Here is a 72,089-nt window from a genome sequence, read left to right as displayed (position 1 = left end):
GTTGGAGCACTGGGCTTTGAAGTGGGTGGTAGGGACCAGGGCCATCTTACCGAATGGGCATGCTGGGCAGTTTCCCGGGGACCCCACCTGCCCAGCCAAGCTTTAGTCCAGATTCCTGTGTGCATCCTGCCTGCCGAACTTAGCAGGTGGCAAGTGCCTGCCGGCCCTGCGCTGCTGTCAGGCCACTTGGGCCATGGAGGGGGAGCCCACAACTGCAGGAATGCCTGTCCACCTCCACGGGAACAGGCACACACAGGACAGTAGAGTCTGACTCGCGTCCGTGTGTGTGTTCACCGACCCAGCCGCCGAACTTGGAAGCTGTCATTAGCCTGGCACTGCTGTACCAATACATATCTGCTTATCGATAATTTGCATTTTTATTCTCGTCGGTGATTGTGTAGGCTGGGCCCCAGTGCACTGCATTGCCCAGGGCCCTTTAATGCTCTTAAGATGGCACTGGCTGGGGCTAGTTCAGTTTCTAAGTGTCTAACATGGAAATTCTTCTTACATTGTAGAAATGTTCTTTTATTTACTCTTGTGTCTCTGGGACAAGAAGTGAGGGGAAATCTCCCCAATGTCTTACCTCTTTTCTTTAGATTATTTTATTAATACTGCTGGTTGCATCAGAGCCACTATATCTCCTTTCTGCAGCTTCCAGATTGGTTACCTGCTCAGCTGAGCCTTGGGGGATGGTAACTAAACCCTGCCAGACTGGAGATCAAGGGTTGGCCTGTAATGTTGCTTTGGGCACCGAATCCTGGGCACTCACCTTGGCATGTGCTGCTTTGTATTGAGTTAACCACAGGATGTTATATGGTCATGGTTAACCACAGGATGTTATATGGCCATGGTCTGCCAGCCAGTTAAATTGCGTACCATTTTTCCAGCGGTCTGGCAAAAGTCTGTTGGATCAGGCACTACTGCACCTATGCAGCTTTACTTTTGGATGCTTTATTGTACATGTTCATGCTGTTTTCTGCTTTAGCATGCAATTCTCATGGTTGGTACAAGCAGATCCCAAAGTACAGCATAGTGATCTTTGCATGCCTGCTTGGGCTCAGCATACTATAGTACCTAGCACAGAAGGCTTCACCCTTCCCTCTCTACAGCTACAGAGGTCATGAGTATCCCACTGGGGCCATATTTTGCACCAATGACAAGGGGTCAGACGCAGTTGGCCTCACTAGTTCAGACTTAGCACCTGACTCCAAGGGGAGGTCCTAGTACCCTTTGTTTAGACAGTTTCCCCCAGTCTGACTCCCTGCCTTCCTCTGGGCACTCTGCTGGCCCAGCAAATGCAAAGCCTCTCTCCTACTTATCTAGAGGGGATTTTTCTGCTACAATGCCTAATTTTATGGGCAAAATTTGTCTTTTTAAAGGTCATAGATAATGGGTCACAAACGAGTCCCTTCATTCTCCCCTACTGAGTCAGTATCTGATTTTGTTGCAGACCCCCTACCTGAAAAGGAAGATTTCCCCTCTCTTAGGAATTAGATCAGGATGAGTTGCCGGAGTCTGCACACTCCAAGATCTCCTGTCTGGAGTCCTTACAGTTGTCCAAAGTCCTTCCTAGTCCACTCGCTCTTAAAGCCTGGCCTATACAGTGACTGGCCTCATCCTTAAAAGCTGTTTACTTCTCTAAAGACTTTTGCTCGGAAATGTTATATTAAGGAGAGCTTCATGCAAAAATGGATTGTCCCTGTGGTGGATACTGCCATTTACCTTTTTTTTAAGATGCCAATGGTCCCTAAGGAGGATAATGACATATTTAAAGACCCAGTGGACGAAAGGTTAGAGCCCCTCTTTAAGGCCCTTTTTCTTTTTGTGGACCTCGCTATGCAACCTGGGGTTGCTTCTATGGCAGTCTGCCGACCCTTGCTGTCTAGACTAGGTGCATGGCCCAAAACCCCAGCTCCATCCTAACAGATCCCTCTGTTCACCACCAACTAAGCTTTTACCTGTGGCTTTATACTGCTGCATTTTACTAGCTCTCGAGGATGAGCCTCCTCGTGTGTGGAGTATCCTTTGACTCAAGTGCTGGATAGCAGAACTCCCATCCATGAAACACCTCAAGTGTCTGCCATTTGATGTACTTATTCGAAGAGGGATGGAAAAGGCATTCTCCCTCAAAGAGATCACTGAGAGTAGGAGAATTCTCTTCCCCAGCCCGCCGCTTAGAAAAAGAAGGCTTGTGCTCTCACTATTAGACCATCTACTTCTGAGGCTAGGAAAAGTTTCTTTTGTCCCTCCAGCTACAGGTCTGAGTCTTGAAAGAACGTTCAAGTCTGGCTCAATGCCCTGTTCTCTTTGATAGGGACACCCACTTGTCAAAGTAGGGAGATGTCTGTGGGCTTTTTTGGCCTTTTGATCGCAGGAAATCTCAGATGTTTTGGTTTAGAGCTACACAAAAGGGGAGTTACCATTTAAGTAAATGTCCATGTAAGTTTTTTAACCTCCCTGGCGGTATGATTATGTCAGGAATTATGTACCAAAAGCGGTACAATTTTTTGATATTTATAATTTATAATATATATAATATATATTTTATAAAATATAAATATATTATAAAATATATTATAAAATATAAATATATTATAAAATATAAAATATATATTAATAATATAATTTATAATTTACAATTTATAATATTTGGTATTTTTCTGACACTAAGGTGATACAGTGTAATCCTCTCAGATTACACAGTATCACCTCCTTTTTATGTGTTTGTGTTTTGTGCAACTTTTGAATTTCCCTCCCAGTTGCTGCTGCAGGGAACGGAACCAGGAAGTCATCAGCGCGACGGACGAGCGGCGGGGATCTCGGCGGCGATCACAGCAATGGGAGATCATCGCTGGATTGCGAGGAGAAGGTAAGGAACCCCGCTACAGGCTCTGCACATCTACCCCGAGCGTGACTCGGGGATACTGATCCTAGCATGAAAAAGTCACGCTCGGGGCTACCGCTAAGGGAGTTAAAGGTAAACCAACAGGCCCAAATCTTGTGGAAAAAAAAATTGCGTGCACTGTCTAAAGATTCTCTTTAAGACATATGGTCTACACATTGGAGCTTTTAGACTGTTTCTAATATACCAAGATTAATGACTTGGTGGCATTTTGTAAAATTATGTAATAGATTATTTATATCGGTCTCATGGTTCATTTGTACAGTGAAACAGAATATACCACAGATTTGTGACACCTTGAATTTGCTGAAGACTGTGTATCCAATAAGAGTAATCTCAGCTTGGAGGATGCAATATTCTCCAGGTCTCGATTATAACTGTGAGATGTATTAAATATTTTTTGAGATGTTTAAGACTTTTGTAGGAGATTGAGGAGCCTTTAGAGGTATTGATAATAGGGTCCTGAGCTATATTAAGGTCTCCCGCTACTATGAATAAACTTGAGGCAAATTCAGATAATTTAGCCAAGGTTTGAGAAATAAAGGAGGTTTTGGTTATAATTATAGCTGTAGATGTTAACCAGAGTACAGGGAGTGTTACGAATGGAGCCTTTTAGGAACAAGTATCTCCCTTGAATATTAGGCATCCATGTCAGCTAGTTGAAATGGAATACTCTTATGGAAACCTATTGCGACCATTTTTGATTTGTTAGTATCAGATCGATCATAATACCAAGTGGGGTATATTGGAGATTGTGAACTAGTATAATTAACAAGCATGAGGTGCATTTCCTGTAGGAAAGCAATGTGACAATGAAGCCATTTTAATTCTTTACGTAGTCAGTGTCTCTTAACTGGGGTGTTCAGGCAATGGACATTACAAGTGGTCAGGTTAACATTTGTCAAAAGATCATTGGAGCTCTTTTCTGTAAAGACTGTTCAAGTCAAGACCAAAGAAACGGGGAGGAAGATCGGGAAAAGAAAAAAGTAGGAAACAGAAATACTGTAAATAAAGTCTATGGTATTTTATACAAAAACAATCTTTCCATACTCACAGAAGAAACACACAATAATATTGCACTATAATATTGTACTTGTATACACCAGGGAAAAATGGGATCAGAGACAGCCATCCAAAAATTGTAGGTAAAAGCCTACCGTCACCAACACTGGTGAACCCAAGAAAGGTAGGGCATGAAGGACTTCTATGCATCCAAAAATGGTAACGGAACATTGGACTATCACAAAAATAAGTCCAAAATTGAAATGATACATAACTTGCGGAATATACGGCTATCCCTAATATCTTAGGAGGAATATAAATAAAGTGTTACTAAACCCAGGCCCCTGCATTCACTATATCTGATCTCCCACAGTATATAGAGCATGGAAATGCAATTATTTTAGTAGATATACACTGCTAAATACCTTTTCTCATCAGCAGTATATAGCAGTCTTGTGACTTCTATCTGTTCCTGGTGAAGCTTGTAGGAGGAGTTTTTATTCTGCACTGAGCTGTCCTATCAGGCTGAAGGCCTTTAGACCCTCTGTCTTGACATGTCTGGACAGTGCTGATTGGCCCTGTGCCGATCACATTCACTCTCCCAAGAAAAAAACCTCTCTAGCATACACACCAAACTGAGCATGTGCAGCCTGACTCCAAAAGTTCTGTCTTATCCAGACATGTTCTGGAGTTAGTGGAAGAAGAGGAAGATCTGTGCATACAAGATCAAGCAGCCTTTTTACACAATGCAGAGGATTAACCCCTTCGACAGTGAGTATAAAAAGCATGCTTTACTACATATACAGACTGATTTTACTGTTGTCTCGGCGGTGCGCGCGTGCCCCGGAGGCTCGCTCCTGCTGTTTTCAGACACAGCGGGAGTCAGGCCAGGGGAGGAGAGGCGGTGACAAAGCGGGCGGATCTCCTCTGTGGCAGGCAAGGGACAGATCACAGGATTCAGCATAGCTGAACCTGTGATCTGTGTCTGTGTCACACAACCCCCTCCCCCCCAAACACGTCAGTAAGCATGAGGCACACATTTAACCCCTTGATCACCCACTGTGTTAACCCCTTCCCTGCCAGTGTCATTATTACATTAACAGTGCATATTTATAGCACTAATTACAGTAGTAATGTCACTGGTCCCCCAAAAATGTCAGTTAGGGGTCCGATCTGTCCACCGCAATGTCGCAGTCCCGCAAAAAAATTGCAGATCGCCGCCATTACTAGTAAAAAAAAAACAATAAAAATGACAAATCTTTCCCGTAGTTACTAAACGTGATAACTTTTGTGCAAACCAATCAAAATACGCTTATTGTGATTTTTTTTTACCAAAAATATGTAGCAGAAAACAAATTGGCCTAAAATGTTAAAACATTTTGATTTGTAAATTTTTTTGGGGTAATGTTATATATCAGAATGTGAAAAATATTGTTTTTTTTTTTTTCAAAATTGTCGCTCTTTTTTTCAAGAATTAAAAATCGTACAGATGATCAAATACCACCAAAAGAAAGCTCTATTTGTGGGGAAAAAAAAGGATATATTAAATTTGGGTACAGTGTCGCACGACCGCGCAATTGTCCCATAAAGTAACGCAGTGCCGAATCGCAAAATATGGCCTGGTCAGGAAGGGGGTAAAATCTTCTGGTCTTAAAGTGGTTAAGAATACGCTCATTGAGAATTTTTTTGTCAAAGACATGTAGCTAAATACATTTTGGCCTAAATATATGACAAAAATTGAATATATTGGATATTTTTTAACTGTCAAAGTAGAAAATGTCAATTTTTTCTGAAAATTTTCACTCTTTTTTTTATTAATATGGCAAAAATTGAAAAGCGTAGAGGTGATCAAATACCACCAAAAGAAAGCTCTGTTTGTGGGAAAAAAAGGACGTAAATTTCGTTTGGGTACAGGGTTGCATGTTCGTGCAATTGTCAGTTAAATTCGCGCAGTGCCAAGTTGAAAAAAGTGGCCTGGACGTTAAGCAGGAAAATCCTCCGGGGCTAAAGTGGTTAAGTAAAAGTGACCCATATATATTGAAAAGCAGCAGAGAAGAAAAAAAAAATATTAAAATTGAACAGTCAACCTTAACCACCTGCCATCTGCGCTACAGCCTATATACGGCTGCAGCGCGGACTTGAATTTTCGGGAGGCCGTCTTTATACGGCCTCCCAGAAGCAGGCTCCCGCGAGCGCGCATCGGGGAAAATCTGTGTCGGCCGTGTCCCTTGGACACAGCCGATCACAGATTGTGGTGAATGGCCAATCACAGCGGCCATTCACCACGTGATCGCACCGTCCAATGAGAGATGATCTCATATGTAAACATATGAGATCATCTCTCATCGCCGGCGCACCTTCCTCACACGGAGCCTGCAGTGTGAGGAAGGAGGGGGAGCCTCACAGCGCCAGGGACACACAGGAATGTAATCAGGGCACCGATCACCAGTGCCCTGATTACTAAAGGTAAATAAAACATACACACACTGCCCACAGTGCCCGCCATCAGTGCCCCCATCAATGCCCACAATCAGTGCCCATAGTGCTGTCAGTCAGTGCCCATCAGTGCCTGCTCATCTAGGCACTGATGAGCACTTAATGGCAGCACTATGGGCACTGAGTGTGGGCACTGATGGTGCTGCCCATCAGTGCTCATCAGTGCCGCCCATCAGTGCTCATCAGTGCCACCCGTCAGTGTCCATCAGTGCCATCCGCCAGTGCCCATCAGTGCCGCCTATCAGTGCCCATCAGTGCCGCCCGTCAGTGCCGCCTCTCAGTGCCCAGCAGTGCCACCTCTCAGTGCCACCTCTCAGTGCCCAGCAGTGCCACCTATCAGTGCTCATCAGTGCCGCCTATCAGTGCCACCTATCAGTGCGGCAATATTAGTACCTCCTCATCAGTGCCCATAAGTGCCACCTCATCAGTGCCCATAAGTGCCACCTCATCAGTGCCCATCAGTGCAGCCTATCAGTGCCGCCTCATCAGTGCACATCAGTGAAGGAGAAAAACTGAATTTTTGTAAAATCTTACCTGTAAAATTCCTTTCTCTGAATCCTCCGACAGTCGCCGCCATCTTCATATTCGTCACAATGGGGTATTAGACTTTGCTCCGTAGGAGCAGCTAGGCAACAGAATATGTTAATATTAAAGCTTTTAACATATCCCACCCCCAGGGGGTGGTCCCCTCAGTCAATGCCCTCCTACTTCCTGTATCCATACCTCAGTTTCAGTGGAATAGCAGTAGAGTATACAACCAAACCCCAAAAGAGGGGCGGGGGCGGCGACTGTCGGAGGACTCAGAGAAAGGAATTTTACAGGTAAGATTTTACAAAAATTCCGTTTTCTCTTACGTCCTCCGACAGTCGCCGCCATCTTCATATTCGTCACAATGGGGACGTCCCAAAGCAGAGCAAACATGAGGGGTGGGAAACGCAGCCGCGCCTAAGGCAACGCAGTCTCCACATCAAAGAAAGGAACCTTACCAAAGGAAGGAAACCAGCTGGGCAACATGAGAAAAAACTTGCTCAACAGGAGCAATAACCCAGGAAAAAACAAATAATCCTAGGGACAAAAACATATCCCAAACAGCCAAGGAGCCCAAAACAAGGGGCTCTAAGGAACCGCCGCACTAAGAACCTTGCGGCCAAAGGAAGCATCTGCCGATGCCTGAACATCCACTCTGTAGAATTTTGTGAAGGTGTGCACGGTCGACCAAGTCCCTGCCTTACACACCTGGGCCACAGAAGCCCCATGACGACAGGCCCAAGACGTACTCAGAGATCTGGTAGAGTGCGCCTTCACAGGCACAGGGGGAACTTTCCCCTTCAAAGCATAGGCCTGTTCAATGGTCTGTCTGATCCATTTGGCGATAGTAGAAGCCGACGCCGCCATGCCCTTCCGAGGACCCTCCGGAAGGACAAACAAGGAATCCGACTTGCGAAAGGATTCAGCCGATTTCAGGTAAACCCTAATCGCCCGAACAACATCCAAGGAGTGCAACTCCACCTCCTTCGGATGTTTAGGCTTCGCGCAGAGCGAAGGCAAGACAATGTCCTCATTGAGGTGAAATTCCGAAAACCCTCTTCGGAAGAAAAGAAGGGTTAGGTCGCAAGACCACCTTGTCCAAGTGAATGATCAGATACGGAGACTTGCAGGACAAAGCTGCCAGCTCCGACACTCTGCGAGCCGAAGTGATCGCCACCAAAAAGGCGACCTTCTTGGACAACATAGACAACGAGATCTTCCTGATCTGTTCAAAAGGAGCATGTTGTAACACGGACAGAACAAGATTCAAGTCCCAAGGGGGCAGAGGTTCCCTCCTAGGAGGGACCAGATGTCGCACCCCTTGAACAAAAGTGCTAACCAAGGAGTTAGATGCCACAGGACGTTGAAAAAGAACGGCCAGCGCAGACACCTGACCCTTGATCGTAGCCAGCGCCAAACGCTGGTCAACACCCGTTTGAAGGAAGGACAACACCCTAGACACCGAATATGTGTGAGGTGAAAAACCCCTGGACTCGCACCAGGCAAAATAGGCCTTCCAAGTACGGTAATAGACCTTCCCCGAGGAAGACTTCCTCGCGTTGATCAAAGTGTGAATGACCTCAGGGGAGAGACCCCTGTTCTTCAGGACCTCGGTTTCAACAGCGAGGCCGTTTAAGCCAGCGACTGTAAAGCAGGATGGAATATCGGCCCTTGAGACAGGAGATCTTCTAGAAGGGGTAGACGCCAGATTCACGAGGTCTGCGTACCAGGACCGGCGAGGCCAGTCCGGTGCCACAAGAATCACCGCGTTTGGTTCCGAGGTCAACCTGCGAAGGAACCTGGACAGCAATTGAATCGGTGGGAACGCATACATCAGTCGGTACTGATGCCACGGAGCTACCAACGCATCTGACGCGTCTGCCCGAGGATCGCGCGTCCTTGCCACGAACCGTTTCACCTTGTTGTTCAGACGAGAAGCGAACAGGTCCACCTCCGGAAGACCCCACTTCGCGCACAACATCTGGAAGACATCCGGGTGGAGGGACCATTCCCCCTGGTCCAGGGTCTGGCGGCTCAGATAATCCGCCTGCCAGTTCTCCACCCCCGGAATGTGAACCGCCGATATTGCCGGGACGTGTGTCTCGGCCCAAGACAGAATTTCGGCCACTTCCCGAGCCGCTCGGGCACTCCTGGTGCCCCCTTGGTGATTGATGTAAGCCACCGCCGTGGCATTGTCCGTCTGCACCCGAACCGGACAGCCCTGCAGCCTGTCCGTCCAACGTCGAAGGCAGAGATTTATCGCTCGCAATTCCAGAATGTTGATCGGAAGGGAGGATTCCTCCTCCGACCAAGTACCCTGGGCGGACAGAACGCCCAGAACACCACCCCAGCCCGACAGGCTGGCATCCGTGGTGATCACCGTCCATGAAAGAGGACGAAAAGACTTGCCCACCGACGGGGACTGGAGCCACCCCAGAAGATCCCTTCTGGTGCGATGACTCAACGAAATCTGGAGATCCAGAGATTGCGGCCGCCCGTCCCAGCTGGACAGGATCTCCGCTTGGAGACCCCGCGTGTGAAACTGGGCGAAAGGAATCGCCTCGAAAACCGAGACCATCAATCCCAGACACCGCATGCACGTCCGGAGGGACGAACACGGAGCATCCCTGAGGGACCTGACTTCTTCCTGAAGAGTCCTGAGTTTGTCGTCCGGAAGGAAGACCTTCGCCTGGACCGAGTCCAGGATCATTCCCAGGTAGGGAAGACGAATCGACGGACACAGCGTCGACTTTGGAAAATTTATCGTCCAACCAAACTCCTGCAGCGTCTGCATTGTGACGGACAGGGCCTCCACCAGACCCTGGCTGGTCGCAGACCGAACCAGAATGTCGTCCAGATACCCCAGGACAGAGATGCCCTGGGCTCTCAACAAAGCCAGAACCGGTGCAAGCACCTTGGTGAAAACCCGTGGAGCCGAAGCGAGACCAAAAGGTAACGCCACGAATTGGTAGTGATCCTCCGCAATGGCGAATCGAAGGTACCTCTGGTGACCCTCGAAAATCGGGATGTGAAGGTACGCATCCTTCAAGTCGATGGAGGCCATGAATTCCCCTGGAACCAGGGCAGCCACCACCGACCGCAGAGATTCCATGCGGAACTTGCGAACCCGCACAAAGCGGTTCAGAGCCTTCAAGTCCAGAATTGGACGTACCTTGCCCTCCTTCCTGGGCACGGTGAACAGATTGGAATAGAACCCCCGAAATCTGTCCCGATGAGGCACCGGAACCACCACTCCCTGAGCCCGCAGGTCCCCCACCGCTAGGGGCAGATCCCGCAAACGCTCCGGAGACAGTTGAAGATTTGAGGGAAAAAATCTGCTCTCCGGCCGAGAGAGAAACTCGATCTTGTAGCCAGACCGAACGATTTCCTGAACCCACCTGTCCCGAACACGGGCCAGCCAGGGTTGAAGAAAACCGAGCAAGCGTCCCCCCCACCCCAGAACTGGGTGAGGGCGCCCCTTCAGGCCGCATTGTTATGGGCAGCGGGTCCGGACTGGCCGGACTTCTGCTTACCTGACCACGGCTTCTTTTGGGAGCCTTGACCCTTAAATGGCTTGCCCTTATAGTGCGACCGAAAGGCACGAAAGGACCCCTGAGAGGGCCGAAAGGAAGCATGCTTCTTACCAGGAGCCGCCTTAGCCTTGTGGGATTGGGGCAAGAGCGTGCTCTTACCACCCGTGATCCCCTTTATCTTTGTATCCAAGGAGTCGCCAAAAAGGCGAGATCCATCATAGGGCAGATTGGCTAAGGTCTTGCACGAAGATTGGTCCACAGACCAACACTTCAACCAAACCAGGCGGCGAGACAATACCGCCACACTGTGTACACGTGCAGCCAACGGTACTATATCCAAGTCCGCATCACACAAATACATGACACCCTGATGGATTTGATCCACCATATCCAATGTCGCCGGTGAGGCAGAATCAGCCACCAGGACGCGTCTAAGCACCTGCGTCCAACTCGCGACAGCCTGGGCTGCCATAAGTGAAGCAAATAGAGCTTTTAGCATAGAACCCGTAATAGAATAAGTATGACGGGCAAGAGACTCCAGCCTCCTGTCCGTGGCATCCCGGAACACCGGGGCATCCTCTGCAGGAATCGCAGTGGACTTATTCTAAACCGCTATCGCGTGATCCACCGGGGGTGGTACACACCAACACTCATCAGTAGCGGGCGTGAAAGGATAACGCAGCTTGAACCTACTTGGCACAGCAAAAGGCTTGCGTAAATTGCGCCATTGTTCCTTAATAGCGCGCTGAAAATCATCAGTGCGGGGAAAGACCTGCGATGTCTTGCGTCTTTTCTGCGTCCCATAAGCTGCCAGGGCAGCAGGAGGACATGGTTCATCCTGTAATCGCAGTGTTTGTTTGATAGAAGCAACCAATTCATCCATGAGTGCAAGCTCTTCAGACGAGCCAGGGGGAGAATTATCAACCCCTTCAACCTCAGCCTCCACCTCGGACCCCACAAGATCCAGGGAGGAATGGGACCCTGATAAGGAGACCCCAGCCATAGCAGCCCCATCACCCTCTGAATCAGAGGAAATTGAAACTCTGGGCCGTTTAGTGGATTGAGCAGCCACAAGCATTTGCACCTGAGCAGCAAGGTTAGCCACAACTGTAGCCAAATCCCCCCCTGGGGGGGAAACAGCAGTCCCCTGGCCTCCCACCAATGTGGTAGGAAATTTGCTTTCCTGAGAATCCATGCCCCAAAGTATGTGGAAGAATAAAGGGTTAACTGCCCCTTTAAAAAGCGCGGCGAGCGCAGCCCACCGCACACACACACCAGCACAAGCCGACCCCCACAGGGAAAAAGTACAACTCAGGCAAGGATACAGGGACAGGGAGGTAAAAACCTGGAGAGACCGCCGCTGCTGCTGCCTCGATCGGTGCGCCCAGGGAAAAGGAAGTGATGTCACGCAGGGCGCTCTATTAAAGCCTATGGAAGGCTACAAGAAAATGGCCGCCTGCAGTGCTACCATGCGGCCGGAGCGAGCGCCGCCAAAATGGCGGCATTTGGCACCGAAACGCCGCTCCTCCACCACAGCGAAACCGCCAAAAACACATGCAGCAAATAAAAATAATGGCGGACCGCCGCAGCGGTCGCCGCAATGTGCATAACACGATACAATCATGCCCCTCAGCACACAGCCTGTCACACAGTGAGACACAGCACATAAAACTGACACAGAACAGTGCAGCATAGCCCCCCTCCTTGCAGCCCACAGAATGCAGCCAGCAGACAGGAAGTCCAACAGTGTGACCAGAGGCAGGGTTACACAGTCCCAGACTGACACCCCCCAAACAGACAGGTCCCCACACAGATACACTTACCTCCTAAATGGCGTGGGGAACCCGCACAGGCGAACAAGCCACTGCACATGTGACAGGGAGAGTCGCATCCAGGACGCAGAAGAACTGGGGTTGAGAAACCGCACAGCGTCCAGTGAGGTAGCCACCTCACCATAGCATCCCTGCACCGAACAGGGATGGGTCGTTCAGAATGCCAGGAGAAGTACCTGACTGAACGCTCGATGGCAGGCTGGGAAGCAAAAGACCCACAACCTGCGACCAGGGGGATCAGCCCGAGACCCAGCCCGCATGATCCTCTTCATCAGAAGACCTAACTAATGCTGACAAAAGTAACAGCTAAGTAAAGAAAGAGAAAAAAACTCAAATAAAATCAAAAAAGAAGAGAAAGGCTGAGACAAAATGCCCCAGCATAGAGACATCCAGCTACTCCTGACAAGCTAGACATTGAAACTGGGGTATGGATACAGGAAGTAGGAGGGTATTGACTGAGGGGACCACCCCCTGGGGGTGGGATATGTTAAAAGCTTTAATATTAACATATTCTGTTGCCTAGCTACTCCTACGGAGCAAAGTCTAATACCCCATTGTGACGAATATGAAGATGGCGGCGACTGTCGGAGGACGTAAGAGAAAATTTATTTTCAAAATTTACTCGCAGAAAATAAGAAAAACTTTTTTTTTTTTCAAAATTTTCTGTCTTTTTTCTTTTTTTTTGTAAAAAATAAAAAACCCAGAGGTGATTACATACCACCAAAAGAAAGCTCTATTTGTGTGAAAAAAATGATAAAAATTTCATATGGGTACAGTGTAGCATGACCGCGCAATTGTCAGTCAAAGTGTGAGAGCGCTGAAAGCTGAAAATTGGTCTGGATGGGAAGGGTGTTTAAGTGCACAGAAGGCAAGTAGTTAAATAACAATACAATATGGTGCCAAGCTGCTTACATTATACAGTGCTAATAATCTGAAAATCGGCCTGGGCAGCAAGGGGGAGAATGTGTCCGATATTGAAGTGGCTAATACACTGTTGCATTTTGCATATCTTTTTCTGCAGTACAAACAGCACCATCATTGCCAATGGTTGTTTGTACCATGAGAAACTCCTTATCACTTGCTATAGCCCTCCCCCATTCCACTGTCAATTAGTATCTGACCCATTATATTCAAATGCTCCCTTCCTCTATCATAGGTGAAATACTCCTTCACTGATGCCAGACACTTCTTGGCTTGTTTGGTAAATGGACCTGTTGGCATTTGTTTGCTCTGTTGCCCACCCCTCAGTTTGATGTCCCATGGTTAAATACCAAGGAGCCTGTGTCCTATACTGTAAAACAAAGTAAATTTACTTACCAGTAAAATCTATTTCTTGGAGTACAGTACATGACACAGGACACCCGTTCTTCATAAATCTCTGTATTGCTTGATACTAAACGTAGGCTGGGAATGGTGATATTCCTACAGCTTTTTTTTTTTTCAGTGGCCAATCACCTAAAGGTAGCTGCATCTAACCTATGGCCAAAGACTAAAAATCCTGTGTCCTGTACTATATTCCAAGAAGAAGATGTTACTGGTAATTTAAAAAATCTTTTTCTTTTTACATAGTTGAATAAATAAAGTGAATCTTCACGCCATTTTTGTACAAACATTCTCAAATCCTAATAAACCTCCCTGCCAAAGAATACATAGTGAAAAATGAACATAGTGAAACAAACAGTTGGACTGGACTTACCAACTAGCATCTACTATTATTCCACAGTACGTCCGGTGTAGGAATGTCTTTACTGTTAGTTAAAGTATATCTAAACTCAAGAACAAAAATGTTATATATTGTAGCTTACAAATCCTTACTAGGGATGAACTCGGTCCGAACTCATTTTGCACAAACACACAGAAAGCTGTCACAGGATTGCATCTCCACCAGCCCATGAGCTACAGATGGGAGATTCCCCGCTCTACAGCTGCAAGTAAGCAGGGATAAGGATGCTAAAGGAATGAATGACCTAATATGGCCACATTAGGACAATGAATTCTATTTAATGTAATCTGTATCTATTTTTAGATTAGATTGTAATTCTGATTAAAAAAATAAATAAAAAAACAATCTATACGTAGTCATTCTGACAAGAGACTTGTCCCTCTTCTGACATAAAGAACTTTCTCCCAGCATGGTCCTGCTGTTATTTCCGTTGTCTATTACGCCCCTGTGCATAGTCCCTAAATAAGGTGTTTAAAATTATCACCTCCTGACAATTCTACTGCATTCAATTTGGACACTGTTAAATGACCCATGAATTTGACCATGTACAAGCAAAGTGAAACAAGCAGCTAATTAAAAGACTGGCCTGTCAAAACATTTTTATGTCTATATAAAATAAGATTAAATGAATTGGAACACAGCAGCTTGGCATTATGCCACTTAATTAGACAAAACAACGGTATAGTTTGGTGCCATACAGAAGTTATCTTGTATATTAGACAAAAGTTTTTTTTTTTTTTGTCTAAAGCAGTTACTGTTTATGCAAAGTATAACTCGAAACTAGCTTGTGGTGCTGTAGTCTTTTATTTTTTCTTTTATTAAGCATTTTTTTTTTTTAAGCAAAATTCATTATTGGAGACATTTAGGAAAGCCTTTTCAAAGGGCAAGATATTAACAAAACCAATCACAAATGCATTTTTTCTTAAAGCCCATCTCTGGGTAAAGAGGAAGATTATTTGTGACTTTTTAATAGCCCCTTTGTACCCTTAATAGCTATGTTTTATGGTGCAGTTAAAACTGAGAGCTGGAAAAGGGAAAGATTCTCCTCTGCACTGCAAGGGTTAAATGCTAGTTTAGGCCTAGAGGGCTGTTTTACTTAGCCGATCCTGTGCTCCCTGGCAGCCCATGCTCCCTTCTACGCTGCCGCTTGGTGTCCTCACAACCAGTGAAGGACTTTGGGCTCTGCACTGTATTTAATGATCTCAGAAGACCTGCGACCACAAAAACATAGGGCAGAAGGATCCACAGACACTAGTCTTAGCCTGGAGGAAGCATGCAGGAGAGGAGGATCAGGTAAGTAAAACTGCTGTTTGAGGTTCCCTAAACGCATTTAGAGGATAGGTTCAGGAACAGGTTACATCCATAGATAGGGTGTAATATGCTCCTAATCACCTGCCTCCCATGGCCAAGACCTCCTCCCTGTGACAGCGGGCGTGGGATCCTCTCCCCTGCAGACACTGTCCCATTTAAAATCGGAGATCAGAGATCTGTGAATGAATAAACTACCAGTCCCATCTTTCACCCGGGCAGTTGGCTTGTAGTTCTAAATGGACTACAAGAGTGCTGACCAGTGCCCTTGTAGTCCATTGATACTTCCTACAGCCAGGGTTCATACACATTTTCACCAATAAAATTCCATGACTTTTCCATGACTTTTCCATGACTTCACGTAAATATTCATGACCTAATGTTTCATGAAATGTCTATGTATACATGTTAAATAAGAAGAAAATCCATGTCACACCCAGCATATTTTTACTAAACTAAATGACAATCTTTGTAGTGTACAGTACCTCTGCAGTTAGGGTTTCGTTCCTGGATACAGCGCGACTGAAAATGGTCCCTTGTTTTACAGTGGATGAGATGGAAGCACCGCTGCCGCAGCTGGGAGCTGGTGTCACTTCAGGCGCACGGGTGAAAAAGCCAGCAATCGGATTGGAAGCTGTCAAGCACGCAGCTGCAGACTGGTGCTTTGCACCTTTAGCGTGGCTAGACAGCGCTGCCTCTCCCATGTTCGAAATGTCAAACGTTTTACGACACACACTGTACATTTAGCGGACATGGTACAGGAGAAGGTCAGAGGCTGCGGACATGATACAGGAGGTGGTCAGAGACTGCAGACATGATACAGGAGGTGGTCAGAGTCTGCGGACATGATACAAGAGAAGGTCAGAGACTGCAGGCAGGATACAGGAGGTGGTCAGAGGCTGCGGACATGATACAGGAGGTGGTCAGAGGCTGCGGACATGATACAGGAGGTGGTCAGAGGCTGCGGACATGATACAGGAGGTGGTCAGAGGCTGCGGACATGATACAGGAGGTGGTCAGAGGCTGCGGACATGATACAGGAGGTGGTCAGAGGCTGTGGACATGATACTGGAGGTGGTCAGAGGCTGCGGACATGATACAGGAGGTGGTCAGAGGCTGCGGACATGATACAGGAGGTGGTCAAAGGCTGCGGACATGATACAGGAGGTAGTCAAAGGCTGCGGACATGATACAGGAGGTAGTCAGAGGCTGCGGACATGATGCAAGAGAAGGTCAGAGACTGCAGACATGATAGAAGTGCACAGGGGAAGCAGAGAGCACTGGAGGAGCTGAAGGAGGGGGGGGGGGCTGGAGAGAATTAAGGGGGGGTTTGGAAAGCATTGCAGGGGGGTTGGAAGGCGCGCAAAACGATTACCGCCCCCTTCCGCATCATCATCACGTTCATGCGGCCGGCCCGCCCTCCAGTGACGCTTCCGCTGCCTCATTGGTTGATAATCTCCTGGCTGTTACTGCTGCTGCTAGCCAGTCACAGTGTCTCCAGGCAAACCGCGGCCGGCCCTCCCCGCTGCCTGATTGGGTCATCTCTTCGGCTGCTGCTGGCCAATGACAGCACGCACATACCGCGGACCCGGAAGGACGCTAATACAGCGAAATGTAAATACAGTATGTGGCAATATAATTATAAAATAATTAAAATAATTAAGCATTCGCTCCCCGCTCCTCCACAGTAATTTAATTCCATGACTTTTCCAAAACCTAGTGTGTTTCCTAATTTTCCATGACCTTTCCAGGCCTGGAAAGTGTCATCTAAAAATTTCAAAACTTTTCCAGGATTTCCATGACCGTATGAACCCTGTACAGCCCTGAAGCTGACAGTCCGTACAGAGGTATGGGCACAGGGCTGTTTGCAGTGTCTGCAGGAGCCTGACAATACACCTGCAATTTTCCAGCGAAAATATGTGCATTTATTATTTTTTCATAAAGGTGATCTTAGCCTTTAATCCCTGCACTGCGAGGACAGCCCCAATGCAAGGGAGGATTTTTCCATTTCCTTGGAGTTCAGCTTTAACTGCACCATAAAACATGACAGTTGAGGGTACAAAGGGGCTATTGAAAGTCACACTACTGTTTCCAATTTTTAGAATTCTACCTTACATGGGATTATAATCCTTCACTACCAATAAAGTACCAGACAGTAAAAACACAAAAAGATCTCATATGTCCACAACTATATTAATAGTCTATGCCCACAGCAAGGTATGTTTTCAGAACCTGAATTGAAAAACCTAAAAAATGGTGGGTACACTTATTTGCCATATAAAGGCTTTTGCTGAAAAACAGGACACTAGCACAACAAATATACTCACTGCAAACACTGGAAAATAAAAAGGTAAATTCTAAATACAAAGAGTTTACTTAATACCAGCAGGGCCACAGTTACCAACACCAATTACCTTTGGCCTTGTACAATATTGGAAGACCTCATCGGACCTGGGGGATGACAATTCAGCAGAACTTTGCATTGCAGCATTGTTCATATGTTTATTAATTTGTATATAAAGTTTGAATTTAAACGCTAAGGTATACACAACAGGGATGTTATATTCTTTTATTTATAGAAGTAATGCATAAATCTGGGAATTCTGTCCGTCCCCTACTGACTGAAGGGTGTCCAGGTTGATACCGACCATGCTAAGCACAGAAGCAGATCCGTGCTAGCAAAATTGTGTTTTTTTTTGGGTCCATTCACACTTCCACAACATGCAAGAACACGATACATGTATTGGTGCGATGTGGTGTCTTTCATTGTGAATTCCACTTCAATGTACCTTGCCAACAGACATGCATTGCAGTGCGGCGATGCATTAGGGCTCTGTTCACATCTTGGCATCCCAGGTTGCGGGCAGAATCGCCACGATTCTGCATCACGGCAAAGCGTGGGACGCCCATGCGATCCCTGTTACTTCTAATGGCACCCCAAACGCGGCGCAATTTTGCCGCAATTGTCACCCGACGAATTGCGGGAAAATAACACAAACAGAATCACGGGACGCCTGTCACTCAAAAGAAGTACAAGAACAATGTGTGTTAAAACCACTGGCGACCTCCTAACTGTAAATATACGTCTTCATGTTTTTTACGTTTAAATACCGTGGTTCTGGCTACAGCTAGATGCCATAACCCCGGTCTTTTTTTTTAGTTAGGTGGCCGGCTTTAAGATGAAAGTGATCCCAGTGGCGGATTTGCCGCAAAATCACTTTTAGAAGCAGTGGGAGAGATGCATTCCCCCCACTGCCCAAAAACAACATTAGAGCAAGATTAGTTTGCTATTGAACATAAAGACATATACCAGGCCTTCTGAAACATGTGCTGAGGACTGATCATGTATGGCCAAACAGTAGACATGTTTGCCACAAAGACAGTATTGGCGGAGGTAATGTTAAAGTCTGCTGCATTAAGACTTGGGAAGCTTCAGTCTTTGAGCCAACAATACACTCTGCATCATATCAAAGTTTGCTTGATAAGATTTTTTTGTTTGTTTAATATTCCTTCTCCAAATAGCGCCCCCCCAGATCCCAACAATGACCATAAAAGATCTGCAGGACATTTGCATATACTGTGCAAGCAGCAAATGCTCATGTATGTGAACATAATGTCATTTGCATATTTAGCGATCACTAACCTATGAAAAATTTGCCTTCATGCTAAGTTTTGCCCTTGCCAGCCCCAGCTTGATATTATCTTAAAGTGACTGTAAATTTTTCTTTTTTCTTTCAAATAACAAACATGGTATACATACCTGTTCTGTGCAATGGTTTTGCACAGAGCAGCCCATCCTCCTCTTCTGGGGTCCCCTGCCGCTTTAGGCTGCTCTTCCTTTCTGAGTGCCCCCTTAAGAAGCCACTTACTATGGAGGCACTTGCGCAGGCTAAATCCCGAGCCAAGTTCGGTGTGTCCATTGACACACACAGCGCTGCTCTGCCCCACCTCACAGGATTTGGTTGACAGCAGCCAGGAGTCAATGGCTCCCCCTGCTGCCTCCATTTCCTGAGACAAGAGAGCCACTGATCTTAGGCACAGTGCTGAATCAAGATCAGGCTCAGGTAAGTATTTAAGGGGGCTAGGGGGAGAGCTGAACACAAATGTTTTTTTTTTTTGTTGCCTCATAATGAATAAAAAAACCTTCTGCCTTTATAACCACTATAATGTTATGTTACACAAACTTTTTTTTTTCTTGTGTACATTGCAATGTAGTGTCAAAAAGGGATTAGAGCTCTCCTAAAGTAAAAAAAAATTGTTCACCTTAACATGGTTGTAAACTTCAGTCATGAAATCTGAACAAAGCACATATCTGTAATGTTTACTCTCTTTCCAAATCTCTAAAGTGTGGTTTCTCTCTGGTGCTTTGTTCCTCTGTTATCAGCATGTCTCACTTCTTTGAAGTTTTCCTGACACGAGATAAATATGTGGAGGGGAGGTAGCTTGGCACACAGCTTGTCTTTTCACAACACAGCTCTGCATGGTCCTTCGTTCCTGTTACTTGAGTGGAAGGGGGTTGTTTCCCTTTCCTCCAATCGGCCCTCACACACTGTACAAGAGCTTTAACTGCAGCTCCCCGCCCCCTCCTCTGTGCTTCTGACAGATCCAGAATGATTTTATCTAAATTTTGAACAGATGTAGAAAAGAGAAGACTGCAGATAAACAAGTAAAACTTATGTAGTAGGATTTGTTTAGTTTCTATGTATCATCTGAGGCTATTCACTTCACTGGGTATATGAGAGGGTCTTCAACAACTTTATAGTGAATGTAAACCCTCACATCCATCCAGTGAAGTGAACAGCCTCAGATGATACACAAAGATTAAACAAATCTCCCTACATACGTTTTACTTGTATATCTGCTGTCTTCCCCTTTTCCACACTCTTTGAAAAGTTCAGATTGTGTTAGAAATCTTTCTTCTTCATTCGGCAGTGGGTAGGGAGTCTGGGCTTACACTGTGTGAGAGCTGATTAAAGAAAAGGGACACCCCCCTCCACATAGGCAAAGGAACATGCAGAGCTGTATTCTGAATAGACCAGCTCTCTGCTAATCTCCCTCTAAGCTCCCTCCCTGACACAAATTTTCAGCTGCTTTTATCTCATGTGTCGGAGAACTTGTCATACATGACCCTGCTGATAAAGAGGAACGAAGCACAGGAGACAAACAGCACTTAGACCTTCGGAGAGAGATAAGTAAACACTACAGCTATATGTGCCCATGTCAGATTTCATGAATGGGGTTTACAACCACTTTAAGCTTTGCTATTTTACATACAAAATTGCACTTTTGTAATCACTTATTATCGTCTCAGCTCAAGGTTTATCTACACTTGTCTTCTCTCTCAGCCCTAAACCTTTAAAACGGTTCTCCTCTTGAGCCTCATCTCTGCTTAACAATTTGCTACCTTGTTGTGGTATTTCCTGAGCTGTCACTCCGTGCATCCTGAGGATCACACTCTTGTGCCTGTCTGCAGCGTACTGTCAGCAACCCTAGAGAAGACCAGAAATTGCAGGAGCTTGCACCGTGGAGACAGCCTCCTTGGAAAACAGAGGATCAACCTAATTCTATGACAGCAGCACCATTTCAGGTGAGAAATCAGACAAAGCTCTTAAAGTTTTTCTTGGACTCCAGCAACATCTGCTCCAATTCAAACTGATGCACATCTCAGGCACTGCTGAGGCATAGCTAGGAACTGATGAAGAGGAATTGTGAGTTTTCTGAGTCATTGACACAAGCTGATGATTAGTGACTTATGCCTCTAAAGCAATGCAATGAAACCCTTTGAAAGAGAGTGTGGGCAAGGTGCCTTCTTCTGTGTTAGTAAGCACCCTTGTTTCTTTGGCTAACTTGTGCCTACATGTGGCCACTTACAATAGATCATAACAATTTTTAATATATTTATAGACCTACTTTGTTTTTCCACGTATACCTCCCCTTTTTCCCCAGTTAGTTGGGGTAGAGAATGCAAATCCAAACAGTTTTATCTTGTGAATTAAAATATTTAATTCAAAACAGAAAAAGGAAGCTTGTCATGTAAGCTGTTTGCCCCTGCTTAGAATGCATTTGATTTATTCTACGGTAGAATAATACATGCCCCTTTTTTTGCTCTGTGTTCCCAATTGATCTAGGGAACTGATATCACTGATCTTAGTGGGGATCAATAAGGATTTTGTTCCTCCTGTTATGTCTTCCAGTAAACTAAAGATGCAAGGATGAACCTAAAGAGATTGTAAAAGCATTTTTAAATAAAAGAAGAAGAGGTTATATTACCTGCTCTTCGCAAGTCGTGTGAGGAGTTGGCACCCGAGTGAGCATGAGTGCCAGGCTTTGTGCGCACATAGACACATAAAGCACGGCTCTGCTTTTTTATGAGTTTTTTCTTTACCTTAATATATAGAATGCATTAAAGTGGTTGTAAAGTTAGTATTTTTTTACCTTAATGCATTTTTTGTATTAAGGTAAAAAACCTTCTGTGTGCTGCTCCACCCCAGGTTCCCCTTATCCTTACCTGAGCCTGATCCAGTGCTGTGCCTGAGAGCATCTCCTCTCTCTCTCTCCCTCTCCTCAATTGACATGGAGGCAGCAGTGGGAGCCAATCACTCCTGCTGCTGTCAATCAAAGCCAGTGAGAAAACAGCAGAGGGCAGGGCCAAGACACACTGTGTTTGTCAATAGATTGGGATTGAGCCTGCATGAGTGCCCCCATAGCAAGCGGCTTGCTATGGGGGCACTGAACAGGGGGAGAAGCTAAGAGCGCCAGCGGGGGGAACTCCAAAAAGAAGGGTCAGGGCTTCTCTGTACAAAACCATTGCACAGAGCAGGTAAGTATGACATGTTTGCTATTTTTAAAAAATTATGTTTACAGTCACTTTAGGTTAAAAAAAAACAAAAAAAAAACTTTTTGACTTTAGAACCACTTTAATTGACATTAGTCTTATTACCATGTACCATAATAATAACTTATATTTCATTCAAAATAAAAGTCTTTGTTACAATGATCTGACAGTATCGGATGATGCACTCTGTGAGTCATAGGGGGGAAAATCATTTGCCGATTGTTCATCACCAGTAAAGATGGAGATGTAGGAAAGGGATAATGGTGACACAGAGGAGTCTGTTTGGATCACGTGATCTGCAGTTATACCGGATACTGGAATAGAGTGATCAGCAGGCAGCACTTGCACTTGACTTGAAAATTTAGAAGCTGGCCTTCTGTTCTTGCAGAATCTGGGAGATGCATGTTCTCGATTGATCTGAACTCGCATGTCTGCTTTGTGAACTGTACGAATGTGTTTCTTCATGTTACTCGGATGCCTGCAGCCTTTCCCACAGATCTGCAACAAATAAATAACCTTTAGAAGCTTGGCAAAAATTACATTCTACCTTAATTTAAAAAAAGAAAAAAAAGTTGTGTAAATTTGCCAGTATTGCAGAAGGGAACCAAAACTGGTATACTCCTTACCTTTGTGAAATTTACAGACTTTCTAGTGTATCTGGATTTAGTTAGTGGGAAATGTTTTTTTTTTTAGTTTCACTCCTCTATTTGTACTGGTGAAAGTAATGGGTAATTCGTAGATTTAGAGGAAATCTTCTAATGGGGCAAGTCTTTGAGGGGAACTCCCCTCACTATGGGAGATTTCCTCCCTTCCTATTGTGTCTTTGGGACAGAATGTGAAGTAAAATTTGCACAATGGTACACAGGCAGCAAAAAAAAAAAAAAAAAAAACAGGTAGGGATTTTAACCCTTCTCTACTCTATCCAAAGCAAATACTCTGCATGAATTAACCACTTTAGGTCTGCTACAGGGCAGCTCCTGTGGGCCAGATCAGGTATATATACACTTCCGGTTAGGGGGTGTGCATGCGACTCCCTTTCAAGGTGATTACACACAATGGAAATCGATCGGCGGGTGCAGGGTACCTGATTATCTATCGCACTTGCCGATTGTTAGGCAGAGAGACCGAACTGCGATCTGCCTATGTAAACAAGGCAGATTGCTGTTCTGAGAGGAGAGAAGGGATGGAGTTTGTGTCCCTGAAAAGCTGAGAATAAATTCCATCTCTTCCCATATTAAAAGCACCTCACACAATATAGTAAAACACTGGCTAGGGACATAATTAACCCTTTGTTCGCCCCTGATGTTAACCCCTTCCCAGCCAGTGTCATTAGTACAGTGACCGTGCATCACTGCGTTAGTGTCACTGGTTCCAGGCAAGGTGTCAAAAGTATCAGTGTCCAATTGTCCGCCTCAATAGCGCAGTCCCACTAAAGGTCACTGTTCGCCACCATTACTAGTACAAAAAAACCCCCATAAGAACACATAAATAAAAAGATCCCATAGTTTGTAGATGCTATATCTTTTGCATAAACCAACCAATATACACCTATTGGGATTTTGTTTTTTACCAAAAACATGTAGCAGAATACATATTGGCCTAAATTGATGAAGAAATTTGATTTTTTTTTTTATTGGATATGTTTATTATAGCAGAAAGTAAAAAAAAATATATTTTTTTCCTCAAAATTGGCAGTCTTTTTTTGTTTATAGTGCAAAAAAAAAAAATGTAGGAGATGATATCAAATACCACCAAAAGAAAGCCCTATTCCTGTGAAAAAAAGGACATAAATGCAATTTGGGTACAGCATGACCACGCAATTGTCAGTTAAAGTAACGTAGTGCTGTATTGCAAAAAAATGGCCTGGTCATGAAGGGGGGTAAATCTTCCAGAGGTCAAGTGATTACAGCCCAACAAGGACCAGCATAAAAAAATATTGATAAAATAACGCCCTGTTAATTAGAAAGTTCCTCTATAACCTTCTGAGAAACTGACACCTCCATGGTGTTGATCTCATATGTCCTCACTGTGCTCAGGTTGTTCCTTCTGCCAGCCTGCAAGTCACTACTGTGTCCTGTAGTACAGAGACAGACACTCCCAGAAGTGCCAGTTTCTCAGCAAATTTCAGATTGGAGGTAGAGGTATTTACCCTCTTCTGTGTTTGGGGTTGCTTTAATGTGGAGCACCAAAACATTGTGGGCGGAGGAAACTAATTTCAGGACTAAGTCCTCCTTTTTAGTGAGAAGGGAAAGAGCAGATGCTGTAACTCAGCCTTAAAGGAATACATGTTTGGCAACAAATAATAACTTGTTTTAGAGGAGCACAGCAAGTATGCTTTCTTCCTAGTGCAAGAATCCAGTGGTGTCTGCCTTAGGTAGAACTTTCATATAATCCTAAAACAATATTTATTGAAAGGTAAGACATTTGGTAAGAGTATGTAACAAAAGTTGGTCAGATTTGGGTAAACAAAAAAATAACTATTATTAATCAATAGTGATGGGCTCAGGTGTGTTCGGGATCGTAGTCCCAGCCCACCTGAGTAATCCCGTCAGAAAGCCAACACTGCCAAGCATATGGAGTGAGACATTTCCTGATCTGTGCAGCTGCGGGCCAGGAAATATCTCACTGCCTATGATTGACAGTGTGCACTGAGGGCTTCCTGATGGGATTGCTCAGGTTGGTTGGGACTATGATTCCAAACTCGCATGAGTCCATCACTATTAATCAATCCATAGGAAATGAAGGCTCTCAAACAAAAGGGACTGGTATGAGCCAATAAATGCAAAATATTGCAAAATCTGCCTCCGAAAAACATAGAAAGTGTATACATTTGGGAGCACATATGAGAGCTGTTGTAGTAAACGTTATCCCATGTGGTTCTGAGGCCAGGTGGAGTAGGCCTGTGTTGTGGATGAAGCAATTTGGAACCTCAGTGTATCGGAAAGAAAGAAGATCAGGAAGAAAGCAAGCAAAAAGGTGGTGAGGGGGCTAGAATGATTTGGTATAGATAAAAGGGGAGCTGTAATGTTTTAAAAGGTACCTGCCCCCAAATATATATTTCAGTAGTGGCAATGGCATGAACATAGCCTCTATGTCAGGGAAAGGAAGAGAACTAAAAGGGAGCAAGTATTATAAATAATTTCTGAAGTTAGAAGAGATTATCCAATATGTTAATAAAGTTTCCATGTCTGTCACGGTCATCCATCAGTCTTTACACCCTGCTCTAGTTGAGATAGATTGAGACCATCAGTGAATTGGGATTACCAATGTAGCAGCTGTGAGGTAATTTCATTAAAAAATCCCTATTCTAGCTGATCAAATGAGGCTGGGAAATACAGATAGCAATATTTTAACAGTGTTGTCAATCATTTAGCTATTTTATAATGGACTTAAAACAGTTACTTTTTTTTTTTTTATTCTTTATTTAAATGTATACAGAGAAGTTAGGAGGTATAGTATTCTCCAAATGGCAATAAAACATCCTTAAAACATTGTATCTTCCAAACTAAGTGAAAGTGATTTCTTGCAACATGGTCAGAACCCAATTCATAAGTCCAGCAAGAGCGTAAAGTTTATTTGGAATGTTTGGGATAGGTCAGCAGCAACCTGGGATCAAGGAGATTTTATTGCTGATAAGCACATTCAAAACATTTGCTTTCCCTTCAGGGTTGGTAATGATACACCTAAAGCAGGCCATAGATGGTGTTATTTTCTTTTCTTGCAACCATGGTTTGAACACAGTGATTATTCCTAGCGGCTATAGCCATTGGCAATAATCGTATGCCAAAAATCTGACATGCTGGTTGTACCCAAGTTGATCAATGGACTTGGTACAGTCAGCTTGCCCATAGATGGTTCCAATCTCAGCCAGTCCCTGCTGAACCGGCCAAGATTCGAACCGTCTATCGTCGGCTTAGGGCTCCAGATTTCTGTAAATAGTTTTGAAGTTAAATAGTTACAAAATTATAACTTTCTGAGTAATATTGGGAGGGAAGTCAGGGGTTAGGACACATAACATAGTACATTTTCCATGTATACTAGTAAATCATGTGTGTGAAATGGGTTTCCTACCCATTGACCTAATCAGACCTTCTGAGTCTGATCTTCCTAAGGTGTGCTACAAGGAAAAAAATGAATGGTGACAAGGAGAAAGCCCTGTCTGCTGCCATTTGTAATTTAAAAGTGTTCTGGAAATTGTGCCATTTATCTTGATTACCTACATAGGTGTACAATAGAGTGCTCTGATTCAGGAAAGCATGTGTGGTGGCAGGTCATTATGTAAAAGGGGGAGCCAAAGGCCTTCTCCAGATTTACAGAAGGCAGAAAAACTTGAGAGGCCCCCAAATGGATTTAAGAGATCAGATTTAAAGCGGGAACTAAACTCTGCTATCCTTTTCAGCCCAGGAATCTTGGCCTCTGATGTTTAACTGCCATGGTGCTGCACAAGTGATAAGTTATGACACTGGCCATTTGATGGTTTGTCAGTTAGAATACCCGGCCTGCCGGTATTTATGGGATTTTTGTACTTACCATAAAATCAATTTCTCTGAGTTTATTGATGGACACAGCTCTTCATTATTCAGAACCACAGGGTTATACTGCCCCTTACAGGGGTAGGGCACTAGGCAGAAAAAAGACTCGGCTACGTCTATGGGCAGTCCTAGGTGGTATACACCCCCCTCTCTGCTATAGGCCTTCAGTTAAGTAACAAGCAGTGTCAGAAGTATTAAAACTCCATACAGGGGTGGGCGCGGTGTCCGTCAATGAACTCAGAGAAATAGATTTTGTGATAAGTACAAAAATCTCATTTTTTCTTTCGTTCATGGACAGATACAGCTCTCCATTATTCAGAAACACAGGGACATACTCAAGCAGTGTCAAACGTGAGGGGTGGGACCACAAAAAATCCCAGGGCTAAACACAATAGCCAACCAGGAGCTCAACAAAAAACAACTGGAGCCCAACCTGAACAATACACCCCTAAAGAGCGAATAGACCCTCTAAACAGCAGCCTGCAAAACTTTGTGGCCAAAAGGAAGCATCTATGGATGCCAACACATTCACTTTGTAGAATTTAGTGAAAGTGTGCACTGAGGACCAATTGCAAACCACTGATGCCTGATGATGGAGGGCCCAAGACGGGCACTAAGCGCCTGAGTAGAGAGTGCCGTTACAGGGAAAGGAGGAACCTGCACCTTGATAGAGTAGGCCTGAGTCACCGTCTGTCTGATCCTTCTGGAAATGGTCGCAGAAGAAGCAGTCAGCTCTTTCCTTGTCCCGTCTGTGATCACAAACAGTGAGTCTGACCTCCAAAAAGACTTAGTGGCTGTCAAATACGCCTGAATCGCCCCAACCACATCCAGGGCATGCAGAGCAAATTCCTTAGGATGTTTAGGCCTGGGACACAAGGAAGGCAACACAATGTCTTCAATCAAATGGAAATCTGGGACTACCTTAGGAAGGAACGACAGACATGTGTGAAGAACCACCTTATCTTTGTGGACCGCCAAGTAGGGGGTACAACAAGATAACGCCGCCGGCTCCGACACCCTGCAAGCACAGGTGATAGCCATTAAAAAGGCTACCTCCTAGGACAGCGTAAGCAGAGGAATCTCCTGAATTGTTATCAAAGGGAGGCTTCTAGAGAACTGAAAACACCAAGTTTAGATCCCGCGGCGGTAGAGGAGACCGAACCGTGGGAATCAGAGGTCGAACCCTTTGAATAAAAAGTATGCACCGGGGAATGCGTGGCCAGGAGTCACTGAAAGAAGACCGCCAAGGCAGACACCTGGCCCTTGATGGTACTCAAGGCCAATTTCTGCTCGATACCCTGTTCAAAAGGAAGGTCAAAATCCGAGCCACCGAATAAGAACAAGGGTGAACTCCAATCGTCTCACACCACAAAATGTAGGCTTTCCACTTACAATGGTAGATCTTCCTAGAGGTAGACTTCCTAGCCTTCACTGACCCAGGCAAACCTCTATCCTTCACCACCTGGCTTTCAACAGCCAGGCCGTCAAAGCCAGCGACTGTAAAGCAGGATGGAAGATCTGCCCTTGGGACAGTAGATCCTCCCTGAGAGGCAGTCTCCAAGGGACGTCGACTACCAAGTCGCACCAGGTCGGCATACCAAGACCGGCGAGACCAGTTCGGGGCCACTAGAATGATTAGAAACCCTTTGGCCTCAATCCTGCGCAAAAGCTGTGCCAGAAGATTTAGAGGAGGAAAGGCGTAGATCAGAAGATACTGGCTCCACGGGGCCACCAGAGCTTTGGTCTTTGGGATCCGCCAGAGGATCCCATGACCTTGCCACAAACCTCTGTACCTTTCTGTTGAGCCAGGACGCCAACAGATCCACCCCAGGGGTGCCCCACCAGAGACATATCTGATGAAACACGTCCGGGTGAAGGGACTCCTCCCCTTGTTCCAACTCCTGCTTTCTGAGATAGCCCGCCTGCCAGTTTTCCACTCCTGGAATGTGTACAGCGGAGAGGGCCGGAACAAATCGTTCTGCCCACCGGAGGATGCATTGTCTGACTGGATCTGTACCGGGAGCTCCCGGAGTCGATCCGTCCAGTGATCCAGGCAAAGCCTGATCGCCTGAAGTTCCGAGGTATTGATCGGGAATCTGGACACTTCCAGTGTCCAACAACCCTGAGCGGAGCTCAGTCCCAGGACACCTCCCCACCTGGACAGACATGCATCTGTGGTGACCACTGTCCAATACAACAATACAAGGGGAGAAAGGATTTGCACTGCCGAAGAGCCAGAGAGTGAAGCCACCAGACCAGGGACCCCCTGGTTTCCCAGCTCAGCCAAATCCAATTATGCAGAGACCTTGGACACTTGTCCCATTTTCACCAGAATCTCCTTTTGAAAGGACCTCGTATGGAACTGCGCAAACGGGACTGCCTCGAAGGTAGATACCATCAGGCCCAGCACCTGCATGCAAGTCCAGAGGGAGGACCATATGCTAGACAGCAGGGGATGGATCGCAGCATGTAACTTCTGGAGCTTGTCCAGAGGAAGCTAAATCAAGAGTCACACCCAGATAATACAGTTTTCTAGATGGAATCAGAGCAGACCTCTGGAAAATTAGGAGCCAACCAATCACCTTCACGGTCTGTATAGTGATCTCTACATCATCCATCAAGGCAGCAGAGGACCCTGTTCGCAAGAGGAGGTTGTCCAGGTAGCAAAGTACCGCAATCCCCCGCTGACGTAGCAACGCCAGAACCGGGGGCCAACACTTTTGTGACAACCCAAGAAGCAGAGGAGAGACCAAAGGGTAGTAATGCCACAAATTGATAGTGCTCTTCACCCACAGCAAAATAGAGGAAGCGCTGGTGTTGGGCACATATTGGAATGTGCAGGTAAGCATTCTTGATGTCTATAGGAGCAAGAAAGTCCCCCTGATGTAGGGATGCCACCCCATGCGAATGGACTCCATTCTGAACTTTTGTACCTGCACAAAGCAGTTCAGGGCCTTGAGGTCCAGAATCAGACTTACCTTGCCTTCCTTTTTTGGGACCGTGAACAGATTTGAATAAAAACCTTGAAGCCATTCCGATACCGGGACAATTACACCCTGAAGCAACAGTTCTTGCACCGCCCCATAGAGAGCATGCAATCGGTTCGGAGACAGATGCACATTGTAAGGGAAGAACCTTTTCAAAGGGCAAGAACAAAACTCTATCCTTAAACTGGACAGTATCACTTTGTGGACCCATTTGTCATTTACCAAGGAGGTCCACGGGCCCGGAAACCAGGGAAGCCGTCCCCCCACCCCAGACAGGGGTGAGAGCGCACCTTAAAGCTGAAGGAGCCTTATCCGCGGGTCTAGAGAATCCCACTCTTGGCTTACCAGACCAATCCCGCTCTTGAGTTACCAAAGAAGAACAGTTTTGAACCCTGAGGGACGAAAAAAAACGTTGTGAACCAAGAAAGACGGGCCACATCTGCAACAAGGTTCTTTTGCCTTCCCAGACCGCAGAACAAAGCTACTCTTCCCCCCTGTAAGACTCCTAATGATGTTAACCTGGAGACAGAGGGGTCCACCACTGGTGGGTACAGTTCTTGAGAAGCGACTCCTCAAAGGGGTACCTTACAGCAAAGCGTTAAGGAAACAAAAAGGGGCGATTTGAATGCTCCCATTCTTTATAGACAAACTTGACAAAATAGGAGGGATAAGGAAACACAGTCTCAACTGCATCCTCCATTTTTTAAGTTTCCTGCACAGATGTAATCAGTGAGCCTTCTCGTGCGCAGCTACAGGTGTGGAGGAATAATCCTCACTATCTGATAAATTAGGGAGTGTGGCCGCAAAACCCTCAGGGTGGGCCACGTCCATGGTGGCAGAGTTGGATTCAGGATCTGACAAGACAGGGGAAGGCGGGGCGCTTTTTTCTATCCCGCTGCCTAAAGGCCACCTCCACCCAGGGAAAAAAGGACTCCAGGACCGCTGTCAGTGCATCAATGGGTGGTTGGGACCCAGAGGGACTTGCAGCCTCCGAGAGGGGGTCAGATGGGGAAACATGCTCCTGAGACTCCATAAGGAAAAACGGGGGACCCACCACAAAAAGAGTCTAGTACCGCTATGTGACACCCCCACCGCGCCAGTAGCACCACCGGGTCACAAGCAAGGAGAGCACCCCACCATAATAGCACCGGTTTGCACCAGAGATAGCTCAGCTACACGTGTGGCATCCAAGGTAAAGGAAAAACCCAGGAGTCAACACCAGGGGAAAAGGGAGAGCTCCCACAGCCAAAAACGCTGCCCAGGGGCTCCACTGTCATGGTCGCCACTCCACCAGCACACCGGACCACCCAAAGGTGGTCGGCAGTCATTAGAAACACATAGGCCCCCAAAAAAACGGCACCAGCTATGGCAAAATGGCCACCGCACGTGGCATCCACGAGGCTCGACAGGGACCCTGGAGGGAGCCCTGACCACAGCCACCATGCAGAAGGGGAATCTGGGCACAAGACCACCAACAGCTAGCGTCCCCCCCCAGCCGTGAAGCCCATCTGCCAGATGCTGCCCACCCCCATCTGTACAGTGCAGCACACCATCCCCTGCTATTTACCAAACCACCACACTACCCCAGAGGGGGGTGTGAGAGGGGTACCCAGGTGGCCCAGCAGGATCACCAAACAAAAGGGGGATCAGAGGGAAGGAGGGGAACCCACAGGCGCGACTGTCCCAGGGAGGAGCCCGCGTCCACCCCAAACCCATCCAGGGGGAGAGGGGGGATAGCTACTCACCATACCAGGAACCAGGCAGGCACCACTCCAGACAGAACCTCCTCACCATCGAAATCGGGGGGCTGTCAGCCAGGAGGAACGATGTGACTCGGGCCATGACCCAGTCCTATGCGACCTCATGAGGCATTTACCTCGCAGGCCAGCCCACGTCCAGTGGGGTTATGTCGCGGCCGACCTAGTGCACAGCTTTGGTCTGCGCGCGCTCACTGGCCAGACTGGGACTACTGGATCTAGATATCCAGCCTGTTGCCCAGTCTTGCAGTTAATTGTAGATCTCACAGGAAATAAAACAGGAGAAAAAATGCTAGGACCTGAGATCCCGGCAGGGAACTAGGTCCTTCCTCCTGACAAGGCAGAAAAAAATTGAAGGCTAATAGAGAGGGGGGATGTATACCACCTAGAACTGCCCATTGGCGTAGCCAAGTTTTTTTTCTGCCCAGTGTCCTACTCCTGTAGGGGGCAGTATAACTCTGTGGTTCTGAATAATGGAGAGCTGTGTCCATCAATGAACGAAAGAGAAATAACTTTTTTAAAACCATGACATCAATGGGTCTAGTTCCACCTTAAGTTCTCATGCCTTTCCCATTGTCGCAAAGCCATTAATTGGTTGACTTTCTTTAAGAACGGTATCATCTCGCTGGCCAGCATTTTAGAATAAAACTGGACATCACAATTTAGTAAGCTGGCACAGTTGGTAGTAGTACTTACTTTGCAACGATATGGAAGTTCTCCAGTATGAGTCCACGTATGCCTCTTGAGTTCTGAAATCCGGTGGAAAGACTGAACACAGAACTCACACTTAAACTTCTTCACTCCACTGGCCAACATAGTAAGATATAGGAAAGCAAAAATGGTCACATCAAACATGTTTCGATTGGAAAATCAACTTTACTAATTTAGTAAAACGAATACATAAAAGTAAAGATTTGTTGGCCAACACACCTCTCTACATCTCATTTGTTGGCTCAGAACACCTCTTAAACTACCCACACACATGAAGTACATGTTGTCTGGGTCTGCTTTGTGGCAGTTGGTGGTCCAATCTGCAGTAGATTTTGCTATCTCCATTGTTGGCCAACTTTGAAAAATGAGGTGTAGTGTAGGCAAGTGCCAACTGTCCATTTCTGGGGTGTTTTGGAGTAACTGTATATTAGAGATTTTAAAGCCTTTATACTACTATATCTTCTATTCATGTAATTTGATATCTAAGTAATACTAATTATTCTCAGAGAAGGTCTAAAACAACCCTTTATGGAGGCACAGCAACTCAAGCAAAGGAGAGACTGGGCTGTAATACATGTATGCCTGCACTTGGGTACACCTAAATTATGGTAAATGTAAGATCAATCTGTTGATTGTTACAACTCCCACATATCCTAAAACCCCTACAATTCGTTTTTCCAAAGTCAGTCAAACGTCTAAAAAAAGTCCTAACAGTGAAACTCCACTTTTATTGAGAGGAAAAAGAAACCAGGTGAGTGTATGTACAGTGCCTTGCGAAAGTATTCGTCCCCCTTGAACTTTGTGACCTTTTGCCACATTTCAGGCTTCAAACATAAAGATATAAAACTGTAACTTTTTGTGAAGAATCAACAACAAGTGGGACACAATCATGAAGTGGAACGAAATTTATTGGATATTTCAAACTTTAACAAATAAAAAACTGAAAAATTGGGCGTGCAAAATTATTCAGCCCCTTTACTTTCAGTGCAGCAAACTCTCTCCAGAAGTTCAGTGAGGATCTTTGAATGATCCGATGTGGACCTAAATGACTAATGATGATAAATAGAATCCACCTGTGTGTAATCAAGTCTCCGTATAAATGCACCTGCACTGTGATAGTCTCAGAAGTCCGTTTAAAGCACAGAGCATCATGAAGAACAAGGAACACGCCAGGCAGGTCCGAGATACTGTGGTGGAGAAGTTTAAAGCCAGATTTGGATACAAAAAGATTTCCCAAAAAGATTTCCCAAGCTTTAAACATCCCAAGGAGCACTGTGCAAGCGATAATATTGAAATGGAAGGAGTATCAGACCACTGCTTTTCTTCAACAGGGACAGGGAAGATGGTGAAAATTGATGGGAAGATGGATGGTGGCAAATACAGGACCATTCTGGAAGAAAGCCTGATGGAGTCTGCAAAAGACCTGAGACTGGGACGGAGATTTGTCTTCCAACAAGACAATGATCCAAAACATAAAGCAAAATCTACAATGGAATGGTTCACAAATAAACATATCTAGGTGTTAGAATGGCCAAGTCAAAGTCCAGACCTGAATCTAATCAAGAACTGAAAACTGCTGTTCACAAACGCTCTCCATCCAACCTCACTGAGCTCGAGCTGTTTTGCAAGGAGGAATGGGCAAAAATTTCAGTCTCTCGATGTGCAAAACTGATAGAGACATACCCCAAGCGACTTACAACTGTAATCGCAGCAAAAGGTGGCGCTACAAAGTATTAATTTAAGGGGGCTGAATAATTTTGCACGCCCAATTTTTCTGTGTTTTATTTGTTAAAAAAGTTTTAAATATCCAATAAATTTCATTCCACTTCATGATTGTGTCCCACTTGTTGCTGATTCTTCACAAAAAAATACAGTTTTATATCTTTATGTTTGAAGCCTGAAATGTGGCAAAAGGTCGCAAAGTTCAAAGGGGCCGAATACTTTCGCAAGGCACTGTATGTATATATATATATATATATATATATATATATATATATATATATACATACATACAAATGCTTACTTGTTCTGTAGATAATATTATTGCATTAATGTCCTTACTACTTAAGGATTTTATATGTAGAAGATACATCCTATCCTATAGATACATATAGTCTGTAAGTGCAAACAGAAGAAAAAAAAAATAAAACTACTGGTAACTAAAGACTAAAAAAAGAAAACGAATGCAGCCACCACATCTTGGTAAGCTGCAATATGTTAAATTTTTAGTTTTGGGTTTAATACCGCTTTAAAGGAACCTCAAAAGTTGGAAAAATGTGTTTAAATAAAATGTATTCTTATTTAACTTCTTATTAAATTCTAGTTTGCCCTAATTACCTTTTTTTTTCTACAGTTAAACTACTTTTTTTAAACCAACATTGACCAAAATAGATATTTTTTTTTAACTTTTTGTCTATTGAATACATACAGTCAGGTCCATACATATTGGGACATCGACACAATTCTAATCTTTTTGGCTCTATACACCACCACAATGGATTTGAAATGAAACAAACAAGACGTGCATTAACTGCAGACTTTCAGCTTTAATTTGAGGGTATTTACATCCAAATCAGGTGAACGGTGTAGGAATTACAACAGTTTGTATATGTGCCACCCACTTTTTAAGGGACCAAAAGTAATGGGACAATTGGCTGCTCAGCTGTTCCATGGCCAGGTGTGTGTTATTCCCTCATTATCCCATTTACAAGGAGCAGATAAAAGGTCCAGAGTTAATTTCAAATGTGCTATTTGCATTTGGAATCTGTTGCTGTCAACTCTCAATATGAGATCCAAAGAGCTGTCACTATCAGTGAAACAAGCCATCATTAGGCTGAAAAAACAAAACAAACCCATCAGAGAGATAGCAAAAACATTAGGTGTGGCCAAATCAACTGTTTGGAACATCCTTAAAAAGAAAGAACACACCGGTGAGCTCAGCAACACCAAAAGACCCGGAAGACCATGGAAAACAACTGTGGTGGATGACCGAATAATTCTTTCCCTGGTGAAGAAAACACCCTTCACAACAGTTGGCCAGATGAAGAACACTCTCCAGGAGGTAGGTGTATGTGTGTCAAAGTCAACAATCAAGAGAAGACTTCACCAGAGTGAATACAGAGGGTTCACCACAAGATGTAAACCATTGGTGAGCCAAACAACATCTAAAAAAGCCTTGACAGTTCTGGAACATCCTATGGACAGATGAGACCAAGATCAACTTGTACCAGAGTGATGGGAAGAGAAGAGTATGGAGAAGGAAAGGAACTGCTCATGATCCTAAGTATACCACCTCATCAGTGAAGCATGATTGTGGTAGTGTCATGGCGTATTGTATTTATTGATGATGTGACTGCTGACAAAAAAAGCAGGATAAATTCTAAAGTGTTTCGAGCAATATTGTCTGCTCATATTCAGCCAAATGCTCATTGGACAGCGCTTCACGGTGCAGATGGACAATGACCCGAAGCATACTGCGAAAGCAACCAAAGAGTTTTTTAAGGGAAAGAAGTAGAATGTTATGCAATGGCCAAGTCAATCACCTGACCTGAATCTGATTGAGCATGCATTTCACTTGCTGAAGACAAAACTGAAGGGAAAATGCCCCAAGAACAAGCAGGAACTGAAGACAGTTGCAGTAGAGGCATGGCAGAGAATCACCAGGGATGAAACCCAGCGTCTGGTGATGTCTATGCGTTCCAGACTTCAGACTGTAATTGACTGCAAAGGATTTGCAATCAAGTATTAAAAAGTGAAAGTTTGGTTTATGATTGTTAATCTGTCCCATTACTTTTGGGCCCTTAAAAAATGGGAGGCACATATACAAACTGTTGTAATTCCTACACCATTCACCTGATTTGGATGTAAAATACCCTCAAATTAAAGCTGAAAGCCTGCAGTTAAAGCACATCTTTGTTTCATTTCAAATCCATTGTGGTGGTGTATAGAGCCAAAAAGATTAGAATTGTGTCGATGTCCCAATATTTATGGACCGGACTGTAGAAAATACAATTGGTGTTCATGCATTACCATTTACATTGTCTACTTATGAATAATAATCAGTCACACTGCTTGCAAAAAAAAACTCAATCTGCTGCAGTTTTATCTGTACCTGTCCCAAATTCAGCAATATATCACTAATGATGCCCCACACCGGCTTGTCTAAATGTTTCTGGTCAGGACCATGAAAGTGCTTTGCACTCTTATTCAATACAATGGAAAGTTTGTTCCCCAGACTAACTCTATATAGGACTGAATGGGAGTACATGTGCATTACTGCCTGGGAAGATTTGGACATGCAACTCTGCAACCTCACTGGCGATATTTTGCTGGATGAGGGACCAGTGAGGATAAGACTGGCAGTGGTGCTGGGGCAGAAAAAAAAAGTGCACTCACACCAAGCTAGGCCAAAGACATCCAAACAATGCTTTATTCGTACCTGCAGAATATTTTATGGCTTTTGTAGTGCTTTACTGCTTGGCCACAAAACTCGCACAACTGGAGTAATGGTGGTTTTCCTGTAGAGGCTTCTATGTGTTTTACTCTGACATGCTGGGTAAGATCACCTGCAACAAACAAATGCTCAATAATACAATTTTATAATGCATTATTCTCATATTCATGCATTCTTGTATCCTTTGATTGTGTAAGTGTTGTCACATGGTTGCACTGGAGAACAGTGGAGGATTACACAAAATGACGGCCCTTTAGTCTTGGCAAAGTAACTGTAGCCTGGAGTTCATCCATGTCCACTGACTCTTTAATTGCACCTGTCCACAGTCAGGAGAAAATATTTAGCTTTGGAGTAATTGGATACATATTCCCACCGGGCGCCATGTTGACAGCATAGAAGACATTATCAGTATAACGCCATGAAGGCTCTTTATTCTTCTGAAAACGCATCAGACAAAGGTGTTTTGATTCTTTTAGGGCTTGTTTACACTTGCTTCAAAATTGGGGCATTGGATACGCTTTTTTTAATGCACTCCAAATGCCAATCAAAGCACCGGTCACTAAATAAAATGGTAAGCTTACAGTCCAGCTCACACGTTGCGTTTGCTTTAAAAATGATACCCCATGTCACTTTCTTGGTGCTCTAAAGTGTCTCCAAAGCTTCGATAGAAGTATATGACATAGTTCGCTAACAGCACCTGCAGCTTTTGCGAGGCTTTTATTCAGTTAGCTTTACTTTACCAAAAAGCAAACCAGAAAGATGTCATCAGCAGTCACTTCTGGTTCGTGTGTATATATTCTGACAGTGTCTGGTGTAGATGTGACACCTTGTTTGCAGCACAGTGTGGAGCAGGAGGAAGGTGAGCAGGGTCCAGAGTGGAGCAGAGCAACTAGTAGATAGCACACGTGGTGTGCAACATAGGAATGCTATAGCGGAGGGTGAACGAGACTGGAGAGTAAGGACTGAGCTGGGGAAGTAGCAGCAGAGCTGGGGGACAGGAGCAGAAGAAACTAACAGATGTTACACGTGGTGCACAGCATGGGAGCAATATAGCAGGAAGTGAGCAGGGGCCGGAGAATAAGGAGGAGAAGAAAACCACAGGATCAGCAGAGCTGTGGGTTACTACTGAGTGAGGGATCAGCAGAGCTGTGGGTTACTACTGAGTGGGGGATCAGCAGAGCTGTGGGTTACTACTGAGTGGGAGATCAGCAGAGCTGTGGGTTACTACTGAGTGGGAGATCAGCAGAGCTGTGGGTTACTACTGAGTGGGGGATCAGCAGAGCTGTGGGTTACTACTAAGTGGGAGATCAGCAGAGCTGTAGGTAACTACTGAGTGGGGGATCAGCAGAGCTGTGGGAAACTACTGAGTGGGGGATCAGCAGAGCTGTGGGTTACTACTAAGTGGGAGATCAGCAGAGCTGTGGGTTACTACAGAGTGGGAGCTCAGCAGAGCTGTGGGTTACTACTGAGTGGGAGATCAGCAAAGCTGGGGGTTATCACTGATCGGGGATCAGCAGAGCTTTGGAGTACTAATAAGCTGAGGATCTGCTAAATTAGGGTACTAATGTGCTGGAGGATCTTCTGAATTGGGGTACTAATGAGATGGAGGATCTGCTGAATTGGGGTACTAATGAGCTAGGGTTCTAATGGGCTCCATCAAAACAAATAGAAAATCACACACACACAGGGCATTTGCCAAGCTTCATTAAAGCTTAAAAAAGCATCACCAAAGCATCAATTAAGCATCAAAAAACACATTAAAAAAGCATGTTGAAATTGTAGGCACATTAAAGTCGAAGCAAGTGTAAGTACTGCATTTATGCAAAGTGCTAGATAGACAGTGCCCCTAAAATAATAAAAATGGCACCTAACCATTCATTTAGACTTTCATACACACAAAAAAAGGAGGCTTTGATTGGGCTTTACATTTAATATCATGCACATTCTTTTTATTTGGAAATTTCATTGAAAGTCATGTTCAAGCCACTGAATGATGTTTTCTGTTATTGTTTATTATGTTGATGCTTTAAAAATTTTCAATCAAAACCATTGAAAATGAAAGTCATGTTCAAATTAGTCTCAACCACGTTGGTAGCCAAACTAAAACAGTTAAAAAAAAAAGAAAACATACAAGAGTTTTTGGTGGCAGCTGCCCAATATTTGTGGGTCAATGAGTAGGCAGCTTTCCAAGTGTTATTTTAGCATATCCAATGTATTCAAGTGAGAAAATAAACAAGCACTTGGCATTTTATCCGGTAGTAGGTTGGGATTTTTTTCTTATTTCAGAGAATGTAAACAATAGTCTTGATTTCTAATATGGGAAGAGGTTGTCACATAGGTCCCATGGGAGGCCAAAGTAAGGGTAGAGAGAGAGAGGAACTCATGTAAATTCTTCCTCCTTTTTACAATTCACGCTGAATTTCACAGAGGAAGAAGATTCTATACTATGCCAAACAAGATTCCAGGTTAAAAAAAAAACTAGCATTCATGACAAGAGAATATCCCACGGAATTGACAAATGGATAGGGGAGGGGTAGGTGCTTCCTTTGTCTTTGTGACTAAATAATGTCTGTGACAAAACCTTTTTTTTATTTCTAATTAGAATTCACCCTTTCACCTACCAAATGTTCTTCTAAGACATCTGCAGTACTCAGATGAACTCCGACACTAAACATCTTGACAGGCTGTAATTGCCTTTTTTTGCAAAGCAAAACGATTATTAACTTCTCAGTTCATTACCAAAGCAAATTTAATTCCTAAATATCAAAAAGCAGGCTGCATATAACAATGAATTATTGTTTAAATAGGCAAGGAAAAAATAGATTATACTATGACAGATGTGGGAAAATAAATAGTCTTTAACCTGGACAATATTTGACTGTATCTAATTGCCCTTTGCCATGTAAAGCTGGGCTGCATTTCCTGAGCAAAGTGAAAGACTTTTTTTGTGTGTGAATCTATTACAATTCTGCATCCTGGGAGAAAAGAACAAATGCGGAGGCATTAATTCAAAATATCATAGGGAGTTCTAGAGGAAGTAGTAACACATTACCACAAATGTTTATTCATTTTCTGTCAAGTCATATCTGAGAAATAAAATGAAAACTTCTGACATAATTACACCGCATTCCAGCTATATATCGTGTATATACCTTAAGATAACACATTATTTATATATATATATATATATATATATATATATATATATATATATATATATATATATACACACACACACACACACAAACAGTTGTAAGTACCTTTTTCTATTTTCTTTTTCCTTTTCTATTGTGTGTTTATACCTTATAGCAGATTTCCAATTCAACTGAGGACACAATTAAAATTGTAAAAATGTTCTGCCTAGAACAGTGAGAAAATCTGGTACATAACTGCTTCAAAATACCGAATTAATTAAATAATGGAGTTAACACAGGATAAACCAGGCAGCATACATTTACTAGCAAAAGTATGTCCATTGCAGAACAGGCAATGTTTGGGTTATTAAAAACAATGTCAAAAATTATAACAACGTACACAATGTACAGACAGGGTACTCGTTTGCTAGTTTTGATTACCTTTTTCATTTATTGTGTTAACAGGTTCTCTTTATGGAAACATCAAAGATCTATTAGGCCTTTATGCCTCTTCTGTGTACATCAAATACATATCACAGACACAAGGACCAGAACTTTGGCAGCTGAATCGTATAAAGCGGGGCTTAGCATCAGAAAAAGCTGGGGCTTAATCTTGCCTTGGGGAAAAATCAAGGCTTTATGTTAAGCATAGGCCTAGAATCCAAAAGGATCAGTCTCAAAACTAACACTGGTTCTTGTAGGGCAATGTTGTGTTACCTTTTTCATTTTAGGTCGAATTAGGTTCACTCAGTAGTGACCAGAAAATATGGAACATCATTTTCTGTAGATTACGTACACATTGTAAGTGTATATAAATGTAGCCAATTGGGAAAATGTAGCCAATTGGTCAAAAAAAAGGCAGTATAAAATGACCAAGAATCTAAAATCTTGACACAAATCTTTATGAATCAATATTTTCAGGGAAAAACACACAATTTGATTTAAATATGAATAAATGTATTAATTTAAATATTTAATTAAAAGACAATGTCAAGTACCAAAATGTATGTAGGTGCAATTTGTTCATTTTGACACAGCTGTGGTTAATCCCAAAGCCAACATGATATGCATTATGACATGACTTTGGAGCAGTGTACACCATCTTACTGCAGGCACCGTTGCTCAGATTTCTTAGTTGGAAGAGCACTTACAAAATTCATAGATGTGACCTGGGTATAGAACCATATACAGGCTTTCTGACATACTAAGAACAATAGAAAATTCTTCCTTCTCCTTTCTTACATAAAACAGACTACAGTAAACCCCCGCTCCATCGCGGCTCAGTTTTTGCGGTCCCGGTATATTGCAGTTTTTTTTGTAATGTTATTTTACTATATAAATCATTAAAAATGAAATATTTTTGTGTTTTCCATAGCTCTTGCTATGTCCCTCAGTATCTTCTATGTGTTTAAATGAGTTTATATTGCTTTAAAAGTGTGTTTAAAGACCTTAAAATGCTTTTACACGTACAGTGACAGTAAAAAAAACAAGCCTACAATGCATTTTAATAGGGTTTTTCTATTTCGCGGATTTTCACTTTTCGCGGCTGGGTCCGGAACGTAACCCCCGCAATGGAGGGGGGTTTACTGTATTTTTTTAAGCCCCTTCAACCAAAAGAGCATTTGTGAGGACAGTTACTGATACTGGATAAAGTAACATGGATTACAACCAGTGTTTCCATTCATCCCAAAGGTGTTACTTGCATTTCCCCACACCAAACCATTTCTTAAAACAATACACAAGCATATGTGTGAATTTTCGCTAAAGCATGTCTACATTAGGTGAAAATATTTGACGGTTTTGTAGCAGTGCTTCTTTATAGTGGAAATTTTCTATTCTAAAGGATAAAATTCACCTTTTTAAAAAAATAAAATAAATGCACATTTTTTTGCAGGTAAAAAAATGTGCATTTATTATTTTTTTTCTTAGGAGCCTGTAAAACATTGCGCACACGATCAGCAGATCACGGGTGCAATGTCCGGCTCCTGCAGGCTGTCAGGAGACTAGGAGAGTGCTCACCAGCTCCCGCCTTTGAGAACTACAAGCCATCAGCTGCTGACGGAACGTGTAGGCATTCTTTCACAAAGCTCTGGGAATGAATGACGCAGCTGCGCTCTTATATTATTGTTGGTGCAGGGAGAAGATGGGGGGGGGGGGGGAGGCTGCAGGAACAGGTTACACGTTCCACCCTCAAAAACAGGTAAAACATGTCCCCAAAAGTGAACTTTTCCTTTAAAGAGGTGAGTAGTTTGAACAGTTTTTATTGTTATTTAGATTTCATATTTTGAATTCTTTCTGTATATGACTATGTGAAAAAGTGGTCCCAGTACTCATTTTCTCTTTATTTACTTACATTATGTACGTGAGTTACAAACATGTATACCATTCAGGGCCCATTCACACTAGGGTGGTCAGTTGTGGCGTAATTAAACCACACCCATTATTGGGCGTTGCATTAAGGCAGCCCATGCCCTTAAATGGGCTGTCCAATGCACCACATCAGTTTACAAATTATAGCTGCAGTACAGTACATTACCACAGTGCAACGTTGGGAATGGGCCTTAAGTGTAATTTGCTTATCACAGGCTCCAATGCAAAATTCCCAGCCGTTGGTCTGGCTAATTCCAATCCTGCAAATCGGTGGGCTGCGTCAACTTTCTTTGTTTATTCAATAGCAGCAGGGATCACCTCTGACATCTTTTGTGCTGAAAAGTCCCAGAATGATTTTATCTTTAGGTAGAGCCCAATAAACACGCAAAATCCACATATATGCCCCTCAGTATTAGAATAAAGCATAGGCAGCAGTAACGTCCATCCAGAAGTAATGGTAACCACAATTCCACGATTTCCCATTTAGAAAAGAAAAAGCCTAACTATAGTTAGTGGCAAAATTTGTACACTGTATACTTTTCTACTCTATAGAAAAACATATGAATACAACATAAAATGTTCAGGAAACATTGTTTTATATACATACTTTTTACTTTATAGGCTTTGTCACACAGATGGCATTTGTGAGGCCTGGCTTCAGAATGGTATGCAATGTGATCATGTAGTTTTTTCAATGTACTCAGTTCCTTCCCACACTGACTGCACTGGTAAAACTTCTTTTCATGCTGGGTTGACAGGTGTAAATCCAACTGACAACTGAAATGTATTAGAGAATGGAAACAAAATGTAAAAAAAAAAAAAAAAAACTATACACAATACTACTATTTCCATTAAATCAAATTTCACCAAAAGGACAGTTTCGAGTATGTGACACAAAAATACATAGTTCAGCAAGACAGCCAAGAAACTAGTTTTTTGTAGTACAGAAAACTGTCAACAGTGACAGTCTCCATACTTCCCCAATACAGATTGGCTATAAAGTGGTTGTAATCCCAATATAGAAAGATTTGCTTTGTTCACTTTTCACTTCAGAGGTTAACAACCGACCACTTTCAAGTAAATCTGTCACAAACCTGAGCAATTTAAAAAGGAATATATGTTGAAGTAATGCAGAAGTGGAGGAAGTCAAAACAATATTGAGCTCTTAAAGAAAAACTAAAACCATTGACTTAACAGCTTCTCAACAAATACATTCAAGGCATGCTGTGAATGATAACTGTCACTTTTGCTTGTGCTCTCAGTCGAACTGTCAAATCTTCAAATGACTGGTGTCCCAACTGATCACATGTGGAGCACCATTGCAACTGCAAATCAAACAGAGGCCAAGGCCCCTTTCACATGGGCAGTCCGGTCTGATCCGCCTGTTCGATTTTCAGACAGACCCGACTGGCCCCCCCATTCTTCTCTATGGGTAGCTGGATGTAAAACAGACTTGTGTCTGTTTACACCCAGCTACCTAGAATCCGGCAAAAACAAACAGAAGGGGGGGGGGGTCTATTCCCCTCCGTCTGGCTGGATCAGATGGCAATCGTGTAAATGGAAAGCTGGTCTGTTTACATATGAATGCCCATGAAGGCTGTGTCCTTGTCCACTCTGTTTAAAGCAGAGTGGACATTGACCCGTCATTTGGCAGCTCAAGTCAGCTCAGCAGGGGATCAGCGTATGGATCCCCTTACTGAGCAAAAACAGATCCAGCCCATGTGAAAGAAGCATAGAATTGGAAGCTTCCTTAGCTGTAAAGGATAGGAGGGCTAAGTTCTGCTTTAATTGTCATGGGTGGCCCTAATTACTAGTACAGTGGTTCAGGGGGTGGGGTGTGCTCTTTTTGATACTACAATAGTATAAACCCAAATATACTGTTAAACATTTAAACAAACAATATTTATCGAACATCCTGTTAAAAGTCATACAATAAAAAACATCAAACGAGTAGTATGAAAGCAACAATAAGGTACAAACAACAGGATTTTGTGGTTACCGTAAAATCCCTTTCTCTGAGTTCATTGATGAACATAGCCTCTTCATATTCTCAGCAATAGGGTTTATAGTGTAACCTACAGGAGTAGGAAACTAGGCAGAAAAATAGGATTGTTCCTACAGCTTACCTGTAAAATCCTGTTCTTGGAGGAGTACATCATGGGACACAGAGCAGATAATAATGACTATCTGGGTTATAGGCTACCTTTAGGTGAATGGACACTGGAAACCAATAGACAGGTAGTTCCTCCCATATAACCCCTCCCATGCAGGAAGAACCTCCGCTTTTGAAGCAAGCAATGAAGATCCCAGAAAAAGAGGGGAGGGACCTCTGTGTCCCGTGATGTACTCCAAGAAAATTATTTTACAGGTAAGCTGTAGGAAAAATCCTATTTTCTTTATTATACATCACGGGACACAGAGCAGGTAATAATGACGATCTGGGATGTCCTAAAGCAATGCCCTTGAGGGATGGAGACACAGAATCCCATAACTGCCCCTGGGCATAGAACAATAGGAACTTATAGTGCTGCTTGCAACAAACTGAGCCCATTCTCGGGCTCTAACATCCACTTGATAAAACCTTGTGAATGTATGAACTGAAGACCAAGTAGCAGCTTTGCAAATCTAAACCAAAGATGATGCACTGCTCAAGAAGCATTCACCCTCCTGGAAGAATGTGCTTTTAACTTAAAAGGCGGAATCATACCCTTTAAGCAATAAGCTTGAACAATGACTTGACAAATCCACCTAGAGAGAGTGGAAGTAGTTGCCGCTTGGCCTTTCCTAGGCCCTTCTGCCAATACAAAAAAGGCATCGGTACTACGGATTAGTGGAGATTACTTCAAATAGACTTTAACTGCACAAACCACATCTAGTGAATTCAACAATCTTTCCTCTGGAGTCTGAGGATTTGGAAAAAAGGAAGGCAGAACCATATCCTGGTTAAGGTGAACACCTGATACTACTTTAGGCAAAAAGGATGGATGAAGCCGAAAGACCACTTTATCCTGATGAAGGATCAAAAATGGCTCCCTACAGGAAAGAGCCGCTAACTCTGAGACCCTCCTGGCTAAGGTTATAGCAACCAAAATGACCAATTTCCTAACTACTATTACCAAGGGAATCTGCCTGATAGGTTTAAAGGGCTGCCTACCAATGACGTCCTTACGAGGATACCATTTCTTGGATTCACACAGAGAGATATAGGATTTCCAAACTCTATAATAGATTCTCCTAGAGATAGGTTTGCTGGCAATAATCAATGTAGCCAAAACCAAGCCCAAGATCCCCCGATCCTTCAAGATTCTGGTTTCAATAGCCAGGCCCTCAAATTCAGCGACCATAAAGCTGGATGGAATATGGGACCTTGGGGGAGCAGATCTGGATGACATAGAAGCAAGCATGGCACCCCCACGGCTAACCTCACAACCTCTGCGAACCAAGGCCGAAAAACCACTTAATCCTGACACTAACCCCTGACAGCTGAGGCCATCGGAAATGCCTAGAAGCTGACATGTTAGGAGGTACCGTAACACTTGGAGCTTGAATAGATGGATGTTTAATCCTTCTTTTATCTGCAAAAATGTGCTTCTTCCACTTAAACTTTTTTGGATGTCTTTATCCAGATCCTCACCAAAGAGACGTTTGCCATGGAAAGGAAAAGCTGTCAGTAGTTTCTTACAGGGTAATTCTGCTGACCAATACTTAAGCCATAGTACTCTGCGCATATGAACAAGAGAAGAACTCCTCGGGAAATCTGTAGGATAGAATCCTTAAGGGCATCTACTGCAAAACACAAGACGCGAGGAAATTCCACAAAATCTTCAGTAGATTCCCCCTGAATAGGCAGACTTCTAATCACCCTTTTAAAGCGATCCTTTAAGGATTGGCAAACACCTATAGCCGCTATAGCTGGTTGAACAGCAGAGCCAGTGATGGTAAAGGAAGCTTTAAGTAAGGATTCCAACTTTTTATCTGCTGGATCCCTAAGGATCAAGGCAATTAGGTATATATGCATTTAGTTCAAGGCAATTAAGCATATATGCTTTTATGCAATATGCGTTTATGGAAGCATGCATTTATGTAAGCAGGAAAGAATGCGTTTTATGCAAATATGTGTTTATGCAAACAGGTGTTCCCGCAAACGTGTACCCATGCAAACATGCATCTTAGCAATTAACAAGCATGCGTTTATGCAACATGCGTCTATGCAACCCTGCGTTTATGCAACCAAGCGCTTATGCAAACACGTGTCCATGCATTTATGAAATATGAGTTTATGCAAACATATATGTAAGTAAGCATGAGTTCATTCAAGCAGGCAGGTGTTTTATGCAAGTATGCAGGCATGTAACATGTTTACTATGCTGCACCAGTTCAACTGCACTTGTCCCTAACTGATTTTTCAGGATGCGCCAAACATCTAGGCTCCAAAACAGCCTTAATGCTGCTTTAAAACAGCCTAAAAATAAGTTCCTGCAGACCAAATGCAAGCTATTCTGGAGACATAACTCCTTAACGTGCAATGATACCCATGCAGGGGTGTATCGACAGACAGTTGTACAAGCCCCCCCCAGATTAAGCAGTAAGTATAGAAAATATACCTTTATGCCTTGACTGGTCACCTAGCTCTCCCATAGAAATCTAGCCATGGGCTGAAGTTATGTCTCAGATGCCTTGCTGATCCTTTAGCGCACATTTTCCACCAAAAATGGTCATCCTACTTCCTGTCTATTCAAGAGTAAGCCATACTAAGCAAACTTGCGCCCTCTAGTGGCTGGAGGAGACACTGCAGTCCAATACTCCTAGAAAGTACACAGGGCATGAACAGTACACTGCCCCCAGTGGCCACTGGGAAAAAGACCAGAACGATAGCTCTCTCTCTTTTTTTTTTTTTTTTTTTTTTTTATAAAAGAGAGGGAAAAATCTACCAGTCCCGCCACAGGATCCTTAGAGGACCCAAACTTCACCCATCATGGTGGGCTTTATCAGTCATTGGACCTTCAAGGACCGGGTCCCCCTTTTTAATGGGGTCCACACACTTGGACCTGTAGAGCACCCTGCTGGCAAACTCTTTCCATTCATCAAGGTCCAGCACCCAGATGGGTCACATTACAAAACCTCGGGTCTTCTTAGCCGAGACTCGGGTACCATCCTTTTAGCGCTTAGCCATTCAAATGGATCCGATCAGAACGCCCTAAGCTGGGACATCATTCTTAGAATTGAAGAGCTTTAACAGCCATGACCACCACCTTCAAGACACTGGCGAAAAAACTGAGGTTCTTCCTGTATGGGAGGGGTTATATAGGAGGAACTTCCTGTCTATTGGTTGCCAGTGTCCATTCACCTAAAGGTAGTGTATAACATATTCATTATTACCTGCTCTGTGTCCAGTGTTGTACGATAAAGAAAGAAGCTCAGCACTGCCTATGGGCAGTCCTGGCTGGTAAACCCCCTCTCTGCTATAGGCAAACCAGTTATTAACAAGCAGTACCCACAAAAAACAAATCAAGATGGGTGGGTGGGTGCTGTGTCCATCAATGAAGTCAGAGAAAGAGATGTTATGGTAAGTAATAAAAAATTCAAGTTTCTCTCTTGTTCATTAACGGTCACTGCCTCTTCATATGTTGACCATAGGGATGTCCCACACAGTGCCAACAAACACAGAGGGTGGGAAAACAGCAGTCAAAACAACCAACATGCTCTCAAACAGGTAAACAGAAAAAACACCCCAAAAAAGGGACACCCTACAGGAGGAGCCTCTTGAAAAAAGTTATGGCCAAAGGAAGCATCAGAAGATGCCCAGGCAGAGTAAAGAAACTAAAAATGTAGCGAGATGAGCTGGGTAGTATGTTCAGAGGGGAACAGCCACAGCTTCAGCAACCCCTGAGGTATCCCCTCAGAACAGGAGGCCACGCAGCAGCATGTTTCTGGGATGGCTGTGATCTTCCAACACAGCCAAACACAGATTGGGATATGGGTGCTGTGATTGGCCTTCCCGATCACGTGATGGCTGTGTCCAAGCACAGCCTTCACAGTGTAAACAGAGACACAGGTCTCTGTGTCAGCTCTCCCCACTAAGCTAAGTTCGGGGGGGGGGCACAGCAAGTATGCCTATGCCGTGTGTGAGAAATAACTTGTTAATATGACATTTTAGTGAAAGAAAAAAAAAGGAATTTATTTCTTCTTTTTCCAAAGAGTTGTAGGAATAAATTACAACTTCAAAAAACTCGCCATGCCTCTTACTAAATACCTTGGACTGTCTACATTCCAAAAAGGGGTAATTTGGGGGATATTTGTACTGTCTTGGCAGAAAAGGCCCCTTTCAGATGTAGCAGTTCTGCCCAACCGGAATCTGCCTGCTCAGCAGGGGATCTCTCCACTGATCCTGGCTGAGCAGGCAGAGGACAGGTCCGTGTCCGCTATGCAGAGAGGACAGGTCCGTGTCCGCTATGCAGAGTGGACAGGACACAGCCCGCTCTCCTCTATGGAGCTATCAGATGGAGAAACACTGCATGTCGGATGCCGGTGGATGTCAGCAAACATCCGCAGCTCTATAGAGATCAATGGGTGGTCCAATCAGGTCCGCATGAAAAACTGACAGGCGGACCCGATCAGTCCGCTGGTGTGAAAGGGGCCTTAGGGCCTCAAGAAATGAGATAGGCCGTCTGTACATCAGGTGTGATCAAAAAAAAATTACTTATTTGCAAAAATTTTATAATAATTTTATACGAAAAATGAATTTTTTTCAACATTTTCGGTCTTTTTCATTTGTAGGGCAAAAAAAAACACAGTGGTAAATAACACCAAAAGACACACCTATTTGTGTGGAAAAAATTATAAAAATTTCATATGGGTACAAACTGCGCTCAAAGCTCAGTTTGATACCGCTTTAGGGTATCAAACTGACCCAGGGTCCTTACTCCTAGAACACTAAGGAGGCATAACTAGTTTGCCTATAGCAGAGAGAGGGTTTATACCAGCCAGAACTGCCCAAAGGTGGTGCCAAATTTTGCTTTCTGCCTAGTGTCCAACTCCAAAAGGTGGTGCTATAAATCCTAGAGTCAAGAATATGAAGGGGCTGTATCTGTCAATGGACGAAAGAGAAAACCAATTGCCTCAAACAAGATCCTGCCCCTCAAGCATCTAGGTACATTTATATCATGTCACACAACTGTACACATTTTGGTCAATGATCAAATACAGACATTGTTGCCTTCCATGTGTATATTACAGTAAGAATCAAGGCTGGATTTTTTGCAGTCTGGACACATTTTGTGAAACCTAGGTATACTTTTCAGGAGGTATATAGATGCAGGCAATGTTCTAATGTATCCATACAATCAGTTTACATATCAATAAATGCATTGACTTTTTCCAACCAGAGGCCAACTGAGAGTCAATTTACTTGGGAGAACTATAGGAGCACCCCAGGGGCCGAATGGACAGACTATACTCTAGTACAGTGGTTCTTAACCTGGGTTCGATCGAACCCAAGGGGTTCGGTGAGTCAGTCTCGTGGGTTCGGCGGAGGTCAAGACACACACCCGACTCCTATGATTCGCGATGACACGCCCCGCTCATTGGCTGCAGGTGATCACGCAACATTGGTGGGCCTATCTGTGCTGCAGGGAATTTGGCGCGCCCAGTAGTCGAATTGTAACTGTCGTGATGGTACGTTGTGTGATTTCTTTCTTAATATTAATCCCTTCATACTATGTCGAGCAAAAAAAGAAAGCGGTCGGAAGAATATGTACAATATGGATTCACATGTATAACGGAACGTGATGGGAGTCAGCGTCCTAACTGCATGATTTGCAATACCAAGTTGAGCAATTCTAGTCTAGCACCGGTGTTCCGTGAGAATTACCTACCCGTGAGAAAAACCTACCCCTCGTCACTTCCGGTTCACGGCACTGTATGTAATGCAGCGCTTACATTAAAACAGCGGGGCTGCAATACGAATCATCTCCGCTCGTGTGCCTGTCACTTCCCTGATCTCGGCAACTAAATATAAAAGCGGCGGCGGGTGTATGTAAACATAAATCACGGAGACGCCAGCCGCTTTTATATTTACTTGCCGAGATCAGGGAAGTGACAGGCACACGAGCGGAGATGACTCGTATTGCAGCCCCGCTGTTTTATTTAACCGCCGCGTGGGTAGGTTTTTTCAACGGTACTCTGTGCTATTTCCATACTAGTGCGCATGCGCACTAGTCTGCTCCTCTGTTGTCCCTTTAGGTATCCGGCCCTGTGAGCATGCGCACTGCTGCGCTGCTCAGCTATTCCTGGCCGGAAGTGACGAGGGGTAGGTAATTCTCACGGGGTAGGTAATTCTCACGGAACACCGGCAAAACTAAGAGAAAACTTCCTTAAGCTGCATGGAGATGGAAAATACAAGTACACAACGCTTGCTGAATTCAAGCTGAGGAGAGCCAGATTCGATGAAAAGGCTAGTCTGCCTGTTCTCGGCTTTGTACCCATCAACAAACCGATCCTCATAGCATCATACCAAGTTGCTTACCTGGTCGCAAAGCAGGGCAAACCACACACCATTGGTGAAACACTCATAAAACTAGCTGTGTTGAAGATGGCGAATATCATGCTGGGAAAAGCGGCTGAAGTTAGGTTATCCCAAATTATGTTTTTGTTTTTGTGTGAAAATCATGTTTTAATGGTTTTGTTCTTTGTTCTTAATGGTTTTGTTCTTTAATGGTTTTGTTCATTTTGTGCACCTATGTATAAATATATACCTAAATATATACCTATGTTTTGAATTTGAAAAAATTATATTTTATTTTTCCAATTAAGAAGGGTTCGGTGAATGCGCATATGAAACTGGTGGGGTTCAGTACCTCCAACAAGGTTAAGAACCACTGCTCTAGTAAATAAAATATTATAAAACAGCGCTACTAGGCGTGTGAAAAAATATTCAAATAAAGTGCACTAATGATAAAAACTAGATCACTCAATAATAGCAATAATAATAAAGTGCATCAGTGACAAAAAATGTAATACCATACAGTCATATAATAATTATTATTAAAGTGCAAGAAAATTATTTTGAAGTAGAGTGCCGAAATGTGCAATAACTGCCAAAGTGCTAAGTATAATGAAGTCCAAAGATTATAAACAGTCCACTTGTATAAAATAAGGTGCTGAATATCGTGCTCCACACAAAGTGCCAAGTGCTTCCAGAGAAACCCTTTTGGGGATCCACTCACCAGACTTAGGATAATTCTGAGCCTTATATATATATCCAAGCGTATAACCAATAGGAAAGGATAAGATGGCTAAGCCTCCGAATCAGCTTCCAACCTCAGGTGCGGGATATAATACAGCTTGGTGTCCCCCAGGATATCTATATGGATGAGCCTTCAATATACCTCCAATCTCCTCTGAAACTCCTCCACGCTTAAATGCTCAAACAAAAGAGGGAAGGAGCCGGAAATAGTGAAGCCCATAGGGTATTTTATTATAAAAAGTAATTTAGAAGCTACTCACAAACATAAATCAAGTATCAGCGTTGCATTGAGATCAGTAGTCACAGTAAGCCGATCCACTTCCGGGTACGCTGCCGGCGACGTTGTGCGACGAATATCTGCCAGGAAGTTACGTCGACGCGTTTCGATCACGTGGAGCACGATATTCAGCACCTTATTTTATACAAGTGGACTGTTTATAATCTTTGGACTGCATTATACTTAGCACTTTGGCAGTTATTGCACATTTTGGCACTCTACTTCAAAAGAATTTTCTTGCACTTTAATAATAATTATTATATGATTGTATGGTATTACATTTTTTGTCACTGATGCACTTTATTTTTATTGCTATTATTGAGTGATCTAGTTTTTATCATTAGTGCACTTTATTTGAATATTTTTTCACACGCCTAGTAGTGCTGTTTTATAATATTTTATTGATTTCTTGGTTTTTTACCTAAGTGAGCAGCAGCTGCAGGTGGTTTTAGTTTACATCATTTTAGCGCGGGTTTAATATTATTATTTTCACAGACTATACTCTAGACCTGCAACTTTAGCGCTTGGTAGTATAGGAAAACCCTAGGTCATCTGCAGTCCTTATAGAAATGAGCAAGGACCCCTTTGCCCCAATGCCACAAAAAAGCCCGGTAGGGCATGTCCAGGTGTTGTCGGGCGGATTGTAACCGGACTTTTTTGTGGCATTGGTCTAGTAAAGGCTTCTTTCTAGCAACTATACAATGCAGCTCATTTATGTTCAAGTATCATTATATTGTGCCTCTTTAAAACAACCACACTGTTTTTTTTCAAGAGCAGCCTGTATTTCTCCTGAGAATACCTGTTGTATCACAAACAATTCTTCTGGCAGTTGTATGCAGTCAATACAGTATGTGTAGCTGCTGACTTAATGTTAGGACCTGTCCTGGAATCCAGCGATGTCAGCACTCCAGCTAATGTTTCCATCGGCTGTCGGCTGCTACCATTGCCGGTAAGGGAACTCGTCAGTGAAGACTTGCGGTTTCACAGCCAGTTCCCTACTGCGCATGCTGCACTCTCTTACTGGACTTGCAGCAGGGGAAGGAGGAGGAGGGGGCTGAACTGGTGATGTACCTTGCCACGGCGTGGTCCGACAGAATTGGGGACAGGGTACCTGTCAAAAACCCGCTCCCCCCCCCCGAAAGGGGCCAAAGAAGCCAAATGTGGCACAGGAGGGGGGGGGGAATCATATAAGCAGAGGTTCCACTTTTGAAGAACTATTTCCAGTGTAAAGAAGAACAAGGAGTTTTGGAAGTGATGGTATGGCTCCCTCAGAGCCCTGATCTCAAAATCATTGAGTCTGTCTGGGATTACATAAAGAGACAGAAGGATTTGAGGCAGCCTATATCTACAGAAGATTTGTGGTTAGTTCTTCAATATGTTTGGAACAACCTACCTGCCGAGTTCCTTCAAAAACTGGCACTGTGTGTACATAGAATTGATGCTGTTCTCTTCATTTATTCTCCATTTTGCTAATTGATAAAAATAAACTATTAACACTTCTATCTCTGAAAGCCTTTTTGGTGAATAGTCCTGCAGCCTCCTGAGACATGTGACATGTCCTACGAGGCTGGGGTGCCAGGAGAAAGGGGGCCCTTCCGAGTGCTGTAAAAGTGATTGAGCAACTGTAAGGCTGCTCAAATCACTTTTACAGGAAAGCTGATCAATGGCTCTAAAAAATTATACCAGGATCATATCTGCAGCAGTTAGGCAAGGGACATCATGCTCGCCTAGGCTAGGATTGTGAAAGTGGGAGCAGATACCAATTATGAAAAAAAAAAATAATATTAATTGGTACTCGCTCTTTCCCACCCCCCAGAAAACCTGTAACTGTAGATACAGGCTGAAGGGAGCAAACCAGGGGGACTTCACTTTTTGTGTGAAGTTCTGCTTAAATTAAGGCGGGACATTGATGAATCCACAGTGGGGGTAGACCACTCAAACATCATCCAGAAACACTTTTGTGCAGGGTTTTAGTTTATGGAAGCGAAGATCAGACACCATGCTAGGGAAGGAAGAAGTGTTGTCCTCGAACTTGAAAGTGGAGCGAACTGACTCATCGTAAAAGAAACAGTATCCCTCAGTTTATGTGAGACCATAGAGGACTAGAATTCAACTGAACAAGATATATCTTGCATCTCTCCGCTGTGAAAGAAGCAGAGGTAATTTTTGACCCCTACAATCAGTAAGGGCTAGGAGATGTGTCAATTGAGGACTCAGAAATGGCCACTGATCAGCTCTGAGTCGATCTGTAGAAAACAAACTTGACCATATGTATGTTATGCTGTAGGCAAACTGAGGAGGGAAAGCCAAAGAAAGATGTCCTCCACATGCATAAACCACAAAAGTTTAAAAATTCAGTTTGCATACAAGCGTGCACAACCCCCACCCCTGCCAGCTATTGTGTTCAGATAGCCACATTGTTCACAGCTGTTTGAATACCCGAACCATAACTACATCTGACAAGATGCATTCACTGTTCAGCACACAATTTTGCCCCTGGCTTCCTAGATTTTTCAGTCATGCTTTTAAAGTTGGGAGGTGCCAACAGGGCCACATACAGCTTGAATTTCAACAAATTCAGCACGAATCAAACAAAATTTGAGCCATGTTATTACTATTGGAGTCTGGTACTTATATATGGTCTCAAATAGTGTCTTATATTAATCTCGGCTCTATGATATAATGCTTTTATACAGATACAGAGAATAGATTAATTGGTGACCAATATGGACAAAGAAACAAGGTAACAGCCACATGTAACACAAGGAAGATTTTTTTCTTTAATCATGCCTATTGAAAAATGTGAGTTAACCATTAAAAATAGTCCATATACATTTCTCTTGAAGATGTGATGGAAATGATGACACAAGCACCAAGTGTACAATTAAAAAAAAAAAGAAGTTGCTATAAGCACCCTTCTTCTGAAAGAAAAGTTAAAGGGACTTTGATGTGTACCAATCAATATGGATGTTAGCCGGTTACCAGTAGTCTGCAGCTCTTACCTGTAGTTGAATTGTTTATCACAGAAGCTGCAGTGAAGGAGGTTTATTCCTGGATCATCTTGGTGATTAAGAAATTCTGGATATGGCAACAGCAGCTCACACCTATCACACCTGTGTACAACATCAGCAGTGTTTTCGTCACCATCTACTCTCTCAACCACACCACCTCCCTGTAAGCCAACAATGGTGGTGTAAATCTTAGGTTTAATGGAATCTTCATGTAATCTCAAGTCATTGAGCGCGGTGGGCTCTAAACTATCTGGAGTGTCCGGCTCATCACACAGATTAATACAGATATCTGCAGTGTCATCATCTGCTTCTTCTGAAGAAGCATCGTTGTGAATTGTAATAGGCATTTGCCTGGTAAAACCAGGAATGAGAAATGAGTTATCTCGAGGTTCATCCACAGGACTGGCTCTACTCAGTCTTCCACTTTTAGCAGATTGTTTATTTTTGAAAAACCCAGGGTTTTGCATTGCAAATGTTTCCTTAAAAAAGGAAGGTATTTTGTGCATCCTGGCTTTGTCTTTAGCCTGGCCCACTGGCTCAAACCTTCTTCTGTCCTCACTAAAGACTCTGTTGTTGATGCTTGGGGGATTATCATTGTGATGGCTTCTTAAAGATGGGCTGTCGACCTCGGTCAGCTCTGACTCCTGATCGGGTACCTCATAATCATCATCAGGAATACAGATTTCCTCCTTAGTATTATTGTTCGGTGGACTGCTGGAAAGTGAGACCACCTGACTAGTCAGTGGAAGGCTGACTTGTAGTTGATGGCCAGCCTGCATAAAGTCTTGTACATGACAAGTTGGAATCTTGTAAGTATATATAAAATCAAGAAGGTGACTAAAGCCCTCCAAGCTAACATTGTCAAGTACCAAAAACTGTTGTTGCTCATTTCTTTTTAAAGCTGCATAGAAGTATTCACTGCAAGCTGATAGGACATTTTTGTGAGCTAAGAATATTTTACCCTCCACCATCAAGGAGACATCACAGAAAAGACCCATTGATTTCTGTTCATTCAGTTTCTGGAGAACAGACCAACCATGAGCTTCTGGAGACATTGGATCCATCCTGATTTCGGTTTAGCAGCAATGCAAACAGCTTACTGAGGCGTTCATCAAGCTGAAAACAATAATCCTAGGATAAAAAAAGAACATAGCAAGAAATGTTTATTAATCAGATTGTCCAGAAAATTAAATTCAAAATACTAACAACATTCAAATCCATTTACAGCTCTGCCCCAAGTTACATCACTAATCTTGTCTCCAAATATCACCCAAACTGTCCTCTCCGCTCCTCTCAAGACCTCCTGCACTCAAGCGCCCTTGTCTCCAGGACTTCTCCAGAGCCTCCCCATCCTCTCGAAAGCTAAACCTCTGTCTTTTGTGCTATATCCTACTCTGGCTGCCTTTAGGTGATCCCTTAAAACTCATCTCTTCAGGGAAGCCTATCCTGCCAACTAACTGAACGTTTATCACTTCTATCCACTCATCCCCCCCCCCCCCCCAGTTATAACCTTTTGTACCACTTGCCCTACCCAATTAGATTGTAAACTCTTATGTGCAGGGTCCTCTTAACCCCTCTTGTATTTTATTGTATTGTAACTGTACTGTCTCCCTTTATATTGTAAAGTGCTGCGCATACCGTTGGCAATATATAAATCCTGTATTATAATAATAACAATAATAATATTAACCTCCCATGATTCTGTAGACGCCATTAAAAAAAAAAAAAGTTATTTAGTGTAAAATCTCCACCCTTTGTGTTCTTTACACCTGAGCAACAGAAGTCTTCTAAGCAACAACACCAATCTTTCAAGCCTAAAGTATAACTAAAGGCAAAACTTTTTTTAGTTTTAGATAAAGTGGAGAGAGATTTAAACCCCTATCAGTTTTTATTGCTCTGTGTCTCCAGTAGGGAGATTTACCATCTCTATTTGTCCTGTTTATCAGTATTATCATTGAAAGTGAAAGTAAAAGGGGACGTGGTCTGGCTATGGACGGGTGAAGACGCACGGCGCCTTAGCGCCGCACCCGCCGCCGCTCAATCTTCAGCTTACTGGGATCACCCGGCCTCCAGCTAGCTCCTGTGATGTCCCACAGAGGCAGGACAGCCTCCGAGCTGCCGTGGCCCGACCGTTCAAAGCAGGGCCGCTTGCCATCCTTCTTCCCGGAGACCACGGCAGGGACACCCAGGCCTCCAAGATAGCGCTGGCTGTGTCTGCCTCTCCATGCCGTGAGGCAAGCCCCTCATGGAGCACAGACCCCGGACTCTCCCCGCAGTGGTGCGTGAGTACACCGGTTCCCCCTGCCTCTCCTCATTCTCCGGAGTCACAGTGGAGGGCTCTGATGTGGCCGGGGTCCTGGAGGATGGGGACCTAAGGAGACATATTTGGGCCTTGCCCACTAAAGCAGACCTGGATAGATTTATCTCCAGGGTAGAAACTGCTTTTAAGGAGAACATTGCTCAACTTAAAGATGACTACTCTCACTTGGGGTCCCGTATGGAAACTTTGGAACAAAGATTGGAGGACACTGTCCGTTATCTCCCAGCTCGCTGTGTAGACCAAGACAGGAGAATAGAAACCCTGTTGTCTCAGCTGCATGACTTTGAGAATCGCAGCAGATGGGGTAATATACGTATCCGTGGCCTCCCGGAAGCCACGGCACCGAGAGACATTGTCCCCACTCTGGTTGACATCTTCAGGGCAGTCCTGGAACTCCCGGCTACTGCCTCTATTGAAATTGATAGGGCTCAGCGACCTCCATCACAAAATGTAGATAACCCACGTGATATTATTTGTAAGCTACACAAATTCACTCTCAAGGACAGTATTATGAGGAAAATGCGGAATAAGCCCTATTTTGACTTTGATGGTGCACTTTTGTATTTCTATCAGGACTTATCACGTCACACTCTCATGCAGCGCAGAGCCCTCCGCCCCCTCTTGGAGGCTCTTCAAGCTGAAGGCCTCACTTATCGTTGGAGCTTCCCCTTCCATTTGCAAGCTTCCACGAATGGTACATCTGCCACTTTTCGCACTAAGGATGACCTCCTGGAGTTCCTGTCCACCCTGGGCCTGGAACCTGTGGACTTCCCTGACTGGAGAACTATACCGGATCTTCCTGCGGTGCAACTTCCACAGCCCTGGCTGCCTGTCTCCAGCAAGCAACCAGGGCTGTGGAGTCAGTAGATAAATGTTCCGACTCCTCAGTTTTTTGTACTTCCGACTCCTCTGTATTAATATGTATTAATCTTTCGAAACTGACTTGGGTGGGTGGCATTGCAGTAACTATTCTGGCCACATCACTAACGATCTCTGGATAAACAAGGATGGCTTCTTCAACAGTAAGTTTTGATGAGCGATCATACTTTTCAACTACTTTTAGTGCTTTATAAAACTCCTGTTGGAATTTTTTTATTTGGACATTTACTGGTTCTGTAACGCTTATGCGACATCGCTTTCCTTTAGCAACTTCCATTTTGTCTAAAAAGGAATCAAAGTCTAATTCTTTGAAGAAGATGATCCTGAGTTACCACTATTGCTTAAAAGAACTTCATCCTGTGGAGGTATTTCAGGTCGTAATCCCTTCATGCGAACTGCTACATCATAGAGGGCCTTTTTCCCAGTAGCAGTCTGTTCACTGTTCAACAAAAGTCGGCTCATTGGGTCGACATAAATAGCCGCTAACAAGATTTCATTTTCCAGCAAAAGACTCTCTCTTTTCATCATTGAAGATGCAATGCCCTCAGCTATTAACCCTCCATTTTTGTTCAGGCAATATAACAGGCTCTTCCATTCCAAGAGGAATTAACCCGGGGTTAGATCGTCACATTGCAACCTCTTGGTGACGGTGAGGGGGTGAGAAAGAAGGTTCTCTGGCTCTTTTGTTTGTGTCCACTGGCTTTCAGTTAATGCAAGATTTTCATTGTCCATTTCTTCTATGAAGTCTTTAAGTTCAAGCAAACGCTTCACCACTAAATAAGTGCTTCCCCAGCGAGTTTTTTGATCCAAAATGGCTCCTTTTCCTGCATGTCTTTTCAAAATTGCATCTGTTTTCGGGGCCCTGGCTGCAACAGTTACTTGCCGTAATTTGCCAATTAGTGTAGCTGCATGGCAATCTTTTAATCCATCTCTTATGGCAAGTTGCAGTGTATGAGCAGCACATCACATATGATGAATAGTAGCAAGCTTCAATGCTTCTTCAACAAAGTTGTCTAAAAAAAATGTCAGCATTCTCTTCAGTTTCTAAACTTTCTCCAATACTTGCAGAGCTGTCTTCCTCTAACTCTAATATCTGTTTGTTACTTTCTTCATCTGCGTTCATCTTCTCAATTGGGCTCAACATGTTAGAAGCGTTATCTGTCATAACACATAAAATCTGTTCCTTTGTAATTTCAAAATCTTCTAGAACACCCTCCACTAACTTCTGAAGGTAATCACTGGTGTGATGTGCCTGATTGTCCTTTAATCCGAGGGTCCGTGTTATTGTTTTGTTATTTTCATCCACAAATCTAACATTAATAGCAAAGTAATTGACTCTGTGACATGTGCATGCATCCATTTTAAAGGAAGACAAAACGTCCTTTCAGTACTTTCTGTAGTTCTTCCTTTTTACATTTGGCCTCCTCAATTATAAGTTTCCTTATACTGTCATTAATTATAACTTTTTGTGAATTGGGACATTTAAACTTGCTTTTTTTTTTTAATTCCAATCTAAATTTAGTAGGAGTCGGAGTCAGTGCATTGTTTGCCGACTCCGACTCCAGGTACCCAAAATTTCCTCCGATTCCGACTCCTCAACTCCGACTCCACAGCCCTGCAAGCAACGCAGGCGGAACCGCCCATGTCCTGCGGTGGACCCTTCTCCTGCACCTTCTACTTCGAGACCCTGATTGACTGCTGTGCGTGTCCTCTACACTTCCCAGCTTGCCCTCAGCAATTGACAATGGTTTCCTGTCTCCCTCGCCCCTCCCTCCTATGTTTTTGTTTTTCCACATCTGACTCTGGCCTCGAATGGCTGGGAGGGGAGGCCTCATCTGGACTTTGCCTTATTGTTCTGGGGGTTCGCTACTGCTCCCTGGTTCTGATGCACTTTACCTATGGGCTGGGCTGGGCTGGAGGGTTTGCCTTTTCGTTCTTGCCCACTCTCTGATGTCCGTGATTCCCACCTCGGTGGCTGGTTCACGTTTCCCCCAGTAGGCCATACCTTTACGGTTTTTGTCCCCATTGTGGGACCGTGGCTGCGGCTCAGGCCGTCGCTCCGTTTGAGGTGGCTCACTTGGCCCGGCCCTTAGATTCTCTCCCCTTGGGGATGAGATATGTTTGCCACTTGTTGTGGCTTGCCTAAACTGTTTACAGCTATGTTTTTGTTATTACATGTATTGCTCTTCTCTCATTTTTTCTTTTTCACTTTCCTTTTCCCATTGTGCCTGCCGATCTGGACGTGTTCTCCTCTCCGCTGCCGTGCCTGCCGCCTCCTGAGTATCCTTCCACCTTGCTGGACTGCCGATGGCATCACTTAAGGTAATATTGCGCACAAGCGCAATAGGTTATGGTGGGAACTGAAGAAACTTAAGGGACAGGTAGTCCTCCTACAGGAGACCCATTTCACCCCCAGGTCCCTTCCGAAGCCCCCCACGCACCTCTTTAGCCAGTGGTATCACAGCCCTTCCCCTGTCAGCAAATCCTAGGGTACTGCTATAGCCATCCATAGGGCTTGCCCCTTTCAACCTACAGACCACTTGGTGGACCCTCAGGGTCGCTATGTGTTCCTGAAGGGCACAATCATGGGTAAGGTGTTTACGTTCACCTCTGTATATGCTCCCAATGCCGGTCAGCTTACTTTTCTGGATGCGACGCTCGAGCGCTTGGCCGAGTTCAGGGAGGGGCCTTGGTTGTCAGAGCGACTTCAATGCCTGTTTTGACCCCCTGTTCGATACATCCCACGGCAGATCCTCCCACTCCTTTGCCTTTCTTAAGCACTACCGTAAGACTATCCAGTCCCACCTCCTTGTGGACTCCTGGTGGATTCTACACCCCCAGGAGAAGGATTTCAGCTACTACTCTTGCATGCATGCAGTCTATACGCAGATAGATGTCATTCATGTTGACCATCCCACCCTGGAATGCCCTCTGGGGTCGTCTGTTGAAAATATTACAATCCTAGATCATGCGCCTGTCACAATGGTGTTTGCCCTGCCGGTCGGCTCCCATAGGTCTTGGACCTGGCGGTTGAACGAGAATTTACTAGACGACTCCCAGGTGGTCTCCAGGGTTTCGGAATTTTTGCGGTGTTACTTTGCAGAGAATGGGTCGGAGGATCTGAGTGGGGGAGTGGTGTGGGAGGGTCACAGGGCCGTGGTGCAAGTGGAGTTCATTTCCCTGGGTGCTAAGCTTAAACGGGAACGACAGGCTGACTTCTGCAGAGTGCTGACCTCCCTCCAGCAGGCTGAACTGTCCCATAAGCAGACGGGTGACCCTTTTCTCGCCTTCTGGACCGACATACCCACGCCCGACTGCGCTACGTGTCTCATAATTTCTAGGAACACGGCAATAAGTGCGGCCGGATGCTTGCCCGGGCCTTGCGTAAGAAACGGGTTCAGATTTGCGTGCCTAAGATACAATCCCCTTCGAGCGGGCTGGTTTTTAAACCATCTGAGGATTGCGGAACAGTTTCACGCTTACTATGCCGATCTCTATGACTTGTTTGGCCACGCTACCGCAGACTCTCAGTGACCGCGATACAGCATTACTTATCAGACCATGCCTTCCCCCCCTTGACTGTGGACCAACGTTCTGACCTGGACTCCCCGATCACGATAGCTGAGCTGGAACGCACCGTACTATCCTTACCCAATGGCAAAAGCCCTGGCCCTGACGGCTATACTAAGGCCTACTAGAGGACATTCTTTCCTCTTTTACAACAGCCCATGTGTGACTACTTCAATTAGTTTGGCCACAGGTGGCGTGATACCCTCGGAGGCATTGTTGGCTCATATCATGGTGATTCCGAAAGAGAACAAGGATCCGGTGGCCCTGCAGAGTTACCGTCCTATCTCTCTGCTCAACACTGACATGAAAATATTGGCCAAGATACTAGCGAACCATCTGAAGCATCTCATGCCCCAGGTCATCCACCTCGATCAGACCGAGCTCATCACCGGCAGAGAGGCACGGGATAACGCTATCAAGGCAGTGCAGTTGATACACTGGGCTACCTCCCGCCCTAACTGATCCTCTCGACCGATGCTGAAAAAGCGTTTGACCGAGTGGATTGGGGGCTACCTGCGTGGAGTGTTGGAATTATTGGCCCTGGGCTCCCACACGATGACCTGGATCATGGCGCTGTATGCGGGTCCTAGTGCTAGGATCCGCGTTAATGGATGCCTGCCCGCAATGTTCCCAAACCGGAACGGCACCAGGCAGGGATGCCCGCTCTCGCCTCTCCTCTTCGCCATGGTTTTGGAACCCTTCCTGAGCAAAGTGGACGTGAATATGGGCATTAAAGGCGTGACAGTGGGCACGATGGAACACAAGCTCTCTCTTCTTACGCGGATAATGTGCTGTTCCATCTCACTGACCCCCTGGTCTCCCTGCCGGTCCTGATGCGGGGAACTAGAACAATTTGGAAGCATCTCAAATTTTAAAATTAACCTCACGAAATTTGAGATTCTCCCTATCTGTGTGCCTTCGTGTTTATCTAGATCCCTTCGGGCTGCCTTCCCTCCTCTCTGACATACCTATGGGTTCAACTTACCGACCGTTTTTACGCAGCTAACTACCCCCCGTCTACTGAGCGCTATCAATCAGGACCTTCTACATTGGACCAAAACAGCCTTTACCTGGTTGGGGAGGGTGAATGTCATCAAAATGAATATCCTTCCACAAGTACTGTTCTACCTGCAGATGCTGCCTATCCCCCTGCCCCAAAGTTTCTTCCTCCTTCTCAATAGTCTGATCACGGGGTTCGTTTGGAATGCAAAGCATCCTTGCATAGCTCTAGCGACGTTCAAGCGCCCTAAACATCTGGGGGGGTCTTGGCCTGCCAGATGTCCAACATTATTATAGGGCAAACGTCCTTCAATGGATGCTGAACTGGCGGTTCACACCCAGTCCAAGTTATGGGTCTCGATGGAGAAATTTATGGTGGGTAGGAACCTGTCTTACGCCCCTTGGCTTTCCCGGGAATTCAGGGGGTTGACGGAGTATGTCTCTCCCCTCGCGGTCTATGCACTCGCTGTATGGGACCGGGTAAACAGGCTTCTGGACCTGGCACCCCCTTTTTTCCCATTGGCACCACTGGGGGGCTACCTTTGGTTCCCCCCCTGGGGAGCAGATGGCCTTTTTTGGCCCTTGGGTGGATGATGGAAATGCCAGTTGTGGTAAGCTGCTTGAGGGGGGCAGGCTTCTGCCCTATGAGACTCTGAGAGACCACCATGGCGGTTCTCCCATGAACTTCTGGAAATACAGACAGTTGCACCACTTCTTTACGGTCCATGGCTCCTCTATCCGTCCGCCTGCCTCCCTCAAGCTTTTTGAATGTCTGTTTATACAAGATGCTCCTGTCCCCTATATGGTCTCTGAACTGTATCAACTATTGGCAACTATTGCAGCATCGTCCATCTCTAAGCCCGTATACGTTCGGGTGTGGGAAAGGGACCCGGGGTTGGAGTTCTCAAACACTCAGTTGGCCCATTTGTACCGACTCACTCGCTTGAGCTTGGTCGACTCTAAAATGCAGGAAAAAAATTACAAACTGCTGACATGTTGGTACTGTGTACCGGCGGACCTGGCCCGCATCTACCCTTCTACCTCCGCCGCCTGTTGGAGGGACTGTGGGGGACGTGGTACCCTGCTCTATCTGTGGTGAGGATGCCCAGTTATTGCCAGTTTTTGGCACGATGTTAAGGACCAGATCAAATCCATACTGGATGCTGATGTCCCGTTCAGTCTCCTCCACTTCGTCCTGCATGTTCCCTGCATGCCGCACGGCCGTTACCGGCGTAGCATACTGCCTCACCTCCTCAATGCTGGCAGGAGGTTGATCCCAATTTACTGGAAGCGGCCGCAGGTCCCGGGCAGATAGGAGTGGAAATGTGTGATGGACATCATAAGGGATGTGGAGGACTGGATAGTTAAATGTAGAGAGATGTGGGAACGCAACGATGAGAAATGGCAGCCATGGCTTGACTATGCGGGCGACTCGGCCCTGCTGCCCTCGAGCCTCGATCAGGCCTTATTGGTGCTGGCCGACCCGTCCCTAGGGGGGGGCCTCTTTGCCTCGTGCTTAGACCATCTGCACTACAGTGATTTGAACTTCTGGATATTGGGGCCGGGGCACGGCAGTCGGAGGGCTCCGGATGTCGAGAGGTACGATACTTTCTTCCTTTCTCTTGTTTTATTTTCCTCCTCCTCTTCCTTTCTCACTTCTTCCCTTTTCTCTCTCCTCCATTATATGATGTTTATACTATCTAAGGATGGTTTGTTCTTGGACTTCGTAGGGTGCTTGCCGGCGCTTCGATTGGCCTCCGTTTGAGCCACGAGGGGCTGCCCGAGAGATGCCTGGGTTTCCTATTGGGACCCGGGCTGCTACTGCGCTCCTCTCTGCTGCCCGTCTTGGGTTGCGGGGATGGGATTGGGGGGGGGGGCGAGTCGGGGGAGGTTTGATGGAGGCTGATTGGCCCCCCTCCCTCGGGGTGGACCCCGACCCGGGGCCCCCTGGAGCTAGCTCTGTGTCATGGACGGAGTTTGAGGCTGCCCGCGGTTGTTACGGGATTTTGGTTGCCGGCAGCCTGTCCTCTGTCCTGTGCTGCTACAGTTATGCTATTTGCCAACTATGTGCCTTGTTTTTTGACCTGATATGCTGTGTTCATGGGTATGTGGCACTGTTGGGCCTCCCCCATTTATATCCTTGTGTTTTGTTGTTTCTTTTAATGTGTTTTACGTGTAAAACTAAAGATTCCTTAAAAAAGAAAAAGAAAGTGAAAGTAAAAGGAAATCCCAAATTTTTGGTTGAATAGTAATAGAGGGGGAATCTTCCAATGGGAATACAAATTCTGGTGACCTGGGGGTCCCCAAGAGATTTCCTTGACTAAAAAAAAACAAAAAAAAAAAAACAAATAAAAGATTTCAGCGATAGAAGATTAGGCCAATATTCAGCTTTCAGCACTTTACCTATATTAAATTTATATGATTTTTTTTTTCACACAAATAGAGTTTTTTTTCAGGGGTACCGTATATTTTTTTTATGCAAAATACATGAAAAAAGGCCGAAAATTTAGAAAAATTACCTCAGTATAATACTCCTCAACTCTCCAAAATCCTGGTAAGTATCAATTGATGTGGTGCCGATCCCGGAACATCTAACTATGGTTGCCACAGTGAAAAGAATTTCCTAGGCATGTTGTGATGCTGATATGTCAATTTTTCCCATATAAGAGCAGCATTCACTTGTTCCACCCACTGTCTCTTGGTAGGAACACACGAATTTACGGGCGATAAATAGCAGTCGCAACGACTGCCTTTGGACCCAACGACCCCTCCCCCAAGGCTCCCAACAAACATACCACCGGGTCTCTAGGAAGCCGAAAACGAAATACTTGTGAAATAGTACTTATGACTTCTGTCCAATATTGAAATAACGTGGGACATCTCCATATCGTATGCAATAAGTCACCGTGTTCTTGTTCACATTTTGGACAAAGAGGAGTATCTCTACTTCCCCATTTATGCAGCTGAATTTGTGTTCTGTAAGCTTTATGCATTAAAAACAGGTGGGAAAGTCTCCTAGATGCCGACACAGAAACCCTAGAGGACAGGCATAGCTCCCATGTATTATCATGTATAGTGCCCAGATCCCTCTCCCACCCCCCCCCCTTCATTTCAGTGCAAATGTTCTCTGCAAGGCATTGAATATACTGGCATACATACTGGCATACAACTTAGATATCATACCCTTTTTGTCTTTCGCCAACAATATATCTATAGGTAAGGGATGTTCAGTTAACTTGAGGATGGAAAGCCTAGCTTGAGAGTTAAGAGCGTGTCTAAGCTGTAAATACCTGTAGAATTAGGTTCTAGGGAGAGGATACTCAGCCCGTAGGTCCGTAAGAGACTTGAGAGTGTCATTCGAATATAAATTGAGACATATATCTGATCCCCGCCTTTTCCCACTGACCAAATCCCTCAAGTTCCACCAGCTCCTGATATTGGGAATTATTCCATATCGGAGTACTGGGCAAAAAAGCCCTTTACACCCAAAATTGACTTTACACTGGTCCACAGCTTTGCAAGAAGCGTGATCGTTGGGACTTTCTTCTCTATGTGGGTAAATCCTGCCTCCAAGTATGTCATGGCCGGGTACACGTGGGACCCTGGCACTAATAGGGCCCTAATGGAATCCTGTAAGTCAATGTGTCCCCATCCCCCCAGTTGTTGCATCTGAGAAGCCAGGTAGTATGCTCTGGAGTGCGGAACCGCCATACCACCCTGTTCCTTACCCAATTGTAGTGCAGATAAGCTAATTCTAGGTGTCTTCTTACACTATAATAAATCCCGGAATTGGGAGTCAATGTGAGCAAACCATTTCTGAGGTATCCACACTGGAGAGTTATTAAATATATACAGCAATTAAGGAGCCCAAACCATGTTAATAAGATTTATTCTGCCAACTACAGATAATGGGAGTTTACACCAGGATGCACACTTTTCCCAAAATTTACGCAAGAGTGGGATAAGGTTTAATTTAATAAAATCATTTGGGTCTGGAGAAATGTGAACACCCATATATTTGAAGGTGGAAACTATTTGTATCGAAGAGGCACAGGACGGTAATGGGCCGGGCATTGGGTCAAGATCATGAAGGGATAAATCCCGACTGATCCCTATGTATTAGTTTATGGATAACCTTCGCTAGTCTGGATGCCAATATTCTGGCTAATAGTTTGACATCACTAGTAAGTAGAGAAATAGGCCTATATGAATCAGTAAATAAAGCATCCTTGCCTGGCTTTAACAACAACACAATTATGGCTTCATTCATTAATTGGGGTAAAGTCCCTGACTGGAACGCATTGTTATATACCTTCAACAATAGGGGCATTAGATGTTCTGCATATCGCCCATAGACCTCAGACGGAAGGCCATCCGCCCCAGGAGATTTCCCTTTAGGGGTAATTTTTAACGCTCCCCTCAATTCCTCTTCAGTCAGTCAAAAGGAGCATCTTGCATCCCTGCATCCGCGGCCGATAGACGAGGCAGGGAACAGGATTCCAAAAAGGAATTAATTTCTGAGTCGGAAGGATGTACCTTAGAGGAGTATAGATCCTGATAAAATGAACGGAAAGTCTGAAGAATATCCTGAGTTGAACTTTTTAGCGGCAGAGATAAAGGAAGGAGCTTGCTGAGTACGCACCAACATTGCTAACATATGACCAGTAGTTTCTCCCTGCTCAAAGTGCCGTTGTTTTAGAAAAAAACATTTATTCTCTGCCAATTGAGTCTCCACTGTTTTAGAGAACGACTGAGCTGCTAACCATGCTTGTTTACTATCCTCTATGCCCTCCCAGCCTCCGCAAGCACCAGAGTCTCCCAGGCCTTAGTGGACATTTTAATTCCATTATTAACATGTATGAATTGACAACTTAAATACACTTTAGCCGTATCCCAGACCACCCCCAGCTCAGCAGAATCAACATTATATCTATAAAAGAAGATTAATAACCCAGGGATGGGGTCCGAGTGTGGAAACAGGGATAACCAGAATGGGTTCAACTTCCAACATTGTATTTTAAGTGTGGAGGGAATGGAAATATCAACCCAAAAAGGGGAGTGATCGGAGATGTGTCTGGGTTCATAGCCAGAGAAGGCAAAGAGAGCCAGGAGCGAGTCATTTCCCAGCCCCAAATCAATTTGTGAAAGATCTTCATACTTAGTAGAATAACAAGAGAACTGTTTAACATGAGGATGGTGCAATCTCCACACGTCTGTCAACCCAAGCTCCCCCACCAGGCGATAAAACGGAGTGGAGCCCATACACCCTGAGGGAGCCTGGGAGAGACACGGTAATTTATCCCATGTTGCATCCAACTGATTATGGCAATTCCCTACCACCAAACAAGTGATGGGGTTATCAGCTGCTACCGAAACTCCAACCTATATGGAGTAATGTGAAATGAGAAAAAAATTGAGGTGCGCTTGATATATAGTGATTACTGTCTGAGTTAAAGAATTCTAAGTAAAATATAATGAGTGTCCACAAAAGTAAACACAAATATAACACAACCAAATATGACATAAACAATAATATAAATAAGTGAAAATGTCTCTGTGCAAAAAGAAGAGTGACAAATGCAAAAACTCCCAATGAAGTCCAAAAACTGTGCAGATGAATGTTCTTGATGGTAAAGTATGCATAAACCAAGATGCAGATGCTGACTACACAGATCCCCCGTGTCACCAAGTGTGGATGAGGAAAAAGGTACCCTTACCAACTGGTAATTATGGCATGCACATATGATGTTAAAGACCCATTGGGTACAGCAAGGAATCTTCCCACCGACCAATCCTTCACCCCGTGCAAAAGTATGGGTGGACTCTTACCAGATTTCGCATAATCAATGCTCAGATAAAGGATTTGGGATGGGTATCTGGATTCCCCCACTGTCCACAAGTAAGCGTTCCTTAAATGATCCTGCCTCCTTAGTAGTGGGAATAAACACCTCGTCCCTAAGGTTGCTTCCAAAGGATATCCGCAAAATAGCTCCCCTGGATGATGGCACTTGTTGGGTAGTTCATTCCTTCACCACCAAAATAAATTTCTACCATATGGGTGGAGCTGAAGACTCCCAGGGTTATCATGCATGCTCCTCCTCCTTACCATGCTCTTAAAGACCATATTAATCTAAGGACCTCTGCCGAGAATGGAGGAGGAGGTATATATACACCTGCCAACAAGCAGGACAACCCGGGAACATTGCACAGCAGAAAGACGTACCGACCATATGGGTCAAGTCCCATGTCTTACAAGCACGCTCACTCCTCTAGAGTAGGAAGAGTACGTGGAGTGGTATTGAAGGGCAAATAGCCTCGTAGAAAAGTATTGGGATGAAGGGGATGGCAGATGAGTCTCCTGTAAACACACGTCTGCCTTAAGACGTTTAACATTCCGGAGGACCGCAGTTCTTTTTACCGGATTGTTAAGTCCTCGAACATTCCAGGACAATACTCAAACAGTTTTAGGCATAAGACCAATACAGATCGCAGATAAGCGGATGCTGCGACATGTCCCCTTGCCCTCCCCTCCATAGAGAGGGATAAGCCAATGTATACCTTTGCTTGGCCTCCAATTGTAGTTATGGACCAACATGATCCATATAACGATTAACCTTACAACAAATAGGACTTCCTTGGGGGTAATAGAAAAGTTCAAAGGTAAAGCAGCAAACTGTACTACTTCCACAACTGTTCCCAGTTGGTAATTACGCATCCAAAACAGCACTGTGGTTTCGCCTAGGCAAAGATAATCCAGTGAGGTGGTCAGCAGACCTTATAATCTAATGGGAGACAATTCCATGAGGATACTGCGTGCCTGGAAGGCATGCCAGCACGTAGTGATCTCTCCTCTCTTTCCAGCCAATTTGCCGCAGCCGTAGGTTTTTCAAAAAAAGTGCACTTCTCCCTTAGCAACCACTCAAAGTTTAGCAGGGTACAGCTTAGCATACTAAACATTGAGTGTTCTGAGGCGACGTTTAACTTCTGTGAACTTGGCTCTTTTTTTCTGCACCTCAGCAGAGTACAGTGCATCCCCCATACTCCTGGCTTTGGCAAGGATTAGGTCTCTGTCTTTGTAGTTCAGGAGTTTACACAAGAAAGTGCGAGGAGGGTTACCTGCAGGTAGGGGGCCCATGGGTACTCTGTGAGCCTGCTCTACAGAGAACATAGTAGTAAATGTCTCTTTCCCAAAGGTTGGTAGTAGCCAATTTTCAATAAATGCCACAGGATTTTTTCCCTCAGCTCTTTCTGGGATGCCAATAGCCCTTATGTTATTACGTCTCATCCTGTTTTCTAAATCATCCAGTCCTGCTGCCTGTTGCGCTGCTAGGAGTAAATTGTGTTTAACATCTCTTAAGAGGGGTGCCATGTCATCCTCAACTGTGCTAACACATCCCTCCAGAGCTGCTGTCCTCTCCCGCAATTTCTGCATGTCATGTCTAATAAAAGATACTTCAGACTTCACTCCTTTTATCTCATTTGTGAGGGCTGTAATAGAGGAGTTACAAGTGGTCACCGCCATCATAATATCCTGGAGTGTAGGCTCTGGGTCTTCCCCAGTAATAGATGTTTGAATAATGCAGGGGTCAGAGGCCTTACTCACTGTGTACCATGCTGTAATTATGGCGGATGTAGACTCCAACGGTGCCGTATCGTCATCACCCCCACTAGCACTCCGAATGTCCTCTGACATAGAGGGGGGGGGGACTGAGGACTCCTTCAATGAGGAGCGTGAGAAATGTTTCTGTGCGGCCTCCTTGTAACTCTTCTTCACGAGGAGACAGGCCACGTCGTCATCTTGCCCAGGCATATGCGGAGCTGACTGAGTGGATATAGACCACTTGGACATGCTGCGGTGCGGGTAATGTGTTCAGGTCGGATCCGCTCTCGCTCACCAAGTTATCAGTACCGATTGTGACCAGTTCGGGTACGTTTAGCTGCCACCTGGAGGATTAAATACAGGATCTTCGGCGGAGAGCACAAGGAACACGTCCTGTTACATCCGCTGCCCCACCACGCCCCCCGGCATCTGCATTTGTATTCAGCCCCCTTTACTCCGATACCACTGACTAAAATCTAGTGGAACCAATTGCCTTCAGAAATCACCTAATTAGTAAATATAGAGTCCACCTACAGTGCCTTGCGAAAGTATTCGGCCCCCTTGAACTTTGCGACCTTTTGCCACATTTCAGGCTTCAAACAAAGATATAAAACTGTAATGTTTTGTGAAGAATCAACAAGTGGGACACAATCATGAAGTGGAACGAAATTTATTAGATATATCAAACTTTTTTAACAAATAAAAAACTGAAAAATTGGGCGTGCAAAATTATTCAGCCCCTTTACTCTCAGTGCAGCAAACTCTCTCCAGAAGTTCAGTGAGGATCTCCGAATGATCCAATGTTGACCTAAATGACTAATGATGATAAATAGAATCCACCTGTGTGTAATCAAGTCTCCGTATAAATTCACCTGCACTGTGAAAGTCTCAGAGGTCCGTTTAAAGCGCAGAGAGCATCATGAAGAACAAGGAACACACCAGGCAGGTCCGAGATACTGTTGTGGAGAAGTTTAACCACTTAAGCCCTGGAAGATTTTACCCCCTTCCTGACCAGGGCCTATTTTGCGATTCGGCACTGCGTGACTTTAACGGACAATTGCGCGGTCGTGCGACGCTGTACCTAAACAAATTTGACGTCCTTTTTTTCCCACAAACAGAGCTTTCTTTTGGTGGTATTTGATCACCTGTGCGATTTTTTGATCATGCGCTATAAACAAAAAAACGAGCGTCAATTTTGCAAAAATAACAATATTTTCCAAATTTTTTTTATATGAAATTCCGCAAAAAAAATTTAAAAATCAAAATTTTTTAACATTTAGGCCAATTTGTTTTATGCTACATGTGGTAAAAAAATTTTGATTGGTTTGCGCAAAAGTTATTGTGTTTACTAACTAAAGGGAAAGATTTTTGTAATTTTTGTTGTTTTTTTTTTAATGAGTAATGGCGGCGATCTGCGATTTTTTTTGCGGGACTGCGACATTGCGGTGGACAGATCGAACCCTTGACTGACATATACATATGCACTGTTACTGTAAAAATGACACTGGTAGTGAAGGGGTTAACTTTTTCTGAGAGGGAGGAGTTAAGTGTGTCCCTAGGGGCGTGCTTCTAACTGTGATTGGATGTGGCTTGAGGTGTAAGAACAGAGATCAACGGTCCTACATAGCAGAAACGTATGATCTCCATTCTTACACAGGGAAGAATGACAGGCGGCTTTGTTTACATTAGCTGCCTGCCTTTCTCCCTCTGTAACGGACAAGGACAATCGCGAGTGCCCGCCGGACATCGGGTCCGCCGGGCACACGCGCGGGGGGGGGTCCGTGACCGAGCGGGAGCGCGCCTCCCTAGAGCCTCACAGGCTAGCGACGTAGTCCTACGTCGCTTTGCCTGTGAGGGGCTGACCGCCGCAGTAAATAGTCGTGCGGCAGTCAGCAAGTGGTTAAAGCCGGATTTGGATACAAAAAGATTTCCCAAGCTTTAAAACATCCCAAGGAGAACTGTGCAAGCGATAATATTGAAATGGAAGGAGTATCAGACCACTGCAAATCTACAAAGACCTGGCCGTCCCTCTAAACTTTCAGCTCATACAAGGAGAAGACTGATCAGAGATGCAGCCAAGAGGCCC

At 44.5% G+C, this 72,089-nt stretch overlaps 1 protein-coding gene across 1 annotated transcript; it reads right to left on the bottom strand.

Annotated features, from left to right (window-relative positions):
* Positions 1 to 22,208: 22,208 nt before the first annotated feature.
* LOC309546238 (uncharacterized protein) lies at positions 22,209 to 55,761 on the bottom strand. Its single transcript, XM_082245808.1, has 5 exons — positions 54,627 to 55,761; positions 42,711 to 42,880; positions 36,585 to 36,711; positions 32,132 to 32,240; positions 22,209 to 22,657 (listed from the first exon to the last, which is right to left on the bottom strand). Exons 1-5 carry the CDS (start codon positions 55,697 to 55,699, stop codon positions 22,313 to 22,315), a joined length of 1,824 nt encoding a protein of 607 aa, XP_082101934.1. The 5' UTR covers positions 55,700 to 55,761; the 3' UTR covers positions 22,209 to 22,312.
* Between the last annotated feature and the right edge of the window lie 16,328 nt (positions 55,762 to 72,089).

This window comes from Pelophylax lessonae, assembly GCF_965119305.1.
Source record: "Pelophylax lessonae genome assembly, chromosome: 1".
Classification (NCBI taxonomy): Eukaryota; Metazoa; Chordata; class Amphibia; order Anura; family Ranidae; genus Pelophylax; species Pelophylax lessonae.
Note: the sequence above shows the minus strand (reverse complement) of the source record. Positions and strands in the feature narration are given on the sequence as shown.

Excerpts from the sequence above, each read along its gene's own strand:
- LOC309546238 (XM_082245808.1), bottom strand. The coding sequence starts at position 55,699 with ATGGATCCAATGTCTCCAGAAGCTCATGGTTGGTCTGTTCTCCAGAAA. Across the intron at positions 42,881-54,626 it reads GATAAACAATTCAACTACAG|TTGTCAGTTGGATTTACACC; the intron begins GTAAGAGCTGCA and ends AATACATTTCAG. Across the intron at positions 22,658-32,131 it reads AACTTCCATATCGTTGCAAA|ATCTGTGGGAAAGGCTGCAG; the intron begins GTAAGTACTACT and ends TATTTGTTGCAG.